Here is a 72,089-nt window from a genome sequence, read left to right as displayed (position 1 = left end):
CCCCTAATCATCCTGGTTGCTCTTCTCTGTACTTTTTCTAGAGTCACAACATCTTTTTTATAATGTGGTGACCAAAACTGGATGCAGTACTCTAGGTGTGGTCTTACTAAGGATTTATAGAGTAGTATTAGTACTTCCCTTGATCTTGACTGTTTCCCTCCATTAATACAATTTAGGATTGCATTAGCTTTTTTGGCAGCTGCTGCACACTACTGGCTCATATTTAGCTGGTTGTCTACTAAGACTCCAAGATCCCTCTCACAGCTGCTGCTATTGAGCCTGGTTTTCCCTAGTCTATATGTGTATTCTTGGTTTTTCTTGCCTAAGTGCAGGACTTTACTTTTCTCTACATTGAATTTCATTTTGTTAGATATGGCCCAGTGTTCTAGTCTGTCAAGAGCCATCTGGATCTTGAGCCTATCTTCTTGGGTGTTAGCTATTCTTGCCAGCTTAGTATCATCTGCAAATTTGGTAAGTTCCCCTTCTATTCTCTCATCTAAGTTGTTAATGAAGATACTGAAGAGTACTGAGCCTAAGACGGAACCTTGTGGCACCCTACTGCTTACTTCCCTCCATGTAGACTTAGACCCATTAAGGACTACTCGTTGAGTACGGTTTGCCAGCCAGTTGGGAATTCATCTAGTGGTGGTGCTATCTATTCCACTTTTTTCTAGCTTACTAAGAATTAGGTCGTGGTCTACTTTGTCGAATGCTTTGCTGAAATCTAAATATATTATGTCCACAGTATTTTGCTGGTCTACTAATTTAGTCACTGTGTTGAAGAATGAAATAAGATTGGTTTGACATGATCTGTTCTTAACAAACCCATGCTCACTGCTAGTTATTACTTCACTTGTTTCTAGATGTTGGCAGATCTGTTTTTTTATTATCTTTTCCAGTAACTTCCCAGGTATTGATGTTAGGCTGATTGGTCTATAATTTCCTGGCTCTGGTTTTTTTCCTTTTTTTGAAGATGGGAACCACATCAGCTCTTTTCCAGTCCTCTGGTAGTTCCCCGGTGCTCCAGGATTTTTGAAAGATATGGTGCAGTGGTTCTGAGATGACCTCTGCCAGCTCCTTTAAAACTCTGGGATATAATCCATCAGTCTCTGGTGATTTGTCTTCATCAAGATCAGACAGGTGTTCTCTTACTATTTTTTTTTTTTTTTTGGCTTATTTTAACCTTTATTTCTAGTCTGTCTTTTACAGTTATGTTTTTGGTGGGTTGAGCTATAGTTTCTTTCTTCATGAAGATGGATGCAAATAATGAGTTAAGCAGTTCTGCTTTCTCTCTGTTGCCTGTTACTTCCTTGCTGTCTTCTCTCTTTAGTGGACCAAATGTTTCCTTGATTTTTTTTTAATAAAGTTTTATTTGGGTTGTCACACACAAAATACAAGTAAAACATCTTTTTGAAAATAGCATGGTCCCAGGTTGAACTTCTTTATACAGACACAAAACTCAATTTCATGCTCCTTTTTGTATTCTATTCCATATCTTATACTATTTTACATTTTCTATATAATTTTTCCCCTCTTTTAATTTTCTCAATTTTATTTTCTCATCTCAGTTCAAATCATTATATTTATACTTTTGTCTGTTCTGTTTCAATTTCATATTATCTTTTCTCATTAAACAAATTTTCTCCTGTAATTACTAATTGGAGTATGACACCTTTATATCTTTTAATTACATCCATTCAACTCTTATTTAAACTTCAATATGTACCTTAAGTTTATGACTTTCAATATAATACATAATACATAACTTCCAATTAAATTCTGCTTGGCACATTCTTATAATACACACTATATTCTTTTTTTTTAAAAAAAAAAGAAAGATTGTAAATGTATGTAATTATAAACCCTCATTCCATTCCAGTTCAGTTCTATCATTAATAATCATTAAAACCATAACATCTTTAACACTTCTTTTCAATTAAATATCATACTTCCTTAAAAACACATATAATCTCCATAATTAATTTTTCCCTTATTCCTCTTCACATATGTTTTATAAATCATTAAATATACCTTTTGTTACATTTATTTATTGACAAGCATGCCACTGAATTATAATAGCTATTTTATCAGACATTTTAATCATACATTGTTTCATATTTTCTAAAATTATTTCTGTTTCTAATATAACCATACTATCTTATGTACCTTTGCAGAATACCTTTTTCCATTAAGTTTCTGCATTTCCCTCTTCTGTTGCTTTCTGATTTTATACTTATTTTTCACTCTATTTTTTTTGGAGTTGTTTTTCCCAATCTTAAACTTTCCATTCTCTTTCTCCCCTTTCCTTTTTTTCCCCCCTCTAAGATTACTTGTTCATTAAAGATGGCTTCTTCTTTGTCGCAATCTTCTTGTTCTGCAGGCATTTCTTGTTGTTTCTCATAATTCCAAATCTCCATTTCTAAAAACTGAAATATGAAGGAAAAAGAACCTCTCCCTTCTTGTGCATCTTCTTTGTACTTTTTAAGTTCCATTTTCAGTTCTTCTAAAAGTGGAGCCATTTTAAACAACCACCCGATTGATTTTAGTCATTCAAAACAAAAACCAAGAATCCAGAAATCATCAAGTAATCCAGATAGTCCCGAGTTATATCTTCTTATTTCTTTTTCGACTTTCTCTTCCTGGGGTTTTTGTTGTGATATTTCAGTTAAAATGTATCTTTTGGAAGTCTTGTTGAGATTTTGCTGTAAGTTCTTTTTTAATTCCAGGCAGTTTCCTCCATTCCAGATCCTGCCCTTTTATTCTTTTTCTCTACTTTCCTGTTTTCAAAAGCTTTTAATTATCCAGAAATCTTTATTATCCCTTTGACTTTTTATTTTCAGCATTAAATGCCTATTGATGTCAAAGTTGATTTTTTTCCTATTTCTTGCTTAAGTCTCTTAGCTGTCAGTATAGGAAAAGGAGAAAAACAAATCTTTTCCCTTTTCTCTCTCCTTCGCAGTTTAAAAATCTTCTTAGGGAACAATGTTATTGTTTTTTAACAGTTTCAGTTCCAGGGTACCTTATTTGTTGCTTTTGCTGTTTGACCCAGTCAACCAAAACTTTCTCTTCTTATCTTCCTCCTGCACATTCTTTTCCGGTCGAGTTCTTCTTTGTGGTGGCCATTTCTGACCACCGCTGCAACCACCTTCAGGAAAAGGAGTAATGGCCAGCTGGGGAGGAGAGATGCAGTTCTCTGCAACCCTGCTGGCAGTCTCCCCACTCTTCACCACCTCTACGGGTGGCTTAGCCCTGAAACCAGCTGGCTCGGGGCGCTCCAGCAGCGAGCATGGATCGAAGCCTCGCAGAGACAAGGTTTCGGTCTGTCGCTGAAGAAGCTCAAACCGGAAGTCCCTTGATTTTTTTCTTGTTATTTATATGTTGGAAGAAACTTTTTTTATTATCATTTGTAACCTTTGTACTGTCATCAAGGTTAGAAAAGGCTAGTCATGAGTGTTGCCTGAAGGGTCTCTTACTGTGCAGAGAAAATTATCTAGGGATCTGCAAAATTTGAGGGAAGAAAAAGACAGTTGCAGTTTGAAGTAGGCAATCTAATTCTCTTTACAGTTTTTTCCCCTTTAACCTCTGCCCTCTCTTCTGAGAAAAATGCTGTCCTCAATGTGTTGTTTTCAAAATCCTTAGGAAATCCATTGCACAGGTTATTCAAGGAAAGCATTACACAGTCTCACCTACATTACACTAACATGTCAGGTAAATGTAACACAATCATCCCTCATGAATCTCCTTCTCTTCCATATAGTAAAGGACAGCTACACCACTCACATTTCGAGGCCTGACAAGCACTGTAAAGCCATCTAGAACTTGACACTTTAAACAAAGTCCTGAATCCCAAACAGCTTCCTCAGAGCTGAAAAGTAATGCTTGAATAAGGCTAACATTCTTATCTCCTGTAATGAGTTTTTTGAATTCATCTGGTTGACCATTATATGATACAGAAGGCAGGAGCAGATGGCCCATTGCATCATCTAGCACATTGTATACATTTAGAAGTCCCCTGGAGTCAAATTTTGAGCTTTCCTGTCTAGAGTTGAGAACGACCTCAGTTTGAAATCTGTCACCTGTTTGTGAGGACACTATCAAGCAGAAAGTATTTTTACAGCAAAGAGGTTTGGCTGACAAGGTCTTCGAAGAATTGCTGCTCGACTTCAGTTGCAAATAGAGTATTATTTGTAATCTGAAATCCTACAATGGCTTAGTCCTTGTATAGTTAAGATAGTGCCAAGTGAAGATTTTTTTAAAGAAAAAAATAATGATTTTGTTATACAGATAAAAGTAATAAAAGACAAAAAAGATTAAAAAAAGAAAAAGTAACAAGTGGGAAACAGGAAAAAAAAACAAAAAAAGTAACTTCCTCCTTCTTCCCAGTAAGTATTTACAACTTTAATAACATTACCATCTCTTAAAATGCAAAATCTATCTTTTCATTTCATATCTCAGCTCATTATCATTAAAAGAAATCTTGAATTTGCATATAATCTGGAGAAATGGTTGACAGACAGTATGTTACAAAAAAGGGAGAAAGGAAAGTAATAGTAAAGTTACAAAAAAGAAATATAATAAGAAATTACTTAGAAAAGTAAATGAATATGAATGTTTACATGAACAAACTTTATAGAAGATTTCAGAGAATCAGAGAAAAATATTGAATTGACTTATAACAATAACAAAAGTTTGTGAAACTATTAAAAAGACTAAAACAGGAAAATCCTGGTCCAGATTGTCTGCCAGCCTCTTATTATAAATGTTTTGAATATGAACTTTTGCAACCTTTACAATAAATGATGAATATTCTTTTATAGAATGAAAAGATTTATGAAAGCTGGAAATAGGCCGTGTGGAATTAATCCCTAAAGTGGCCAAGGATCTAACTTTAAAAATAAATTACTGACCAATTTCTTTGCTGAATAATGACTACAGGTTGTTAAAATTGTTACTTTTTACAAAAATTGTTACAAAAATGAATGTTTTGCATAGAATTGCAATTGCATCTAAATTTGTATGGCAAAGGAAAAACCATGAGTTAAAGTATTATAGGATACAAGGGAAAGAGCAGGATTGAGTTTATCAGATTTGGCATGTTTTGCAGATTGGTTTATTTTTTTGGTCTGGATGATAGGAATTGTTTTTGGTGTCAGCATGCATATTTTTTATACTTTCTTCCATTGAATCATATTTTCTATATTAATACTGATTATCTTGGGTGCAAAGATCAGTTTAAAGCTTTTTATCATCCTTTCAAATAAATAAATTGGCCTCATTCATAAATTTGGTCATCACACTCCTAACTTCACCTAATTAATTAGTTGGAAGACTTTATTTCCATTAAAGATCCTTGGGAGACCCTAGTATTTTCATCTATTCTTTTTTAGAATTACCCAGTGATTCTTATTGTCTGTATCGTTGTTCATAAAGTTTGACATATAATTTCATTAGCCAAACACTGTACATGATCATACAATTTAAACAAGAAAACTTTCAGATATTTGCTCTGCTGCTCAAAAAAAGTCTCAAAATCTGAAATCTGAATAAATGTAATATGCATTCAAAAAAACAAACCAAATAAATCCAATCCTTTAAGTATAAATCTTTGGTGTATGTAATGGTGGGTTAAAATGTGAAGGGGTCATGTAATGAAGTTGTATGACTAGAGCTCCAATCTAAATTATGTTCCTAAGGAACTTGAAATTAAGAATGTCCTTAGAGACCATGTTATACACAGATATGGAAAAGGTAATAAAACATTTCTCCAAAGAGACACTGAATTATATTTATTAGTGATTAGAAGCTGCATATGTACCACAATGATTTTTAACAGAAACTTATTTAAAATGCTGTTTGTATTCAGTGCAAAATGTCCCTGCTTTTCTTGTCCTTGAACTTGGACATCATCTTGTTTCTTTCTTAAAACTGCTTACTCTTTATGTCACTGCAATTCCATATTTTATTATCTTCTTCTTCTTAGAGAGAAGGTATTATAACTTGGCTATAAAAGTTTTATCTAGCTGAGTCCTATAAAAGACTTGAATATAGAAGCAATTTTCAAAAATATTAAACTCAAAAGATATTTTTAGGTTAGCCAACTTTTGTTTGGTTCAGTTTCATTTTGTACTTCAGTGTTAAAAGATGCACTGATTTCTTACAAAAGAAAAGGGAAATTGCTTCTTGTAGCCTTTTAACTATATATTACATATAATTTCTATATAACTAACTTGTACAGTATCTGTGTAGGTCAGTTCAAGACATTGGGAGCACATGTATTAGCTCTTTTTGAACACTTTTTCCTCTAAATATATATTATTTGCATGAGTGTTTAAGTGGAAATTATAAATACTAATAGATAAATAAAATTGTTTATTTTGTATATGTTCATACATTGCATGTATTCCCCTTTTCATACTACAGCTACAAGTTAGCTGATGAATACTCCAGAATATAAAACTAGAAGTTTACTCCATCAAACTGAGTTATACTGGAATTGATTTCAATGGATGATGCAATTTTGCTTCACTGAAGCCAGCAGCAGATTATAATTTCATTTACGTTTTACTCGGGAATTAATGAAATTAGAATTAAAATCTGTATCTAACCATTTCCAAAAACTAAAAATACATATTTAAAATTTCTTTATAGGATACCTCTTCAATATTCTTCACCCATTTTTATTAATTTGGACATAGATTGGTAAGCACATAAAACTACTTCATGGTAATGCTAATTTGAAAGAACTATATCATAGCTGACATATGTATCATTGTGGTTATGAAAGCATGGTATTATCTGATCCTGTTTCTCTCTCATCCACTCACTGACTACATGAGGACATTTTCTGAAAAGGTTGGCTTCATTTGCACAACACCCAGTAGAAGCAAATCTATAGGATATTTTTTAAGAACAGATTGGAGATCCATTCCTCTGAAATGGTAGAGTTTCCTGTCTGAGCAGCGGCTTGGACTTGAAGACCTCCAGGGTCCCTTCCAACTCTGTTATTCTATTATAATATTATTCATAGTAACATAACCGTTTTATGAATCAACTGTGTTCAAGATTAAAATAGTCAATGCATCATATGTTTATCTCTTAAATAATCTTAGCAAAACTGTTTATTTTGTATATGTTCATACATTGCATGTATTCCCCTTTTCATACTACAGCTACAAGTTAGCTGATGAATACTCCAGAATATAAAACTAATTATAGAGACAAATCCCTTAGTTTGTTCTTCTCTCAGTTGGCAAACTGAACACAAAACAATCTAATGTCATTTTATTTGTATAGTAACAAAATACAACATTAAAGAAATAAAGAACAGCAAGCATAATCAGAACAGTGATATTTTCACCACCCCGTTGAATATTGAAACTTCTCAGAACTTTCCAGTAATATCATTTTTAAAAAAAGAGTGTTATAAAACATGCCTGTATGTTGTATGTCGATGTGTCAGAGAGTAGAGGATAGAATGGTGTCAATTGATAAACTATTAACAACTCCACTTAAGTTTTCAAAGCTGTCCTTGATCTTCTGGAAGCAGCATAAAAAGTCAATGGGGATTAGTAAAGCTCCTGTGAAATGCAATGCCGCACAACTTCTTGAAATTCTAACAAGACCTGCCCTTTATTCTCTTCTAAAGCTCTCTGAAAGTACTCTACAACCCTGGAAAAAAACCAAAAGTTCAGATGACTTAAATCTAAGGGGCAGGAGTTGTATGCCTCTCTCAGGATTCATATACAGCTGGCACTGAAAGATTTAGGTCTGTGAAGGTACTTCAGGATCTGAAGGCTCCCTTGAGTATTTCAAGGCCATAAATATATCTGCATCTGAATTTTAATTTTTTTCTATTTGCAACTACTAGTTATAAGTGTGGCAATGTTCTATGGACACGGAAGATGTTTTCCCCCAAGTAAAAACAGTATATTTTTCAAATACTTTCATTAACCATTTAGAGAAACACAATAAGCAATATGTTTACAAATTTTAATGTACCATCAGTACATGGATCCCATTTGTGAGCAGTGAAAACCCTCCATGGTTTCAAAGAGATTTCAAAGTGATATATGTCTTAGTTTCCAGACATTAAAACATACAAGAATAGAATAGAATAATAGAGTTGGATGTGAACTTGGAAGTCCTCTAGTCCAACCCTTCTGTTCAGACAGGAAACCCTATACCATTTCAGATAAATGGTTGTACAGTCTCTTGAAAACTTGCAGTGTTGGAGCATTCTCAACTTGTTCTAAATGTCAGAAAATTTCCTCTTAGTTCTAGGTTGCTTCTCTCCTTGCTAAGTTCCCATTCATTGCTTCTTGTTCTGCCCTCAGGTATTTTGGAAAATAGCTTGACTCCCTCTTCTTTGTGGCAACCAACCCCTGAGATATTGAAACACTACTATCGTGTCTCCCCTAGTCCTTCTTTTCATTAAACTACACATGCCCAATTCCAGCAACCATTGTTTATATGTTTTAGCCTCCAGTCCCCTAATCATCCTTGTTGCTCTTCTCTGTACTCTTTCTAGAGTCTCAACATCTTTTTTATATTGTGGTCACCAAAACTGGATGCAGTACTCAAGGTGTGGTCTTACTAAGGATTTATAGAGTGGTATTAGTACTTCCCTTGATCTTGATTCTATTCCTCTCTTAATGTAGCCAAGAATTGTGTTGGTTTTTTTGGCAGCTGCAACACACTGTTGGCTCATATTTCAGTGATTGTACTATAGCATCTTAGGATTCTTTTACATGGCTATTTAAATTCATTGTGAACCATTCTATAAAAGCATCAATATTCTACTGGTTTATCAATCATCATGGAACATTTCTTGGGTCTAAGGAGAAATGGGCATCATAATGGATCAACTGAGAAATATTTTTATGGGCAATAATCATGATAATTATTTCTTTTGGGAAACCAATATTATCCTCAGGACAGTACGCTGTAGCTAGGGTAATCCCATATAAACTGTTAATGTGAAAAGGTATAAACAGGTATACAAAAATATTCATTTATTTAGTGTTATTTATAGATTGTCCTAGTGGTGGGATTCAAATTTTTTTACTACCAGTTCTATGGGCATGCTTGGTGTGCATGGCAGGGAAAGGATACTGTAAAATCTCCAGTCAGGGGTGGTATTTGCCGGTTCTCCAAACTACCCAAAATTTCCACTACCAGTTCTGCAGAACCAGTCAGAACCTGCTGAATACCACCTGAATACCACCAAATATGACAGACTTAATGAATCTCAGCCTCCCCTTCAAAAATTTTTAAAAGTGATAGCACATTGACAATCCTAGACTTTAAACACTGAAAATGCATATTAAAGGTTTTAGATTAAGCTGCAGTTTTGTGTCTTTTACCCCAAGATAAACCTTATATACTTTACCTTCAAAACTGTTAGCTCATGCACATGTATTTTCAAACTAGAAGATAGTTACCATGACAATATTTATTCTATTATGTAGAATAAATGCTGAAACAAAGGAAATAGACACTCCTATTATTACAGTATTCATTGGAAAAAACTTTTAGCTTGAAAGCAATTATCTGTTCTGGGATCAGAAAGAAAGGTTTTAAACATTCAAAATCCAACTTAACTGCAGTTAGAAGAAATGCTGAGTTAGCAGAATAGAATAAAATGCAAACAAGCTATTTTCCAACTACAACTAATTGTTAAAACATTGTGGTAGTTTGTTGGAAAGGTTTACTCATTTTCAAACTGCATGTGTCAAGTTTATTCTTATCACTTTATACACTTTCATACTCAGAATAATTAGTAAGATGCTATTTATACTATTTTCCAGCCTCTGCTCAGAAACACTGAATGATAGCTATTTCATTAGGAATGCTGTGCTGTTCCCAAGTAAAGGGATTAATATACATACATACATACACACACACACACACACACACACACACACACACACATACTGTCAATGGAATTGCCAAAAAAAAATCACTTGGTATTGTATTGGCTATTTCATTTACTGCCTGCTGGCATAGTTAATGTACCGTATGGTGTTGATTATTAAATGTCCCATAAAAAGGTGTGCTATTTTATAGTGATTGAGCCTGTTTACCTGAATATGAAATTTTGAAACCTGCAGTATCAAATGCTTTATGGCCAATAACATTGATACAATGGCTGAAACAATAAAGTTTAGTTATAAAGGGGACAGTTATTCAAGTAAAATGACCTGGATTTAATTTTTGAGAAATTTATATGCTATTCACTATCTCAGTATCAGTATCTCAGCTTAAATTTTGAAAGAACCAGTAACAAATGAAATAGAACTTTTTAAAAGAGTAGCATAAAATAAGTAACTGACTTTTAAGTCCTAGATGAATAAAGAGCAATTATTGTTAGTTATTGGGGACAAACCCCAAAAAAAACAGAATGTGCAGCAGCAGTCAAGCCAGGCAGCCAAATGAGAGAGGAAGGGCCCTAGAGTTTACACACACTGATGACAAACACTGTTTTGTAGTTTAAATAGTTGTTTAATCCTATTAGAGTTTAAACATTGTCAATCAGTCCATATGTCATTCACAAATATATCCATTCAGTAACTTAGTCCATTCACTAGTCAGTTCTATATCCTTATCTGCTTGTAAAGATATCTTCTCCTCTGATACCTTTCCTTTTGAAGACAACGCTGAGTATTCACAGGATATCAGCACATCAATGGAATAGTCCTTTCGTTCAGGTATTCAAACAGTTGTAGCAAACAGTAGCAAACAAACAGTAGCAAGCAGAAAAACAAGCAGAGAGAGATTACGTTTCTCTTACTGCCTTTTATTGCCGTTTGTAACCGCACCCTTAATTAGTTAATTACAAGCAGTTTGGTGCTTAAAGCTACAAGTTACAAACACCCAAACCTTGGTTTTATATATTTATTCACCCAAACTACTACCTGTTCATGTTCCTCAGCTTGCTCAGCTATTGGTACTATTTCTTCCTTTATGGGCTCTATCTCTGCCTGTATTTGTCTCTTTACTTTATTCTTAAAGTTACAGGGATAATTAATGGGATTTCTATAGGATTCAATAATTACTTCTTTATTGTTATCCTGTTCTAACTTATCCCATCCTACGTGCTCTAGAAATTGGGCATTGGCACTACATAACACCTTAGATGTGCCTTTCTCCCAAAATCTATATGCCCTATGGTTTGCTTGGTAACCAACGAAGAATAATTGTTTAGCTCTGTGTTGCCCTTTACGCCTGAGTTGTGTAGGGATATGCACCCATGCTGGTGCACCAAATGTGTGCAGATAACTCAGATCAGGCTTCCTGCCATGCCACATGGTGAATGGTATTTCACCAGTAGTTGTATTAACAACGTTGTTCAATATGTTATTAGCACACATTGTGGCCTCCCCCGACAAAGAATCAGGTAATCCAGAATCAGTTAACATTGTTCTAACCATTGCCTGTAGTGTTTGGCCTCTTCTCTCAATAAATGCGTTGTGTTGTGGTCTGTATGGTGCAGATTTCTTGTGCTCTATTCCAGCTACCTTTAATCTATTCTGGAATTTGCTGTTAACAAATTCCGTACCATTATCTGTCACGAGGGTTTATCAGTTGCCGTTTAGTTTTTCTTTCTGCAAATTTTAACCAGTTGAAGAAATGTTGATATGTTTCAGTTTTGCTTTTCATTAGGTAGCAAAACCCATATCTAGAATAATGGTCCATAATGCTCAGTATATATTGAGCACCCCCCATACTGGGTTTCTTTGGACCTATAATGTCTGCAAATACTACTTCTAAAGGTTCTTTAGTTTTGAAACCATTTAGCCTATTTGCAGGCAATATTTTACTCTTATCTTCACAGCAGACATTACAACGCAAATATTTATCACAAGGTTTTAACCTTATTCCATCAGATAACTCTACTGTACGTTTTAGCATTTTAAAATTTACATGCCCCAAACGCCTATGCAATAAATGGATACATTCATTATGAGGCTTTATATTGTTAAATACAGTCTGTGCCTCCCCTTTCTTACTATCATGTAATACATACAATGTTCCATTTAAAGCTGCAGTTACCCTTTTGTTATCTTTTTTCAATTATGCAATTATTATCCTTAAATGTAATTACATAACCTAGTTTGTCTAATACCCTTACAGAAAGCAAGTTCACCTTTAACTGTGGTACATACAACATTTTTATATCCTGGTTTAAGCATGGACAGTATGCAATACCTTCTCCTTTGGCCTTGAGGTTCCAGCCATTAGCAAGTGATATATGTTGAGAGCTTGTAGACAGTTTTATAAATTTTGTCTTATCTCTCGTGATGCAGTGGGATGCACCACTGTCCACCACCCATAAATCATTCTTCACATCACAGTTGCTAAACGTGGCTAGTTCAAAAGATTTCTTTGGCTTTTTTACATTCTGGTTTTTTTCTTTTCTGCAGAATCTTGCCAAATGTCCTCTGCCTCCACAATTAAAACACTTTTTAATTGTGTATGCCGTCGAAGATAAATTCTCTTCTTCCGGGTGCTTTAATTTACTTAGTTGGTTTCTTTCAAGCTTTGAAGATAATTTCTCTTCTTTATTAGGTTTATCTTCTCTCAGCTGGTCACGTTCACACCTTCTTCTGGCTTCTTCTAATAGCCTGCCGGTAATCTCGGTTAATGATAAACTATCTTTTGGCAATACTTCTAAAGCAGTCACATAATCATCATAGCTTTGATCTAATGAAGACAGTATGATGTATACTTGTTGCAACTCATTAAATGTAAGCTATTTTTCTTGTAATTCCTGAAAAATGCTCTTCATACAATTTAAATGAGTTAACATGTCTCCATTCTTCTGAAGATGTGTTCGAAATAGTTTGCGTGTAAGATATATATGAGCTCCTACACTGTCCCGAACATATATCTTCCTGAGGTTCTCCCAGCAGTTTGCAGCATTTTCCTCTCCACGGATATGGATAAGTTGCTGGTCAGAGAGAGTCAGTCCTATGATGCATAAAGCCTGCTCATTCTTTCGTTTATAGTCTTGTATCTTTTTGTCATCCTCTTCAACATTAGGATCTAGGTTAGTCACATCTGGTGGGTTTGTTATTATGTCCCACAAACCTTCTCTTCGTAGAAGTAAACTACATTTCATTGACCATGAAACATAGTTCGTTCCATCTAGTCTGGATATCATGGACAGATTTGGCAAATTTACTTGTGCCATTGCTCTTCAGATATGTAACTATTTAAAAAACTACTGAAAAAAAAACAGTTTGTTTTTACAGTAATGTGCAACTCACACCAACTCTCACTGCTATATCCTCGTTAGTTAGACTGTGCGCACTGGGCCCATAACCAATGTTAGTTATTGGGGACAAACCCACAAAAAACAGAATGTGCAGCAGCAGTCAAGCCAAGCAGCCAAATGAGAGAGGAAGGGCCCTAGAGTTTACACACACTGATGACAAACACTGTTTTGTAGTTTAAATAGTTGTTTAATCCTATTAGAGTTTAAACATTGTCAATCAGTCCATATGTCATTCACAAATATATCCATTCAGTAACTTAGTCCATTCACTAGTCAGTTCTATATCCTTATCTGCTTGTAAAGATATCTTCTCCTCTGATACCTTTCCTTTTGAAGACAACGCTGAGTATTCACAGGATATCAGCACATCAATGGAATAGTCCTTTCGTTCAGGTATTCAAACAGTTGTAGCAAACAGTAGCAAACAAACAGTAGCAAGCAGAAAAACAAGCAGAGAGAGAGTTACGTTTCTCTTACTGCCTTTTATTGCCGTTTGTAACCGCACCCTTAATTAGTTAATTACAAGCAGTTTGGTGCTTAAAGCTACAAGTTACAAACACCCAAACCTTGGTTTTATATATTTATTCACCCAAACTTAGTTGGTGTATCAATGTTATACCCAACAATTATCTAGTACAAAAAGGCATTCATGTAGATACCATGTAAGCCTCCTTTGAAAATTCCACAACAGATATTTTCTCCTGCCAGTTGCTGTTTCTGACCCAGCATAGTAAGTGGTTAAACAAAGGAAAGCATGGTTAAATTGATGGGGGACTGAATTATTATTTTTGTTCCTAAGCCCCAAAAGAAGTAGATTTGAAATATTTATGGAACAAATATTCCACAAAAATAAAGAATGACATCTGGTGATTTGGAGAGTGTATTTAAAAATTCAAGGAAGATGTTATTGATGCAGTAGAGATCTTCTTCCTTCTCCTCATCCTCTTGTCATAATGTAAAGCTTTGTCCTTTTGTACTTGCATGTAGTAAAGGGGTGGTATATAGCAAAGGGGTAGGGCTAATGTCATAATATGCTGCTTTGGTTTTTCTAATAAAAGTAAGAAGTCCACACTTTCTTGTCCTCCTGTCTAAAAAGTGTAACTTTTTAGAACATGAAAAAGCTTTAGAATCAGTTAACCTATTCATGTATTGTTGTGGAGCGAGGGAACAGACAAGGCTTAGACCAGAGCATACAAGTAACAGTCTTTATTCAGGGAATAAAGGGTTGTCACATCTGCCAGCTAACAAGGCAGACTGCAAGCAAACAACGGCTGGCTCTGCTCGACAGCCGGCTTTTATAGCCGACTGTCAAACGGAGCCAATCAATGGGAGCTGCTGGTGCTCCCGCTCAAACAGTGGACCTGGTTGGGGACTCCAACCAGTCCTAAAGACATAACACTCCTCCCCCCTAGCTGAGAACATGCATAGTCTTTGAGATACGTGGGTGGATTGCGTTGGCGACCGGAACGTCGTGGTTCTGGCAAACTGCTGGTGGGCATCGAGTCCATGGAACAAGGCTCTGAGGTCGCCGGGGTATCAACTTGGCTTGGCATGGGATCTTGGGACTGGAATGACTCCCCTCGTTCGGGCTGGCTCGGAAAACCGTCTCGGTCCGGATGACTGGTGATCCTGCTGGGTGGACGAGGTGGAGAATCGGGTTGGCAGTCCGGATCTACTCTAGGCTCACTCTGTTCGATTGGGAATGTCTGGTCCCCCAGGGAGCTTCCTTCTGGAACTTGGACGGGAACTCGAGGGCTGGCCGGTGGATTCGGTTCAGCGTTGGTCAGACTGTTCCGCCGTCTCCTTAGTTGGTCCAGGTGTCTCCGCCATACGCGACCATCCTCCAATTGGACCCGATAGGATCTTGGACCCGTGACGGCCACGATCTGCCCTGGCACCCACAACGGATCTCCAGCGTAGTTCCTTGCAAAAACTGAGTCCTGCAAGGCAAAGTCTCTGGCCTGGCTGTCAGACCCTAACGGGCTGTCAGGACAGTAATGGGGGTGCAGTCTGTCTAGAGTAGTCCTTAAGCGTCTCCCCATTAACAGTTCGGCCGGGGATTTATTAGTGCTTGTGCATGGTGTTGTATGCTGGCTGAGGAGAAAACGAGATAACTTGGAATGCCAGTTTTCCTGACCAAATCTGGCTAGTGCCTCCTTAGCTGACCTGACAGCTCTCTCCACCATCCCATTGCTAGCAGGGTGAAAAGGGGCCGTGAGGACGTGTCTGATGCCCAGATTCGCGACATACATACTAAATTCACAGGATGTGAACTGTGGGCCATTGTTGGAGACCAGCGTGTCCGGGAGCCCATGAGTTATGAAAAGCCGGGTCAGGGCTTTAACAACTGCCTGTGTGGTGGTTGTGGGAAGTAAGGCCACATCTATCCACTTAGAATAAGAGTCCACAACCACTAAGAACGTTTTGCCATGCACAGGCCCGGCCAGGTCGATGTGTAACCGCGACCATGGGGCATTGGCGCTCTCCCACTTGGTGGGTGCGGCGGCTGGTGGGGCTGCCCTGGACTCTTGACAGGGTTGGCACGAGCTTACCCACTCGGCGATCTGATCGTCCATCCCGGGCCACCATACGTAACTGCGAGCCAATGCCTTCATTCGCACGATGCCCAGGTGGCCCTCGTGCAGCACCTTCAATATGGGCATGCGAAGAGTGGTTGGGATGACGACTCTGGTACCCCACAGCAGGCATCCCTGGAGTTTTGATAATTCCTGTTGACGTGTTTTAAATGGGGTAAAATCAACTGAACACTTTGTTTCCGGACACCCCCTCCCCACCCAGTCCAGAACCTGGGCGAGTATTTTATCTTTTTTGGAGTGTGCTGCGATGTCATCTGCGGTCACTGGCAGCTTGAGTTCGTTGACTTCGAAGATTGCGTGCACCGGAGCGGGGTCCTCAACTGGGGTCAGCAAGGGGCAGCGGCTGAGGGCATCTGCATGGCTTAAAGTCTTACCTGGGCGATAGACCAATTTGAACGAGTAGGCTGCCAGGAACAAGGTCCATCTTGTCATCCTGGGGGACAGTACCTGTGGAGTTTGCCTGTCCCCCGATAAAAGGCCCAAAAGCGGCTTGTGATCAGTAATGAGTTCGAAATGGTGGCCGAAGAGAAATTCGTGGAATTTTTTAACTGCCGCTACTGCAGCCAGGGCCTCTTTATCAATCTGGCTGTAGTTTCTTTCAGTCATGGAGAAAGTCCTGGAGAAAAAGGCAATTGGTGCCTCGGAGCCATTGGGGAGTCTGTGACTTAGGACAGCTCCTATCCCAAAAGGGGATGCGTCAGCGGCTAGGACCAAGGGAAGGCGTTGGTCGAACTGCATTAAAACGGCTTCTGAGGTGAGTAGCGATTTGACTGCTTTAAATGCATGGGATTCTATGGGTCCCCAGTGCCACGGAGTGTCTTTATCTAATAACCTGTGCAAAGGTTCAGCGACTGATGCTTTGTGGGGTAGGAACGAAGTGTAGAAATTTAATAACCCCAGGAAGGCTTGTAGCTCCGTTTTGTTGGTAGGTGTGGGTGCCTCGTGGATGGCTTTTACTTTTGACTCCACTGGGTGGATGCCTGAGGCGTCTAACCTATATCCTAGAAAGTCCACCTGTCTAGTGGCGATGGTGCACTTCTCCCGTTTGAGCTTGAGACCATGCTGTCTAAACTTCTCTAATACTGCCCTGACCCTCTGGAGGAGTTGGGGCCTGTCCATAGCTGAGACCAAAATATCGTCAAAATAGGGAACTACTCCTGGAAGACCTTGGAGAATTCTCTCCATTAGTGACTGAAAAATACCTGGGGCCACGCTAACGTCAAATTGGAGGCGTTTACACCTGAATGCCCCTCTATGTGTTACTATGGTTTGTAAATCTGCTGTGTGGCTGTTGACAGGAAACTGCTGGTATGCCTGTGACATGTCTAGCTTGGCAAAAATGGTGCCGGGTTCGAATGTGTGCAACAGGTGCTGGATGACCGGAACAGGGTATGCGCTAACCTGAAGATAACGGTTGAGGGTCGTCTTATAGTCAGCACAAATTCTCAGACTATCATCCTTTTTAAGCGGGGTGACTATGGGGGTCTCCCATTTGGTGAAATCTGTGGGTTCTATTACCCCTTGTTCGAGAAGTTTGTCTAGTTCCGCGTCCAATATGGGGCGGATAGTGAAAGGTACTCTGCAAAATTTTAGGCGGATGGGAACTGCCTGGGGGTCTACAGAGAAAGAGATGGGTGTGCCATTATAGCAACCCAGCTTGCTGCTAAAGACGTTGGAATAGTCTGAGAATAATGTGTCTACATCCGAAGTTGAGACAGCATGAATCCCTGTTACACTAAGGCCGAGAGAGGGGAACCAATCTAACCCCAAAAGACTAGGGAGGGCACCATTAACCACCACTAAAGACAAATGGCCTTTGAAGGTTCGGAATTTAACAAGGAACTTGCCTTTCCCGAGGACAGGGATGTTCTTGCCTTGGTAGTCTCTCAAGGTGAGGTGACACTTTTGTAGCTGCTTCCTGGTCAGTCTGGGTTGAATCTCCTTCAGCGTATCCCAGGAAATGATTGAGAGCGCTGAGCCCGTGTCTACCTCCATGCTGCAAGGTTTACCTTCTAGGGAAACAGAAAGCTTAATTTTATTTGGCGTTTGGGAAGTGTGGTTAGCGTGGTAGCAAGTATAACAGTCTTCTACTTGCCTTTGGAGGCCGGGAGATGAAGAAAGTTTCTGAGGAAAAGCGCGTGCTGCCTGGCAGACTCTTGCAAGGTGGCCTTTCTTGTGGCAGTTTAGGCAGCTGGCGTTTCTGAACCTGCAAGTTGCCCGGGAGTGGGCACCTCCGCAGGTTAGGCACAAAGGAATCTGTTGTGGGCCACTGCTGTTTCTCTGCCTCGCTCCTACCTGTGGTTGTTTCAACTGCTTGAGGCGATGGATGTCAGAAAATTCTGTGGGGTCAGCTTCGGTCATCACCTCTTCCGAATGGACGGTGGAAGTACCAGGCTTGGGTGTGGTGCCCTGAATCTCAGCTGCTGACTGGGCAGAGAGTTCAGCAGCTAGGGCTTCATCTACTGCTTGGGAAAGATTTAAATCTTTCCTTGCCAGTAGACGCCTTTGGAGCCTCAGATCTCTTACCCCACAGACGAGTTGGTCGAGAAGCATGTCGTCTAAATAATTCTTAAATTCGCATTGTAGAGCTGCTGTCCTCAGGGCGTCCATGTACTGGTTGATGGACTCCCCCTCAGCTTGCTTCCTCATCCTGAATGCGTAACGTCTTGCAATCTGGGAAGGTTTAGGGGAGTAGTGGTTTGAAAGTGTTTCTTGTAGTTCGTTCCACGGAACGCTTCTGATGTCACGTGGTGCAAAAAGTGCCGTGGCAGTGTCGAAGACTGCAGCCCCGCAGTAGCTAAGGAAGTACGATTTCTTCCTATGCTCCGCGGCGTCAGCTAAACCAATGGCATCGATGTAGTGGCTGAAACGATTCTTGTAGGAGTCCCACGTCTCCTCGTTGGGTTTGAATGGTTGAAATGCCGGATTGGCGTTCATCTTGGGACCCTCGGTGTCATCGGCAGACTGGACTATCTCTCTGGGTGGTCGTGCCCCTAGGGCTTGCGCTTATCGTGAGAGCTGGTGGCTGCGGCTACAGCGCCCTAGACTTGCTCAGTGACTTCGGCTCTTGAAAGAGCAGTCTGTATCTCGCGCTCTCTGCGCTCGTTGGCGGCTGCGGCTCACAGCGCCGTAACTGACTTCAGCTTAGTGACAGCAGTTTGGATTTTGCGCTCTCTGGGGAGCGTCGGCGACTGTGGCTACAGTGCCGTACTTCGCTTGAGTGACTAGATTCAAACGGCAGCGGTTTGAATTTCACGCTCTACTGTGAGCATGGGCGGCTGAGGCTTCAGCGCCGTGACTTTCAGCTCATATTGCAGCGGTTTGTGCTTGGGCTCTCTGTGAGCGAGGCGGCTGCGGTTCAACGCTGTGGCTTCACTAGAGCGATTTCAGCTCTTTTGAATGTGAGTGCTTCTGGCTAGCCTGCGGTCATATCCCATCCTCGTCGCCAGTGTTGTGGAGCGAGGGAACAGACAAGGCTTAGACCAGAGCATACAAGTAACAGTCTTTATTCAGGGAATAAAGGGTTGTCGCATCTGCCAGCTAACAAGGCAGACTGCAAGCGAACAACGGCTGGCTCTGCTCGACAGCCGGCTTTTATAGCCGACTGTCAAACGGAGCCAACCAATGGGAGCTGCTGGTGCTCCCGCTCAAACAGCGGACCTGGTTGGGGACTCCAACCAGTCCTAAAGACATAACATGTATTCTTTGGATTTAAATGGCCACCTAACTCTCTGGCTGGTATACAATGATAAAAATAATAAAAATGTAATATAACAACCAAAAATCATAAGACACCCACTCAGGACACATCCATATATAATACACCTTGCAGGATCAGTTCCATGGCCAAGGATACATCAAGGCTTTCTAAACTTTTCTGAGAGGGTCAGGTTAATAAAATCTCAGGGAAAGATCATTCCATAGGACAGGTGACCCAGAATACCTTTCTCCTAGGTTCCATCAAATGACACCACTTCAAGGAAAGGACTGTTGGAGCATTCTGTTAGAGCATGTAGGGCAGGAAGAAATAACCAGAGATAGACAGTCCTACAAATAACCTAGTTCTGATATTGAAAAATTAAGGAGAGAATTGCCTGATTAATACTTGAACGGAAGATCACCCAAAAACTCAGGGCTATAATTTAAATTGGAAGTCATTAGCATCACTATTACCATCATCATCCAAGAAGAAGGCAACAACAAATATGTTACAGGGACTGAAACTGATTTATTGGAGAGTCATTTCTATTTAAAAAAAATACTATTCTCTTATTATTGATTAGCTTACCATTTGAGGAGTTAAAAAAAACACTGGTGTTTTACTTCAGCCCTTTTTAGAAACTTCATCAAGCAAGGAACTTCCTTTGCCCCTTCCTCTCAGGATTGACTTTATCAACATTTTAAATGAGAAGTTTTTATATATTCCAGTACAATCTTTCATTATTCACTTAACCAGAAATCAGGTGCAGCTTTATGACATGTTTGAGCATTACCTCACTTCATACATCATGTTTGAATATATCCTTTGTGTACTAGGTATGTGCCCTAGATCAGGGGTCTGAACTTCAACTCCCAGAGTTCCTCAGCCAAAGTTTCTCAGCTTTGCTGGCTGAAGAACTCTGGGACCTGAAGGACACAAGTCTTAAAGTTGCCAAGGTTTGGAGGACCCCTGCCCTAGACAGCAGTTAAAACAAAATTTGGGTCTAAGAAATGAGAAATACCCCATAACAATTAAGTCAATAGCTTTATGATGTCCCCCCTCAAAAAAATGTTAAGAGTGGAGAAGAGTGGAGAACATTTTTCTTCTCTTGTCCCTTCATGAATTTCCGGCTAGTACTTAAATCTAATTCCTTTTCAGCAATAACAAAAATAGTTTTATTTGACTGGAAAATGAAAGTTATCACATAAATGTTTTTCAAAATATTAGACAAAAATACAATTGCAACAAATTGTAATTAATAAATGTCAAGGTACAGTCAAATTAGATTATCAGGATTATCACATATAGGGGAAAGTTAGAAAGAAAAATGTTTTTCTTTCATATTATTGCATAAGACTTGTCTCTTTATTTTGCTTTTATTATTTATATACAATTTTGAAAGAAAAAACCCTCAAATTTTCAACGTTTCAAAAACTCTAAAAGTATAATATTTTAAACCTCCTTTTTACACAAACAGATTGATTTAGTCTAAACAAAGCATTCCTGCTTTCCATTTACTATTTCAGGAAACAATTTTACCACATCAATAACCCAGGCAGCATAGATTTGATAACCTCCTTCCAGCTCTCTTGAGACACAAATTAACTTTTATATACAGGTCTCTTAATTAAGTTTAAAAACTCTTCCATTATGAAGATGGCTTTTGATTTAATTCATAGTGACAGCTTGCATTCTGTACACTATGAAAAAATTTCATAGTGCATCAAAAATATGTGTGCTAGAAACATCTGCTTGGGATATAGCTGCAAGCATAATTTGTGGGATTCTGTCAGAACCTTGATAAAAACAACAGTAAGATTCCTCTTGAAGTTAGGAAAAATATAATTCACTAAAATGTCCACATATTCTTTTACAAAACGAATAAAACTTTTGAAAAGTTGGTTGTCACAGTGCAAGAAAGATGCTAAGGAACTGAAAACAGTGCAAAGAAGAGCAACAAAGATGGTGAAGGGCTTGGAAACCCATGTTCCATGAAGAAGAGAAAGCTGAGGGAGATGTGATCAGGATTTTCCAAAACTTGAAGAGCTGTCACAATGAAGAGGATGCGGGTTTATTCTATTAGAGCCCAAGGCTAGTGGATAGAAACATTATTTTCTCTTTTTTTCTGTTGTAGCATAATCAACTGTTTTAAAATTATTCCTTGAACTATGGGTTGATTGTTCAACCTCTTATTGTCCTAGCTGCTAATAGTTGTCCAGATTTGTACAGTCACAGGACAAGTATGGTTGAAGAGCTGGAGTTTAGGAAGCTTTGAGGATCAGTGTGGGAGCTATAACTATTCTAATAATATTTCAGTGCAGAGCCAGGATTCCCAGGAGTAACAACCACTGAGAATCAAATACTCTGGTAGGTAGGCTAAGGAAGCCGAACAATATATGGACTTGAAGGTATCTAAACAAAATATTGAATGTAAAAGAAAAATGTAAAAGGAATAAAGATGAAAGTGGAACTAAATGAGGGCTGAGAAAGTTAAATCTTAGATGAAACTGCATCAGAAGCATTGACATGCTGTTGCTGGCTTGCACCGGCTCACAAAACTAGAATGTTAAATTTTCTGGAATTTGTTGAGGGCTGAGTGGAGCCACAGTGACTACTTCTTCAATGTGTGAAAACAGAAATGGAGCCAGAAGTGTGAGCTGTTGGAATATTTTTTCTCCTGGAGAACAAGTTATTAAACATTTACTAGCACACTACTGATTAGAAGTTTCCCAATACAATGAATGAAAAGTGGGTGTTTGGAACAGAATCAAAAGAATTATGTTACACAGTCCCACAGAAGAATGGATGTAAATGTATGCAAAGTAGTTGCTCGGCAAAATGATGAAGTGAAAAAAGACCATATATGTGTGAAACTGCATAATCATTGCTACCAGAAAATGAGAAAATACTGCATAATATGTTCAGAGAAAATCCTGAAGAGAATGTACTGAAAGGTAGAAAGTATTAAGATTAAAAGCAGCAGGGAATACACAGAAAACAGTTGCTGAAAATAAACAATTTTGGGAAATGGGGTAAAGTTCAAGCCTCCAACAAACTTTTTTTATAATAAATTTTATTAAGTTTCCAAATTTTAAAAACATAAAATAAAACTTTATACATTGTTATCAACATCAAGACATCTTTTGCATTTCCTCACATTTTTCAGTATATGTATTTACTTATTCCTTTACCATTACATCTTACTCTTACTATAAATCAATATCTTTTATCCTTACATCTCAATCTTCTCCATGGTATATTTACATATTTACATATTCCCTCATTCTTTTCCTAATTGTCATTTTATTTTCTTTTTTATTTCTAAACCACTCATACCAGGAATACCAGGCTCTATAATAAATTGAATCTTCTCTGTCTTTTATTTTCACCATTAGCCTGTCCATCTCTATACAATCTATTATTATTTTTTTATAACCATGCCTTCCAGTGGAACCCTTTTTTACTTCCAGAGTTGTGCGTATGAAATCCTTGCAGCTGTTAATATATGTAACATAATATACCTATCTGTTTTATTGCATTTTTGTGTTATTATACCTAATAAAAAAGTTTCCAGATTAAATTCAATTTCCTGATTCATGATTTCTTCTATCTATTGTCTAATTGTATTCCAATTTTTTTTCACTTCCTGGCATGTCCACCAGGTATGAAAATAAGTGCCTTTTTCTTTTCCACATTTCCAACAATCTGGGTCTGAGTTAAACATTTTTGCCAATCTAGCAGGAGGAAGGTGCCATCTGTAGAACATTTTGTATTGATTTTCCTTCTATGCTGTGGATGTAATTAGTTTGTAATTTGATCCGCACATTCTCTACCAATTTTCCAGGTCTATATTGTGGCCGACATTTTTCGCCCATACCACCATTGTCTCTTTGACCACCTCCTCTTCTATTTTAAAATCTAGTAGAAAGTTATATTCTTGAAATCATTTTCTTTTCCATTTCTTGTAGAATTTTATCTAATTGATGCTTTTCCATGCAGAAACAAAATTGTTCTTTGTCCTTCTGCTATCTTGCCTGAATTTGCATGTATGACCACCAATCTATCTTTATATTTTGTTGCTGTAATTCTTGTCTCATTTTTAATCTTCCTTGTGTGTCTAATAGGTCTTCGTAATTTCTCTTTTTTTCTCAGATCCATTGCATTTGGGTAGATTTGTGCTTCCCTAGTTGACAGCCAGTTCGGTATTTTAGTATAATGATTCTTTTTAATCTTGTTCCATGTCTGAATTAATGAATCTCTAATCATGTGTCTCTGAAAATATGGATGCTGTTTACATTTCCAATCCCATAGGAAATTATGCCACCCTCTCTGCAAGTCGTGACCCTCTATCGACAATACTCTTCTATTCTCCAGGTTGATTCAATCTTTAATCCATACCATAGCTGCAGCCTGATAAAACATTTCCTAGTCACCCCTTTCTCTTTTGTCCTGTAACAATTTTTATCCTAGCTTTTTTCCCATCCCAAACAAATTTACTTATTATTCAGTCTAATTCTCTAGAAAAAGTTTTATCCACTCTTATTGGTAGTTTGAAAAAGGTATAGCATTTTTGGTAGGGTAGACATTTTAATTGCCGCAATTTTCCCCAGTACGGATAGCTGCAATTTTCCCCACATTTCCAATTCTTTTTTGATTTGTATTATTAATTTGTCATGGTTATCATTTTTGATTGAAGAGCATCTTGCTGTTAACCAAATGCCTAAATATTTTACCTTTTTCATACTTTGCATTCCCAATTTTCCTTCTAATTCTTTTTTTTTTTTGCTTATCTTTCAAATTTTTAGTCAATAATTTTGTTTTGTTTTTATTAATCTTAAGGCCTGCAACCTTGCCAAATTCCTCTATTTCCTTTATTAATTTTATTCCTGTATCCTCTGGATCTTCCAAAAAAAAAACCTATATCATCAACAAATGCCTGTACCTTATAATGCTCCTTTTTATTTAATTTGGATTTCTACATTTTTCCTAACGTTTTCCAATATGTTTTCTAAGGTAAGAATAAAGAGAAAGGGTGACAGTGGGCATCCCTGCCTTACTCCTTTGTTGATCTTGAATGTTTCTGTTCTATCACCATTCATTATTACACGGACTGTCTGTGTCATATAAATTGTCAAAATCAGTTTAATAAATTTATTGCCAAATTGCATGCTTTTTAATTGTTGTATTATGAACTGTCAATTAACATTGTCAAATGCCTTTTGAGCATTGAGGAAGACCATTGCCAATTGTTTTCCTGAGTTTGCTTCATAATATTCTTTAATATTCAATACCATTCGGTATTATTTTTAATTAGTCTATTCGGTAAGAATCCGTTTTGGTTGCTATGAATGATCAGATTAAGGGTTTTTTTCAATTTTTCTGCCATTATGGACATAACTATTTTATAATCAACATTTTAATCATATTTTCTACAATTATTTCTATTTATAATATAACAATGCTATCTTATGTACCTTTTCAGAATCCCTTTTGCAATTAAATTTTCACCCATTATCTCTAAACAAGCTTATGGTTACAATCCTTATATCTTTTTCCTGTTTCTCCATTTCTTGTTTCTGTCTTTTACAACTTCTTTTCCTTGCCTTCTTCCCTCTCTTCTTCTCCCTCCCCTTTTTACCGCCTCATCTCTCTACTTCTAACTCTCTCATCTGTAACCCCCCCTTCTGTTGCTTTCTAATATTATACTTATCTTTCAATTTTTCTTCTTCTTTTTGGTTGTTTTTTTCTAGTCTTAAACCTTTCACTCTCTTTTCCCCCTTTTCTTCCCCCCCTTTTCTTTTTTAAAAATTATTTGATCATTAAAGATGGCTTCTTCTTTGTCCCAATCTTCTTGTTCTGCAAGCCTTTCTTGTTGTTTCTCATAATTCCAGATCTCCATTTCTAAGAATTGAAATACGACGCCAAAAGAACCTCTCCCTTTTTGTGCATCTTTTTTCCATTTTTTAAGTTCCATTTTCAGTTCTTCTAAGAGTGATACCATTTTAAAGACTTTTAAACAACCACCCGGTTAATTTTAGTCATCCAGATATAAAAACCAAAAATCACCAAGTAATCCAAATAATCCAAGGCTGTTTCTTTCTGCTTCTTTTTTTCCACTTTCTCTTCCTGGGGTTCTATTATTTTGTTACCAAGTTTCAATTAAGATGTATCTTTGAGGAATCTTGTTGAAATTTTACTGTAAGTTCCTTTTAATTACAGTTCCATTCCTTAGTTCCAGGCAGTCTCCTCCATTTTTCCAGATCCTTCCTTTTTATTCTTTTTTTTCTCCTTTCCTGCTTTTAAAAACTTTTAAACATCCAGAAATCTTCATTATCCCCTTGATTTTTATTTTCAGCTTAGATGCCTATTAATGTCAAAGTGGATTTTTTTTCAGTTTCTTGCTTAAGTCTCTTAGCTGTCAGTATAAGGAAGGGAAGAAAAAAAAAACTAATCCTTTCCCTTCTCTCTCTCCTTCACAGCTTCAAAATCTTCTTTGGGAACAATGTTATTAAATTTAAATTCCAGGGTACCTTATTTGTTGCTTTTGCTGTTTGACCCGGTCAACCAAAACTTTCTCTTCTTATCTTCCTCCTGCACATTCTTTTCCAGTCAAGTTCTTCTTTGTGGTGGCCATTTCTGACCACCACTACAACCGCCTTCAGGAAAGGGAGTAATGGCAGGTTGGGGAGGAGAGATGTGGCTCTCCTCAACCCTGCAGGCAGTCCCCCCCCCCGCTTCCTTACCACCTCTATGGGGTGGCTTAGCCCCGAAACCAGCCAGCTTGGGGCGTTCCAGAGGTGAACATGGATTGAAGCCTCACAGAGATGAGGTTTCGGTCTGTCACCGAAGAAGCTCAAACCAGAAGCCTCCTTTGTTTTTGTGTTTCAGGATTGCCTCTTGCAGTTCTTTGCCTCCACTGCTTTCATTTTATTGTTCCGTCTTTACTACTGTTTGTTGGATTGTACTTATCTTCTCATCTAGTTTCCATAGTTTACCTTTCGTTTCCCCCATTTCAGTTTTACAGTCTGCGTGGTTTCTCAACATCATTTCTTGTATTGTTGTTATAAGCCATTTCAATTGTTTGCATATTTGATACCTGACCTACCTTCTCAGGATTCAGCATGCTCTCTATCGAACATTGCCTTGCTGGTGATGTTATCATTGATGTTGGGTTAGATGTTGTTTTCTCCCCAATCTTAGCGTTAATTGTTATGGTGGACATCTTAGGCTTCCCAAATCTACCTATTTTCTTAAGAAAGTCTTTCAATATTATCATCGGTTGTATCAACTTCCTTCTGCGTTTTCTATGTTTATCTCTTCCCTTTTATCTTATTCTAATCCCTTCAGATTATCACTACAAGGTCTAATATACTTAATAATGTCTCTCCTTAATTTCATGTACACTATATATGTGTGTGTGTGTGCATTATACAACAATGTAAAACTAAATATCATTATTGTTTATAATCTATGATAGTCTGTAACCCTCTTAATTTTCTGATCTTATTTAATCCTTTTAATAAATTAAGTATAATTCTAAATATAATAGCTTATATAGTAAACATATATAATTCAATAAATATAGATAAATATGTGTTTGATTTTCTTTTCTTATATACTATATCTTACAACTTTCTTATAGTTCAATTAAGTCTATGAATCAATATATAGCCATTAATTAATTATACATCAATTAATTAACTAGTTGTTATCTGAGGTATCAAATTGTAGAAAGATATAAAGGATATATAGGGTATAGCAGTTATAAAGAATGTAGCAGTCTATGAAATAGGATACATAAATTAATTCTACTTGCAAGCAACCATATATGTGTGTGTGTGTGTGTGTGTGTGTGTGTGTGTGTGTGTTTTCTGAGGTTTTTGTGGGTATTTGTATGTGGATCTTTGGTTATTCGGGTTTACTCCCACGTAAAATTGGAAGTATCCTGGTGACATTTCGACGAAATCTCATTTGTCATCTTCAGGCTTTTGTCTTCGGCTTTGTGCTTCTCAGAGTAATGTGAGCTTGCAGCTGCTTCTTCCTCCCTTCCATCCTGCTAGTGGGGGTGTGACTTGATTGGGTGGGGGCTTGGTTGTGTTCTGATTAGGTGGGGGGGTTGGCTGTGTTCTGATCAGCTGGGGATGTGTTCTGTTCAGGTGGGGGCTTGGTTGTGCTCAGGTTAGTCTTAGTTGCTGAGGGATTTGAGCTGGTGAGCTGTGATCCTGTTGTTTGGCTTCGCATTCATAGTCGTGCCACATCTTCATGGTGGGTGTCCGTTCGCTTCATGTATGGGTTGGAGGGGTTTGAAGCGGGTAGTGATGTAGCTGCGGTATGGCTTCTGGTCCGTGGTCGTGTCTCATCATCTGTGTGGGTGTGAGTCTGTATTCTATCTGAAAATGTGGTGGTAGCATCTTGTGTGGCCCTCGTGGGTGGGGTCCGGTGTCATTCTTCATGTTAGATACTCATTTGTTAATGAAGGCGGTTTTCCAAATGGCTGGTAGGCGGGAAGTATCATCTTGTTTATTCATGCTGTGTGGGCATTTTTCTATCTTTATGGCTTCTCTGATTATTCTGTTGTTGAAGTGTTCAGTTTTGGTGATAGTTCTGGTATTTTTAAAATCAATCTCATGTCCTGTGTCTTTGAGGTGTTGGACCAGGGAAGAGGTCTGTTCTTTTTTGATTGAGTTCTTGTGTTCTTCAATGTGACGTGGGAAAATACCCGAACAAAGCTGAATACCATATACATAAACATATACACACAGGCACACACACACACACACACACAGATATATATATATATATGTGTATGTGTGTGTGTGTGTGTGTGTGTGTGTGTGTGTATGTGTGTGTATATGTATATGTATATGGTATTCAGCTTTGTTCGGGTATTTTCTCTCTCTGTGTGTGTGTGTGTGTGTGTGTGTGTGTGTATATATGTTTTCTGAGGTTCTCGCGGGTATTTGTATGTGGATCTTTGGTTGTTCGGGTTTTCTCCCGCGTAAGATTCAAGTATCTAGGTACTGTGCCTAGATACTTCGAATCTTACGCTGAGAAAACCCAAACATATATATATATATATATATATATATATGTGTGTGTGTGTGTGTGTGTGTGTGTGTGTGTGTGTTTTCTGAGGTTCTCACGGGTATTTATATGTGGATCTTTGGTTGTTGGTCTTCTCCGCGAAGATTCAAAGTATCTAGGCACGTTCGATGAAATCTCATTCATCATCATCAGGCCTCTATCTTTGGCTCTTGCAATCTCACATCACTCCAAGAAGCAAGAGCCAAAGACAGAGGCCTGATGATGATGAATGAGATTTCATCGAAACGTTGCCTAGATACTTTGAATCTTACGCGGGAGAAGACCCGAACAACCAAAGATACACACACACACACACACACACACACACACACACACACACACATATATATATATATATATATATGTATATGTATATGTATATGTATATGTATATGTATATGTATATGTATATATATATATATAATCTCTTACATTTATTTTCTTTTGTCCACTACTTCTTATTTTCTGCACTTTGAATAACACAACTTAACTTCAAGGGGATTGGCAAAATGGGAAAGCATTTATGTATGTAGACATACATGCTCAGTAACATAAAAGACTGCTTATTTTTTATGGTTTTCTTTAAAGCCCATCTCGTGTTCTGAGCAGTCTTCATCCATTAGCTAGAAATCCAGTGAGGTCTATGGAAATCAATGGGTTAGAAAGTCCACATAGATCTTGAGAATTATCCCCATTTCACTTTACATCTTCTGAATTCTCTCCTATCATTTTCCTATTTTATTAACAGAATCTGTAGAACATTACAGTCCTTAGAAAACAATATAAAATTTTAATGCGGGCAGCTGGGAACAGTATTGTTTGTCCTTCCTCAAGAATGTAAACGTTCTCCTGTTGCAGAGATTAACCAGTAAGTTTCCAATTAACAGTCTTTTACTGACTCACAGTTTATGTCACTAGTTAAAACTTCAACTATTATCAACAGAGATACTATCAATCATACTTCATCATCAATGGAATCATGTTTGGGTTTTTGAGACCATATTATTGGATATTTCCCTTCTAATCATTACCTTTAGCCTTTAGTCTTTGCCGGGATTAATCTATGTTCTCACTAATCTCACTAATTTCACTCCTATTAAAAAATGGTGCCTTTAAAGTTGTATTAAACAGAAATGCACCCCAAAATTAACTCTACATACCATGAAATAAAATCATACATTTTCTTCTTTCTGTAAATTAGAGGCTATTTGGACAAATAAAGAAAAGAAAAGATAAGCAAAATGTGTCAAAAAAGAAAAAGGATCGAAAAATGATGTGGTAGTGAAATCAGTCTTTAATAGGGTGGACCAAAGGGAAAATGTATTAAAATGCTAAAATCAGCCTGCTATATTCAAATTGGACAAAGATTAAATATTTGATCCAGTTAGCATACTGATGGCCCAATATTATAAGGGTATGCTCAAAGCATTTACAGTATAATGCTTCTAAAATGATTAATGATTTAGATAAAAAAGATAAAATATTAAGCACTGAAAGTGATATTATATCCTTCAATATTTTGTAAATTCTGTTTGGTTTTGTTTGGTTCTCAGTATATATCTTCTCTTCCTAAAAATAATATTATTACATGTTCTACCATGAAGCCAAAAAAGGGGACATTAATTTGGTAAATGAATTTTATTGTGGATTTAAACAATCCCATTGACTCTCAACTAGCAGTTCTTGTAAGTAATATACTTAGGAACCGAAAAAGCAAAATCACCAGTACAGTCTTACTACCAATCTGCCCAATTTTAGACCTTGCTAGGTGTTATCAGTAATGAAGAAAAAAAGAGAGAGATTAAGTTTGGTGGTTGGTTTAAATCACTAGGCTAGAAACCAGAAGACCATGGGTTCTAGTCCTACTTTAATCACAAAGCTACCTGGCTGACTTTAGGCTAGTCACTCTTTTTCAGCCCTAGGATGGAAGCAATGGAAAACCAATTCCAAAATCTTACCAATAAAAGTGCAAGGATTTGTCCAGATATTCACCAGAAATCAATGCTGACCTAAAAGAACAAAAGAAGAGCTGTTTGTTGAGTGAAATATGCTGAGTTATCTAGGAGTTACTTTTTTATAGTCTATTCAGGTTTATGGCTTTTTTTTTAAGTTCTCAATGCCAGCAAGCCTTATTTTTGCCACAGCTTTGTAAAGTACTGTAACACTGTAATCAGATTTACAGCTGTAATACAATAGAGTAACTGGAACACATTGATATTAAAATACACTAGAGCCCATAGCTACCAGCTTTAGCTCTTATAAAAGCTACCAGTTTATCATGATCACTTGACTTTTTGGGTTTGCAGGCTTGGTGAAAAAGATTGGCTGATCAAAATAGGTTATTTATTGGTTTTTCTACAGGGAATGCAGCCCAACTTCAGCCAGGAAACCACTTTTCTTGCTTTTTCATTTACTCCCAAGCTATGGAGAATTAAATATTAAACAGCATGTTTATATCTCCAAATTCAATCCATTAAAAAACTCCCTTCTACCCTTCTCTGCCCTGTACCTCACAATTTGGTACTACATCACAGTGACAAGCTTCTGATTTTCATATATCATGATTTGGGGGAAGTGAAAAATTCTGAGCAGAAAATACAATTCATCATTGGAAAAAATACCAACTTTAAACTATGCATAAAAGACAAACCTTTTCTTCATCTGGAGAGTTAGGATGTATTTTTAAATAGAATGGCAGGGGGAGATAACATACATATTTAGATGTAAAAAAAACAGATTCCAGCCTTCACACTAAGTATTTTAAGAAGTTTAAAAAAATACTTCCATATTTAAAATATATTGTTATGCTTAAAAAGTGGGGAAGCATACAGTGCAACAATTAAAATACCCAATCTAATTTTTTTTCAGAGTCTTACTACTTGGCAAGCTTCTAATTTGTAAAATCCTGGTAAGAAATACTGGAATGCTGTCTTTTTGCTGTAGATCAAGTAGGGCTGTATAATTTAAATAAATAATCCCCCAAGTGGGTAAGATAGTCAAGAGAATGTCCATCTTCTCAGAAAGAGAAGGACAAAATAGAGGACATGATAGAAGACATCAAGCAATGGTCATTCTGAAAAACTTCACTATAATAGTTGCATTCTTAACAATGATCAGGCCTGCCATGGCAACTATTTAATAAGTGCACCTTTGAGATGGTCTTACAATCCCAAATTCTGTAACAATGGCTATTGGGTGTATAGAATTTGGAAGAGAGATACTATGTTGCTGGCAATCCAATTGTAAGCATTGTTCTTTGAGCAACACACCTCAGGTTCTTATAAATAAATAAAAAAGATCCCTCTCCGGGTATCTTCCCAAGTTTCATAAACTTTGTCCCTCAAAAAGTAGTGGTTCCAAGCAACTTTTCAGAAAGAAAAGCGAAAAAATAAAGATATTTTTTAAAACTTATATACAGTATATTTTCCTGCATCACACTATGGTAAAGCTGACTATTTCACCCAGTTTATTGCAGATTGGGAATGCCCATGATTCTTGTATCTCTTTGGTTAGGCTGGACACAAATAATTGACAGAGGAACTGTAACATAACCCGATTTAACTATCATGATAAATCATAGTTTGCTTTACCACCTGTGTTGAATAAGCCACAATTATTTCAATTTATCCATTACACTAAGTCTTAAACTATTATTTAAAAACCCTAACACTAATTTTATTCAGAGTACTTTGGTGCAGTACTTTTCCAGAAAGAATATACAATTGAATCTGTAGTGTATTCACGTATAGACTTATAATACTACATTCCTATTGGTTAGTTAACATAGCTTAACGATTGGGTAAGAATGACGGTTTCTGATTGGCCGCATAAGCAGCAGGTAGTTTAAATACATACCATTGGTTGCAAGCCACGAGCAGCCGCTATAAAAAGGGCTGCCGCGGCTCGACTTTAGTTGAAGTACTGGTTGCTTATAAAGGGCTGATTTCAACTCCGGTATTCAAGCCTGCTTTGTCCTGGTGATAGAACAGAATCAAATATATCTTATGGCTTTACACAATATGTGTATTTAGCCATAACATCCCTACACTTTGAAAATATTTGAAATGAAGCAATATAAACAAGTCTCCAAAGCAGAAGCACCTTCCACTGTCGTATCCAGTAGTATCATCATAGTAGCTAAGTGTTGCACCATACAATCTCAGCTTTAAGTATTTTCTTTGCCTAGTGTTCCCATATTTTTAACTGCTGATAATGAATACATGGTAGTGGCATATCACTTAGCATAAATTAATGTTTTATAGCAAAATAGTCTGCTCAACTTGACTTCTTTGTTGCTGCTATTGACTTCAAACCAAATGATATTTTTGTCTGCTGTTACCACAAAAATATTTTTCTATCAGAAATCTTCTCACTCTTCCTTCATACCATTAGCTCACTGAAAGTAGACAAGAAGTGTTGATCAATGGAAAATTATTTTTTATGTGTACAAAAGGTTCCAGATTCAATTTCAGGCTTCTCAATTAGAAGGATGCCATTTAAATTACCCACAGCAATTGATACTATGCTGAAAACTTCATCGTTTCTCAGGAAGTTAGTTCTGATTTTGTTTTGTTTTGGTTTTTGGTCTTTCAAATGAGAGCTTGCTTTTTACTACTTTATCCTCAGGTTACATGAGAATGGTTTTTGAAGTTGACTTGTGGTAGTTAAGTTTAACTAAGTTTCGTTTTTGCTTGAATTACTGGATGTTGCTACTGCTGTAGTTTTATTTCCTTGCTCTTCTTTTGTTACACATCATTTGTTTTCCAATCTAAAGCCTGTGCGGAAGATCGAACCTGAAAAGGACCAGGAGCAGGATCTGTCTTCTGAAATCTTACCTTGGAATTGAATAGAAGCATGGGAAGACAGATAGGACATTCGCACATATTGTTTGGCCCTTTTATCACTAAATATCTTATAATACTATAGGAAGAAATATATATCTGGTTCAGTTCCAAGCTGTAAGAAAGACACTGGAAACATGGAGGCTGGTTGGAAAGAAAGTTTAATGATGAACAGAACCACCAAATGCATAGTTCTGATGCAGCTGACAAAATGGAGTTGAGAGTGAGGTGTTTTTATATCTTTTTTGGCTTTTCACTTGAGCTTCCTGTTTTTGTGCAAGAACATGTCTTCAATTGGCTGTTGTCAGATTCCTATGGGGTTATGTAGGGGTCATAGCTGGGCTCTATAGCAAAATACAAAGCCTAGGTGTTTGAGCTAAGCTTGTTGAAGTTTGGACTGCTCTGAAGGTGATGCAATAATTTCTATTTTGGCTTAATGGCTTTGTCTTGTATTGGATCTTAAGTGATGGCTGCTTCTAATCCTACAATTCTGCCTTTGTTTCAAAATATCTTTCCTTCAATGGATTATCAAATCTGCATTTCTAAAAGCCCTGCCTCGCTATCTGCTGGGGCTGTTAAGGAAGGTGGGGTTTGCTTTCTGCCTCTAAAAATATGTTTCTCCATTTCTCCCTTTGAGAAAAATAATATTCTACCTTTTTTAACAGTTCTCAAAATATTTCATTCTTCTAGGAGGGAGTTGGCTTCCCACTATATCTTATTGCATCAATGACAATTTCTCTGAAAATATTTTTTTTCCTTTGCAAAAAATTTGGAAGTGAATTCTGTTTCATCACTTTGTATGAAAACTGGTAAGAAACTGCAGGACAATTCCATTATTTGAATAGCATTTTTTTAAAATAGAAAACTTCAGTTTAAGATAACATGCACTAAAATGTGGCAACAAATTTACCCTTAACAGCCACAGTGGTTTACTATACAGGTGAATCTTCTTTTGGATTGAAGAAATAAATAGATATTCCTGTGATGAAATGCCTAGCAGATTCTAGGAACATGAAGTGGGGTGAAGTAAAGCCACATATAGAAAAAAACTTCAGATAAAGATGAATGAGAAAAAGATTCAGAGTGACTCCATCTTAATCCTAACAATTCATCTAGAGGAGAGCTTTGGCAGACTTTCAAAATTCTGTTAAAATACTCAACTAGCAATAAATATTTTTCCAGAAATCCAAGTGGTTTGCCTTGAGTTTTCTTTTCTCAAAGATCTTGCTTGATCATTTTAGAGTACTAAAATTTTGTTAATTGCACCCAAATAAATTATATTTTAGCATGTGTATCTAGAAGTATATAAGCTATGTAAATACTTAGCCATCCAAATTATATGTCAAAGTCATCAAGTTGGCAGCCTAGTCTAAGAATGCAGTGAATTCCAATAGACTTCCAATGAAAGATGTTACAGCCACTCATGTTATTTCACTTTTAGCAATTTGGGGTTGTTGTTTTTAAAAATGCAATCTATACTGCTATTTATATGTAAATCAAAATTCCCTGAATACCGCATGTAAATTTCTACATATAAGTAAGTCAAAAGACATTATTTTGCTTGAGCTTCAGATAGTTTCTAGAGTTCTACTTCCATCTATATTCCACAAGCTTCCTTAATTCAGCTTCCTATATTTCCTCTTATGTAACTGGGGGGGCAGGCAATCCTTCTTTGTCAGGTCACATCATTAAATGATCAGAGTCTAATGAGAAAATCAAGATAACTCTCCAGTATTATGAATAATTTATTGATTAATTTCAGTGACTTATCAGTTTCAGTAACATTTGGTTAATCTTAGCTTGCCTTATGTAGATTCTCTACTGGGGAAACTATGCAGAATCAAAGAAAGGTGTTCATTTTTAACTATGTATGTGAGGAAAGAGGATAATAGAGTTTTCTGAGGGCTGCTGAATAATAACCACCAGTATCCATTATTACTGGCCAACTAGAGCTACTGGAAATAAAAAATCCAACATTATCTGGAAACTTAGATTTCTGATTATTACAGTACGTTCATAAGGCACATACATTTTCTAGATAAATGTATCTTGGCTCAAGGCATGAAATTAGTGCCTAGGAAAAGCCAAGAATATCCAAAGTGTCAAACTATGTCAATCAAAAGTAAATAATTTGGGAATGAGGATGTCCAAAAACACACCAAATGCCAAGCACACACTTTGGGACCACACATATCAGTACATACAGGAGTACATAGGCATATATTTTAAAAAGCCCTAATGTGAAGAACACATGCTCTTGTGCATTTTATGTTGCCAGTCTTCATTCTAGCTCCAATGCTAGATTTGTTTCACATTGGAAGAACTTTGTGATTTGGACCAGTTTTCATCAAATCCTTGGCCATCTACCAACTAGCCTTGGCCTTCTGTAGACTTCAAAATTGGGAGAGGCTGTCTTAAGGCTTAGAAACATAGAGCTTGACTCAGCCAGTTATAATAAACAGCCATGCCTGTACACCAATCATTTCTACTGACTTCAGTACTCAAGAGTTAAAGTGTATTTAGTCTTGAGAAAGGTAGGATATAAAAGCTGCTTAAATCTACAAGACTGAATTTATTTACCTGATTGGTTTAAAAGAAACAAAAGGGTTTTCTTAAATAAATGACATGGATCAAATATATGCATAAAGCTAATAGCTTTATTGCCTTTCAAATTGTTAGACAGGAATTTTCAGAGACAGAATTTTCTCATTTATGCTGTTCTGTATGAAGAGATTATTGAATTACTGCTTTCCAATGAGCACACTGCTATTTATTAACATTATCTGAATGGCAAGATAATGTATAATGTTAATATTTTTCCAGACTTTTTGTATGATAACAGTTTAATTTTATTACATTTGTATGGTAGCAGTATAATTTGAATTGTATTTCACAGGCAATTTATAAACATTTTGAATAAATTAACACATCCTAAGTATGCTTCAGTATACTTAGAGTAGGAGGGACACATTAATCAGCATTATATGAAACTTTCACTTAACCAAAATCATTGCAAGTACTGGAGGCTGGAGATTATGTGTCCATCTAGTGACAAGTAATGCTTATGGAAAAGTGTGGTCTGAAGTATAAGACAAAGGTTGTCAATTAATAAGTAAAATAGTTGAAATTAAAAAATAGGCAAATTCTTCAGCTATGAAACTAAAAGAAAGGAACTAATATAATGAATCTGAAATAAGGTTATCAATGTGAAATGTTGATAGGTAGGAGAGAGCATCTAGGCTTAATTATAAATACAAAGGGATAGGTGAAATAAAACTAGACAGAACAGAAAAACTAACTAATCCAGTGGGAAGTCCAAGAATAAATGAGAATAGTATGTAGTCAAAGAGTATCTGCTTTAAAAAGATCTGTTAGTTTTAAATGTATGGTTTATACCTATGTAAATGAATGAAAATAAATCTAAAAACATAATTTTTGATGAAAGTTTGAGACAATTAGGATAGAAGAGGCATAAGAGGTTCTGAAGAGGCCATATTGGGTTCTTTGTGAAGAGTAGATCTTGAGAAAAATGTGTGCAAGGGAAAGGAAATTAGTGAGAATGGAAGGAGATCAACTGTAGGAAGAGAAAGACCAATTCTATATAAAAAGATATTAGAAATTAATTTAATCTCCTGACAGAAATAAAACTAGAAACTGGGTGAAATGAAAATCTACATGGAAATTGCATGAAAGAGAGTGAAAACAATTACATTACAGAGTACCACAGAAATGTATGGAGTTATGACTGTAAGAAATATGAAAAGGATACTTGATGGAATGATAAAATAAAAGAAGCTGTAAGTGGCATTTAAGTAATTAGTGCTGTGAAATGTGAAATTCACTTTGGAAGTGAGTAGAGAAGCTAAGCAAACTAAAAGGATAGGGTTATTTGAGATGAAAATGAAGCCAAGAAATCCTAAAAGGGTTATTTCAGATATTTGTATGGGGACCATATTAATATCTTGAAGAAAAAAAATGGTATAAATGTTAGTATTCACAGAAAATGGATGAAGAATAAATCATAATTGCTTGTGAGAATTTGAAAAGTGCTCAGGTGTAGATACTGTCAGTGAAGACATGTTAGAATATGAATGGGGTTTGCTTAAAGAGTGACTGTGTGACTTATTGTGTGAGAAAACTGCACCTGCTCCTGATGATTGGAAGAAAATAATTAATATTATTCTTTATAAAGGAAAACTGGACTGTGTGAATGCAAAAAATACAGAGAAATTAGTTTATCAAATCTGCTTGGAAAGGGTTTGGCAGAATTCTTATTCAAAGCATATGACACATGCAAATGGCAGAAATTTGAGAAGTACAATCTAGCTTTATACCAGATTTTTCTGCAAGTCATCAAGAAGCATATTTATTGTAGGTTTGATTATTTAACAAAGTATAGGCTAGAAAGTAGGAGACAGTGAGTTCAAGTCCCACCTTAGGCAGGAAAGCCAGCTGGCAACTTTCAACCAGTGACTCTTTCTCTCAAACCAGACCACCTCAAAAGGTTATAGTTGTGGAGAAAGTAGAAGGAGGAAGTTACCATAAGTTACTGTATTTGTAAAAATAATAAAAGCAGTATTCAATTAACTAAATATATGTAAACTGAATAGGGATTAATTATGAAATGAGGTTGTGTTGTAGAATGTGATAACAGCTGTATATTATAAAAGTTTTTATCCTGTTAGAATGATACTAAAGATGGGTAAACTGATGGGACAGTTATCTACCTTAATGCTATAAAGAGGTTCATGAGTATTGAAGAAATCAAGAAAGACAGATTGAAAGTACTAGGAGACAATTTGCTCATCCCCATAGTAATGCAGAAGCTGAAAAATATATTTGCAGAAGTTTGTTTCATGATACCCTCATTTGAATTTAAAAAATGTTGATGGCATCCAAGTCAATATTAGTAGGGGATGCTGAAAGGAGATTGAGAGGCAGAACCTGGCAATAGGACTAATCATTAAGAATACTGTTTAAAGGTGTCATTATTAATATTTTCAGATCTAAGAATAAAAATATTTTTGGCTCTTTGTACTAGATGCTATGGATTTTAATCTAAATTGGATTTTTTGCACTCATGTCAGAAGCACCGAGGTGCTTCCAGGTTGAAAGGGTTAATCAGGGACATCGCCATTGCCCTATGGACACCCAGTTGGGGGCTTCTTTCATATCCCCGACAGGAGCTGGAGTAAAGGACAAGAGCTCAACCCTGCCGCACTGCAGTTTTCAGGTCTTGAACACAGGCAAGCTAATCTCCTGCCCATTGTTCCAATCACTTGAGCCACCATACTCTTGTCTTGGATAAGCCACACGTATTCATGCTCATTTTCTTTCCAATCTACTTAGAATAGGAGAAAAGAGGTTTCCATGAACAGGTAGTGCTCAGCAAAATTAAAATACTAAAAGAAAACAACATGAGAATATATGGAAGAAGAAGAAACATTCCAATCTATACATCTTCATGCAATTCTAATTTTGTCATAAATTATTTTGCTTATTTTCTGGGCAATGAGGCTCAGCTTTAGTTTGCAGGAATGAAGAGAGAAATAGAAGAGAATGGACCCCCAATAAATATTGTTCTGCTGTGATTTAAATAGATTGAGAAATAGTACATCAATAGTACATCATGGGTGGCGGGGAGTAGCAAAGGAGATATTAAAGTAACATGTAAACTGACACATGCTGGAAAAACAGAAGGCCAAAATATGAAGCATTCAAATATAATCTAAGCCCCAAACCATGAACTTTGAAGCTCTAATTGCAACACACAACAGTTCTTACAACAGTAACAATACATTCACTGCCCAAGGCAATATACTCATACATTGTAAGTCAATTATTCATGCAATCAATAGCTTCTGCTATTGCCTACTTCCACCAAGTAATTTCTCTGTTCAAAGCATTTACTTGTCTATTGATGAATTTCTTAATTTTGATTCTTTTCATCGCCTTCGCTATCTGACCACTCATCTTTTTTACTTCTGGTGAAGCAATGAAGCAGTGCGGATGAGCGGCAGCTCTGTGAAGTCCCGCCAATTTCTTCAAGACCTGAGGCTCTTATGAGCTGAAAGTCGCCCTGGATGGGTGGTAAAGGCAGAGGGATGCTTCAGTAGTCGCAAGGAGAGTAGAGTGTCCTTGACTGACCTAAAGAAAACCCCTCCATCCGAACTAAAAAGAGAACCGCCAGCATGGCTGAATCAAAGCCAAGAAAGCAGCTGAGATGGAAGTGAAAAAGAAAGGAAAGATCTTGTAACAGTGTGCTTAGTCTTAGTAAGAATCACGCCAATTTCTGCAGTGGAATTTTCCTTGGAAAGTGGGACTCAAAGGAGGAAATTAGCTGCAATTAACAATCGGGAGTGACTGTCAGATTTAGTAAAGAAAAAAAGATATTGCAGCTAGAAGTAACTTTAAAAGTAAAGGACAGATTGGATTGGTTAACCCAAATTTCTGTATTTTTACTACTACTCAACTTGAAGAACTTTGGGAAAGTATTGGAAAACAATCTTATTCAGAGACATGTTGATTGTAGTTAAAGTGTTTTAATTCAGCGAGTTTTGCTCTCTTTCCAGCATGCTTTTGAACATTCTGTTACAGCCTATGTTTACAGCGTAATAGCAGCAGCCATCAGAGCAATAAATTCCTCCCACCCGGTAAATAACAGCTGTAAATAACCCTTTCCTTGCAGACTCACAATACTAGTTCATTACTTTAATCAAACATTGATTAATTCATTACCTCAAAACTTACAACTTTTCTACTGCATTACCTATATCAATGATTAGACAATAAATTTGTATAAAATAATTTATTAATGGTTTAATTGATTTATTGTTTTAATTGATTAGTGTGATTAGAGTGTTTAGTGCAAATGGTGTGATTACTGATTAGTTTAAAAGATCAAGATTTATGTAATTTAATTGATTAGTAAAATTAGTGATTTAGTGAATTTAATTGAACAGTGTGGTTAATGATTAGTGTAATGAATTGATTAGCGATTAGTATAATTAATTGATTAGGCTGATTGTTGCTTAGCAAAATTATTTGACTAGAGAGATTATTGCAATTGATTGATGGGTGTGATATTAGCTATATTGATTACCCAAAATTGTTTCATTAAGTAATTGAATCAACGTACCATCTTAACAAACCTACCATGCCAAGAAAAAAAATCCAATGCCAAACCACAACCTAAAGAGAAAGTAATCCCCACCAATGAACCACATGACTCCTGCACATGCACCGTATGTAATGTTTTGAAATAAAAGCATCACATTTTACTTGTAGACATACTGTGCTTTGGTTTAATAAGGCATTTTGCTCTGTCTTACATATTGGCAAAAAAAATCAGAAAATAAAATACAAGCTGAATAGTCAAGATCTTGTTGATGATCCAAGCTCTGTAAAAGACCTTGGAATACTCATCTTTAATTATCTAAGTGCTAGAGCCCACTGTAGCTACATAGCCAAAAAGGCATTAAGAGTTGTTAACCTAATCCTACATAGCTTTTTCTCTGGTAATATCACACTATTAACTAGAGCATAAAAAACATTTACTAGACCAATACTTGAATACAGCTCATCAGTCTGGAACCCACATTACGTATCTGATATTAGCACAGTTGAGAAAGTCCAGAAATATTTCACAAGAAGAGTTCTCCACTCCTCTACTCGTTGCAGAATACCTTATGCCACCAAACTTGAAATTCTAGACCTAGAAAACCTTGAATTACGCCGTCTTCAGTCTGAAGTATAGTATATAAAATCATGACTTACCTGTCAATGAATACTTCAGCTTCAACCATAACAACACAAGAGCACACAATAGATGCAAACTCAAGGTTAACCACACCAAGCTTGATTGCAGGAAATACGACTTCAGCAACAGAGTGGTCAATGTCTGGAATACTCTACCCGACTCTGTAGTTTCTTCCCCAAACCCCAAAAACTTTAACCTTAGACTGTCTACTATTGACCTCACCCTTTTCCTAAGTGGTCTGCAGGGGGCGGTGCATAAGCACACCAACGTGCCTACCGTCCCTGTTTCTTTTATTTTTCTTATATGTACCCATTTCAAGTATTCATAACTATGTATATACTTATACCTATTATCTTGTAAGCGATTAACAAATCAAAATTAAAAAAAAAACTTAAAACTTAAGTTTTGGAAGCAAAAGAGGAGGAAAAAACCTGATGGAACTCTCTTGAACAACAAGCAAGTAAATCGATATATTCACTTTCACCTGGTTTTAAAACTCTTGAAATATGTATATTCTTCTTCTAAATCAGGAATAACTAAATAGTGGCTTGCAAACCACATCCTCCCCCCACCTTCCAAAAAAATCATTAAGGCTTTTGAGTTCTACCAAGTTGAAATCAAATGCTTCATTAAACAGAGAATCCTTTATTAGGGTCAGTGCCACGTGGAAACAATTACCTTTAGAATGAAATTCCAACTGTGCTTTTTCAAGAGGCAACTGGATTTTCTTGTTTTTCTTTGAAGTCATTTCACTTCTCATCCAATAAGCTTCTTCGACTGGATGGTGGGGAATGGAAATATTTATACACCTTGCAGACAGTAGTCATCTGCATTCTTTTAGAGAGTTGTTGAGGCCACCTGGGGGTTTATCTGTGTCATCAGGGTCACCTGAATAGTGCAAATGGGTGTGGAGCCTTCTTGAAAGTGTTGGAAGTGTTGAAAGGACTGTGTTGTAGATTGGAGATAGATGATGTCAGATCCCTGCCCCTCTGTTGAGAGAGGGCTGTTCAATTTTGACCTAGATGGCCTCTTTGACCCTTTTGTCAAACCAGTGGTCCTCTCAAACCAAAATGTGGGCTTTGCTATCTTCAATCAGTGGCCTTTACCTTTTAAATGTAGCTGGACTGCTGAATCTTGTCCTGGTGGGTTTGTTCTCCTACGTTGTGCCATGCATTTATGAAGTGGTCGTTTTGTGCAGATCTGTACATTGGGGAAACAGAACAACAAAACAAGAATACTGCCTCCATCTGCAATCATAACAATCTGAACGAACAGCTAGGGCAGCTCATCTGCTCTCAAGATAGCACTGCTGCATTTCAAGACCCAGCTGAGTTGCTTTTCCCCATTTTTTTTTTTCATTCTTCTTTCTTATAGCAACAGCAACATACAATTCACAGGCTAAAATCAAGCAACTCCTCAAATAGCTAAGCCAGATATTCTAGGGACGCACTTACATCCCACCATCCCTGCCCCACCACACCTTGAGAAGAGTGATTAATATATCCATTTCCCACTGATAGACACTCCTGCAGGGGGAGAATTTCAAGTGAAGAATGAAGCTTTCTTTAACTTATCCTGCATTAAAACAATAAGGACAGCACTATTTCACCAGCATTCTGTTAAAACAGAAAAGAGTCAGCAACAAATGCAGCACAATTCTTGCTGGCATACTTTTCTGCCAGCTCACACACCATCGGAAAGCAGTTCAATTGTGTCCTCAGTCTATTAGATCAGTTTTAACAGACCAACACACATCTACTCTTTGACAATATTACATTTATAGATAGAATGAACAGAGTGGTTGTGCAATAAAAGCTTTAATCCAGTAAAACATAGATTTGGCTGGTACAACAGTATTGTTCTGTCCTCACTGCACGTTAGTCTGTCAGCTCAACATGCAGCTAAACCCACCTATCCTAAAACAAACCAGATCTGAATGCCTTAGTGAAAAAACAGGATATGGTGAAACTGGGGGAAATAGGAATACATACAATGAGAACCAAATATAAGATAGACAATATTGAGTTACTGATGAACATAAAAATTAATAAATACAAACAATTTAAATCTCACCACTGATGCTGTGTGTGGGGTGTGGGTTTGTTCTTGGATGACCTTGTGCCACTTATTAAGATGGATTCTTCTTTGTGCTTCTGCCTTCTCCAAATGCTAAAGGAGCACATTCCCAGCATGCACTTGTTTTGAAAGTGTGGACGATGGGGACAGCTTCAAACAATATACTTTGTCTCTCCAGCCACTAGATGGGGCTAGAGAGCAACAACAGTATATAAAAGTTATATGCTGCGGCATGACAAGTACATTGATGCTAAGATAATACATGTTATTATAACATCTTTAGGAAGGCATATTGTTGATTTAATGATAATATTGGTCAAATGAAATTACACTGAGGACTACGCCACTTAATAGCTATCTTTTCCCAAGCATGAGGAATATGGATTGTTCCTTATATCAGTGGTTCCTTCTAAATCTATTATTCTAATTCTAATAATTCCAGTCAACGTTCAATAAATATAAGAAATACAGAAGCATTACTGACAGCACGATAAATAGGTACATAATCTTTATATATTAATTAATGGGTTTTAGGAAGGAAGGAAGGAAAGAAGGAAGGAAGGAGATAAAGTATAAATAAAAATCCTTTTATCAAAATTCAGGAAAGGGCATTTTTACATGTCAATTAAACAAGAAGACTAAGACTAACATTAAAACTAGATAACTATTTTTCTCTTTTGCTGTTATGATCATTAAAGGATAGTATACTGATAGTGGCTTGAATTCCTAGATCCAACTATTATTGCAAATTTCTTTCTTGAGGCAAAATCCCCAAGCTAAATAAATAAGTAATTCAACATACATACAGTTAGCTCATTATCTGTGTTCATTCACAGGTTTCCATATTGCCCAAGAACCATCTGACTAAAAGAAAAATTCCCTTTTGATGTAGAGCAACATAAATGAAATCTTGAAATTAGAATATGGTATAGATAGTCAAAAGCTACTCAACTGTAGGTCTTGTATGATCTTAATTCATAGTAATGTCTGATTTACTTATTATACTATATTCTATAAGTCTATGCATTTCCTAATATAAGGATAAGATTAGAGCTGGGAAGAAATGCATTTGGATCATATTTTACAGAGAACATCTCCAAGTCATACTTCCAAGCATATATGAGCTGAAATGAAAGTATATGCAACAATTTTTATTCTTAAACATTATGCAATTCTATTCACATTTTCTAACTGAATAAAAGCATGGTATAAAAATAAAGCCCAAATAGGTTTATTAAGAAACAGTGAGCATGAAAATATTTCACTACTTTAAAGAAAATGATTTGAAAATACATACTTTCTACTGAATAATTCTGTATGCAAAGCAGTGAATTGCTTTTATATTAGAAAACATGTCCATGACTTTTCATGCAAATATTTTAAAATAAATCCACCAAAGAATAAAAAAAAAACTGGATGAAAGGAACTTACTTAAAAGCATTGGAAATTGAGCAAAGTTGACTTCACCGATTTGCCTGTCCCTAAGCAGAAAGCAAAAGAAATGAAAATCTATTCCACCATTTCAGAAAATAACTGGAAACTACAAAAGAAGCATAAGGTCAAATACTTCAAGTGGTTTTCAGTAGCCACACTTAGCAATAGATTGATAAAACTACATAGGTCCTTCTGAATGTCCCAGATAATAATTCATTAATAATTATTTCCACACTTAATTAATTATTGTTCAGCATTAAAAAAAAATCTATAAATACTATTAAAATTCTCAGGTCTGTTTGCTACCTTGTTACTCTGAATTGGACCAAACACTGCATTGTAGAGCAAAATTTTGTCAATAAAGGTACCTCAAATGGATTAAATTAGAGAATGTCGAGATCCCCTTATTGATTAATTGGAGACATCAGAGACAGCTAAAATACAACCACCAGCCAATTGTAGTCCCCACCAGCCAATTATGAAGGAACAGGAGGTGAGGAGCATTCCGAGGGCTACAGACCCTAGAAAGGCTGTCAGTCCTGATGGTATCTCTGGGCAAGTACTTAAAGAGTGTGCTGATCAGTTGGCTGGAGTCTTTACCAGGATCTTCAATTGGTCTTTATCCCAGTCCAGTATTGTTCGAAGGCTTCCACCATTGTTCCACTGCCAGAGAAGTTCCCTATCAATAACCTCAATGATTACAGACTAGTGGCACTCACTCCTATCATCATGAAGTGCTTTGAGAAATTGATTTGCCAGCACATCATTTCCACATACATTTGTTAAACACCAGTTTGTATATAGAAGAAATAGATCTACAGAGGACGCTATAGCCATCACTCTTCACGCTGCTCTGACTCACCTAGAACAGTGCGGGGGGCTATGTGAAGATGCTTTTTGTAGATTTTAGTTCTGCATTTGACACAATTCTTCCACATAGACTAGTGTCTAAACTTCTGGACCTTGGACTTTCTTATTCAATCTGCCTTTGGATTATGAAATTCCTGTCTGGCCACTCACAGAGGGTCAGATTAGGTAATCATACCTCTTCAGCCCTTATTCTTAACATTGGTACACCAGAGGGTTGTGTGTTGAGTCCCATTATCTATATTCTTTATGTGCATGACTGCATTCCTGCTCATGCTAGTAATACTATTACTAAATTTGCAGATGATACAACAGTGGTGGGACTCATCTCTGGGGGGGATGAGTCTGCCTACCGAGATGGGGTAGAATGGTTGCTTTTGTGGTGTGGAGACAATAACTTGGTCCTCAACACCAATAAGACCAAGGAGCTTATAGTGGACTATAGAAGGAACAGATCAGACATCCAGCCCTTGCTTATCAATGGAGACTGAGTGGAGCAAGTGGCCAGTTTTAAGTTTCTGGATGTTACCATAAAAGAGGATCTGACCTGGGGTGCTCACATTGCAGCACTGGTCAAAAGGGCCCAGCAGAGATTATACTACCTGAGACTTCCCAGAAAACAACAACTGAATGAAAAACTGCTGGTGACCTTCTACTGCTGCATCATAGAGACTATCTTAACTTACTGCACCTCTGTATAGTTTGCCAATTGCACAGTGACAGATAGGAAAGTACTCCAGAGGGTTAACATTATTCCCCAGAAGATCATTGGTTGCCCTCTCCCCTCTTTGGAAGAACTTTATAGCCTTAAGAAAGTTCAAAATATTCTTAAAGATCCATCTCATCCTGGGAACTCTTTTTTTGAACTATTACCATCGGGCAGATAGTACAGAACAATAAAAACAAGGACAAATAGACTGAAAAACAGCATCTATCCTAGGTCAGTAGCTCTGTTGAATTCTACTGTAGAATGCAGTGTTGGTGTGGTGTCGGGCTTTTCAGTTCAATATGTGGAGTGTGAAGGATGTGTGTTTGTGTTTATTTTCATGGTCATGATGTGCACTGAAGATGGTGTTTGATTTCATTGTATGAGGTGCAATGACAATAAAGTAAAGTAAACTAATTAACTGCTGCTCTTGACCATGGCTGCTGTAGTGCCACATACAGCTGCAGTCACATGACCTGATGTGATTGCTGACAGTCTGGCAAAGTCTTTCCTTATAGTGCATTTTCTGCCAGTCCCTCTGCACATGCACTGTGCCAGCCACTCACACTCACACACACTCACTCTCTTCCCACTCTGCAGCAGTGACTTATCTGCATGGTGGGAAGGTAAGGAAAGGGAGGGGAGGGGAGGAGAAAGGAGACAGTAGAAGAGGGGAAGGGAGGGGAGAGGAGACCAAGGGAGGGAAGGAGGGAGGGAGTGGGGGAGGAAGGAAGGAAGGAAGGAAGGAAGGAAGGAAGGAAGGAAGGAAGGAAGGAAGGAAGGAAGGAAGGAAGGAAGGAAGATTTCCCATGCTTAATGCTAGCTTTCTACAAGGAAACTCAAGGGGAAGCCAACAAGAACTCAGAAGTCATTCCTATATTTGTTGGTTTTTTTAGTCAGCTTGTGATCATTCTGTTTCTCTTTTTAGATTAGGAAAAAATTTCAGTGGGTCATCTAATATCTGATAATACTGAAGAACAATGCATTTATATGGAAGTTTCCATTAAACCCTTCTTTTACAGACACGTCTCATTTTCTTGCCTGTTGATTAGAATCCATTTGGTTCCATGGGGACACAGCCAGTGGCACTCCCTTGATAAACAAGTATACCAGGAAAAATAAAGACAAAATAAATTATTTCCAATGGTTTAGAAAGTTGCTAAAACCATACATTCAACATCCACTTATCTTTTATGTATACTGATATTTATAGTGATAAATGTCTCATTATAGAAAACGATTGTTTTGAAGGTCTGAGGCAAATTGTGGGCCTGCATATTGAGTGTCTTCTTTCAGCATTTACAATTCACCTTTTCTCTGATTTGTTATTCATCTTCAGTATTTCATGTTTCCAGTTTGTCAGCACAGAATACAGGCATAATGAAAATACATTGTCTTGAAGTAATTTGCAGCTGACTGAAACATGTAGTAGAACTTTTCACGTTTCATGAGAATCTTTCTGCTAGATTTAGTCAAAATATCCACAGCAACCTACCCACACACCAGTGTTCGTAAAGGAGATGAAGAGTATAGATTATAGACTAAAGAATATAGATTATAGTCCATTCCATTTGCAGGAAATGTCTGCTTTTTAGGGCAGTTTTCTGATAAGCTGAAGTTTCATTCCAATTGTTAATTTAAAAAAAAAACTGCTTGAAAGTTCACCAGAACAGATCCAAGGATGGATAAAAATGGCATTTTCTTTAAAAACTTCACAAGATGACAAAGAATTTGCTTCTGTCATTTGAAAATGTTAAAAGCCTGGAATGCTTACTGAACTAATGAGCCATTTAAATAGTAGAAGCTTTTTTCCTAGTATTTCGAAGAATGATCATGTGATGGCTCATTTTCCATAGAGCTGTCTCGAGTGTCCAGGTTGGGAGGAGCTCCAGTCTCGGCTCTTCCAGGCTGAGCTTGAAATTGAGGAACGCCCCTCACCGTCACATGGTCCTCGGGCGCTCCCCAGTTTTTTGCTCAGCCTCGTGGCAAACAGGCTGTTTTTCCCTTGCTCCGGTCGTTCAGCATTCTAGGCCTCTCCTTCTCATCGCTTACTGGATCACCGGCAGGCAGCGAGGACTTCAGGTTTGAACTCCCCAGGGAGTGTTTTTAACTTCCGAACTGTTTCCTTAGGGGAGAAAAGAGCGCTCGAGCGCTGCCCCCCCACCGCTCGTTTGCCGCCTAATCGCTCCGCGCGAGGCCGCTTCTGCTCCTGCCTGCCTCTCCTCGCTTTAGCCGCCGTTCCCGCGAACGCCTTCAGCCCAGGGCACGCTTCCTGGTTCTCCCAAAGGCTCTAATCTTCCCTGGGAGTTTACCGCCGCTGGGGCTGCCTCCGTTACTTGCGGCCTCCATCTCGGGCCCCCTGTGGCGTCCGCCATCTTGGGTGGGCCCTGGAACGGCCGCCATCTTGGGTGTGCCCTGGAACGGCCGCCATCTTGGGTGTGCCCTGGAAGGGCCGCCATCTTGGTGTGTCCTGGACCGGCCGCCATCTTGGGTGTGCCCTGGAGTGGCCGCCATCTTGGGTGTGCCCTGGAACGGCCGCCATCTTGGGTGTGCCCTGGAACGGCCGCCATCTTGGGAGTGGCCGCATGGCCATCTGCCATTACTAGAGGCCTTTACAGGCCGCAGCCTTAACTGACTATTAGGCAGCCTGGGATTCCCTCGCCTCAGCCTGTCTTTCATTCCACCAAAGGCCTCCTGCAGAAATAGGGTCTGTTGGCCCTGCAGCCTTTTTTTCCCCAGCAGGCGAAGTAGCAGCTCTGCCCCCCCACCCCTTCCCCGGTCCGTCCGGCAGGGGTAGCTGCCTGGCGCTCACCTTTCTGGCTGATTAGTCTCTGGCTAGGCCCTGGTTCGCACTCAAACCTCTATTTTAAAAAAAAAAAAAATTTGACTAAAAGGGGGCGTGGAACGTGCGTTGGGATTCCCGGCCTCCCGTAGGCCGCATCCAGACCTGGTTTCAGCTACATTATTCCCTTCTGCCTGCGGCCTCAGGGTCATTGGTTTTTTTCAGAGGCCTACCAGTAGGCCGCATTGTTTTCCTGACTCCTGGGCAGATCCTGGGACTGCTCAAATACCTTGCAATCCTGCCTAAGTCTCCCCCAACTAAGGAGTTAGTTGCTTGCCATGTCCCTTCCCCGGTTCGCCCAGCAGGGACAGCTTGGCGTTTATTCTGGCTGATTGGCCCCCGGCTAGGCCCTACTTCCCAACACGTTACAGAACAATTCTGTGGCCTTGACAAAAAGGGGTGCAACACGAGCACTGGGAGTTCCAGCCTCTGCTTTGGCTGTACCCAGACCCGTTAACCGCCTCGCATTAACCAAAAAAAATTTTTCCTTTTTTCTCTCCTCTCCAGATGGCAGACGACAATACCTCTCGTGGCACTTCTCTGAAGGCCAAGGCCAATCCCACCACCTGCGCAAACAGGCACAGGAACCATCCAAAGCTTCCCAAAGGGATGCCCTCAGGCGACACAGGGCCTCGAAAGGGAAATTGACAGACGCTCTCAGGAGTCAAGCTCTGTGCCCCGGACCCTTCCTCCGCTCCATCAACCTCCACCCATCCTCCTCTCCCCTCCCCTCCTGCTTCTGCTTCTCCCCACAGCCTGGACAGGCCCCTGAGGTCACCTTGCCCACCACTGCTGTAGAACTGCGCCCGGAGGAGTCTCTCCCCATGGCGGAAATACCCAAAACCTAATGCAGGCTATGGAGCTGGCCATCCGGCAAAGGGTAGCACAACAGATGCAGCAGCTGGCCGGCCTGGCTCCTCGGCCCGCGGCCCCGAGGCCCTAGGATCAGCGGCCTCGCATGGTCAAGCAACTCCCCAAGAGGACTTAACCTTACCTTTGGAGTTGGAGGGAATGGAGGCCCAAGAACCCGGGACCCTTCCTCTTTGGGGACGAGCAGGACCTTGACATGAGGTCCCTCATAGGCAGTGAACTCTTTTCGGGAACAGGTCCCCTAGAAGGGGACATGTCGGAGGACGCAGGGCCTCCCTCCAGGTCAGCCCGCGCTTCTAGGGCTCTTTAAACCACACCTATTTAGGTCCCTCCTGTTCAAAGCCAGGACCACCTCGGGCCTGAACCCCCTCCCCCACCCAACCCGGCGGCGGCAGGGGTTCCTCCCCGACTCTCTCTTCTCTCAGCCCGTGGCGGAAACTGAGGTGATCCCTGTCCCGCCCATATTCTCAGACATGGTTTCTAGGCAGCTGGCCTCCTCGGGCCCCCCCCCCAACGCCCAGGACAAGCGGTTTTTTAACCTGGAACCGCAGTTCTCCACCTTGCTCGATCCTCCCCGTGGACGCAGCCCGTGGTAGGCCTGGTTTCCCGCTCTACTCCCAGCGACTCACTCGATGCTCTCCAGCCTGAGGACAAGCGAGCTGAACTGGCCCTGTGCCGCGCTCACCTCTCTGACGCTTGGGCAGTCAGGGCTTCCACTGCCGCGCGCTTTTCACCAGGTCTTCCATCAAGTGGCTCCAGCAGCTCAAGCAGCATGTCCCCACAGCCAATCTCAGGGAGCACCAGGACATTGCCAAGATCCTGGCCGCGCCGAAGTTTTGGCAGACGCCACCTTCCAGGCGGCAAAGTTCTCCACCAGGGCCATTTCTGCCCCAGGTTACCGCCCGCCGCCCACTCTGGCTCCGCCACTGGCAAGCGGACGTTAAAAACAAGACTAAGTTAGCAACAGCCCCCATCTCTGGGGGAAAGTTATTTGGACCGGTTCTCGACCCATTCCTGGCCGAGACCCGGAACAAGCGCAAGTACCTCCCTTCCTCTCTAGGAGGTCCGACTTCAGAGGCTCCCCCTCTCCTCGCCAGGGTTCTTCTCATTCCTCCTCCTTTGCCAGATACTACCGATCCTCTCCCTATAGATCTCCCTACCGAGCGGAGCCGATGGGTCCGGAGGTAATCCTTCCAGGAAGCCCTCCCGGGATCCGGGAGAGGTTCGCTCCGCTGCTCGATAATGCAGTCGCCTCAGGCGCTTGTCCTTTTAAAAAAAAAAAAAAAAGAGGAAGGAGTGCGAGAAGGCCTACCTCTACTCCGACCTTTAACCCTGCTTGCAACAGGCTCCTACCCCAGGAGCACTCTTGTCCTCCTCACCCTGCCCTGGGCGACTGGTCGGCAACACATCTACCCCCATTCAATGCTAGCTGGGGTCCCTTCTTGCGCTCCCGGCCTCACACAGATCTCTGCACCTCCCCTCCTTCTCTCTGTCCCAGAGTTCTCCCAGGGGAATTCCCCACACGGGTCGGTCTTCCCAGTTTCTTGAATCCCGGTCCCAGTGCACACCTGTTGGCCTCTTTGGCGGGACTGCCTCCCGGATAGCTCCGCCTCCTCTTTAGGCCACTTGTTGAGACATCCCAATATCCAGGGTTTTCTCCTGTTGGGCATGCCTTCCAGCGGGTCATCAGGGTTCCAGGAGAGATTCTATACCAGACGGGGCCCCACCCGCAGGACTAGCCAAGCTTTGGTATAACCCAACCTGGACACTCGAGACAGCTCTATGGAAAAGGGGCGTTGGTTCTTACCTGATACGCTTCTTTTCGTAGAGCTGTTGAGAGTGTCCAGCCCCACCCGTAGGCCGTCTGGTGGGAAACCTGGCTGTTCGACCGAGCAATCTAATATATTTTTTTCCTGAGTGTGATGAGAATAGGACCTTCCTTCTCGCCTGTGCAAAAACCTGGGAGCGCCCGAGGACCACGTGACGGTGAGGGGCGCTCTCACTTCAAGCTCAGCCTGGAAGAGCCGAGACTGGAGCTCCTCCCAACCTGGACACTCTCAACAGCTCTACGAAAAGAAGCGTATCAGGTAAGAACCAACGCCCCTTCTATCTGGCATTCATTCTGTCATGGATGTGCTGTAAAGAAATAGTTACTTTTGGCAGGATAGGTGGCAGAGTTCTTTTAATTGTAATGAAGAGGAAGGCATGGAATATCCACAGTTTAATCAGAGGAGAATGGGATATTCACAGTTATCAAGAAGCAAGATATGCTGTCATTTTATAAAATCTACTGAGCAGCTCATCTTAATGTTACACTTTACTAAGAAAAAAAACCAAATCAAACTAAAACTTTAATAACACAGAATGCAGATTTTATACCATACCAGCATTTTGTACTGCTTTAAAATGAGGAATAGATCTTATTTCTGGGGGCTTGTAAATACCCTACTTCCTTTCCACTACAGGAGAAAAAAATATGTAAAAAACCTAATACCCCTTCACTCTTCTCATGGTTAGTGGCATGGTTCATTTCAGCTTCTTAGTCAATAGTACAGACTCCAAATGCTTTATTAAGGGTTTGTAGTGGCAGGTTAAATGCACTGGGACATGTTAGTTGATGTTTCCAGGATAAAACTCTGAACATACATACAGGCATGCTTTTATAATCATTTTCACACAGAGAGTTACAGGTGATGCAATCACACTGACTAATACATGAATTATTCTATATCTAGCTGCCTTCTACTCTAGAAGCTCCTTGCTTACAGTTTATCTTTCATATGCAAAACAAAATATCTGTAATGCCACAGCGAAGTAGAGTGGATAAAAATGAACTTTTCCAGTATGTAGAACTTTTGCATTAGTAAAACCAGTAGTTTTCTAAAAGAAAGAGTTTTCTTCCTTCCTTCTTTCTTTCCTTCCTTCCTTCCCTCCCTCCCTCCTTCATTCCTCTCCCTCTGTCTTCCTGGAGAGAAGAAATTATGATTAACAAACCTTCTATAGTACTATTCTTGGTTCATTGTGGTTGTTGCCCTGTTTCATATTTCAGAATAATTATTTTGACCACATCTTTTTCCATGTTAATTACCAGAGTCAATCAAACATCATGACTGTTATCTTACTCCTTGTATCCCTTACAGTAGTATCTACTCTGCCTTAGTCAGGCATCACATGTTCAGTTCTGCACAGCTCAGTTTAAAAAAGAAAAATCTATAAAAGCAAGTACAGAAAGGGCTACCAGGATGATGAAAGGAGCAAGTCCTACATGGAATGGTTCAAAGACCTTCATTAGATATGTTTAACTTGAAGAAGAGAAGGAGGAGACATGGTAGCTGTCTTCTAATATCTGAAGGGCAGTCATATTGTAGAGGATTTGGACTTATTCTCACCAGAGGCTAAGAAAACTAGCAGTAGGAAGCTTAAGAATGTAGGTACAGATTAGAGACACAGGTGTCTCTAATCTGATGATAAGAGCTGTTCAACAGTGTCATAGATTTGCCATATGCAATGGTTTCTTCATTTTCATTGAACGTTCCAAACAGAGACTGGATAGTTATTTGTAGTGGATGGTATAGTCAACCCGGCAAGATAAAAGGGATTGAACTTGATGGCCATTTAAGTCGCTTCCAACCATATGGTTTTATGATTTTATTATAGGCTTATATGGATATGATTGATGAAACCAGGTGTCAGGTTTCCATGTGATGAAATCCATTTAAAAAGAGAAATACAAAGTCCATCTTCAAAAAAGATTTCTTTTATTTAGGAAAGCATCAAATTGGCAAAGACTATTGTAATTCTGGATCTGACACAGCCCAGAATTACCCCACAATATTCCAAGTTAGAAACAACCCCCAAAAGTCACATTCTCCAATAGCAATAATTCAATGATGCTTGATGTCATAAATCTCCACCTCAAGAGGCCCAAACAAGGACAGATCATTTCCCACGGAAGGAAGATCACCTAGCCAAAACATTCTCTTTATCTCCACTCCTCCCCCCTTAGGAATGTGGCGAGCCCAAAACCCTTCCCCCATGACTGCCACAGAGAAAGTAAGAAAAAGAATATATATTAAGCCTAACTAAAATGGCTATACATATGTCAATTTCGGGCTTGACATCAGGTCTGAATATAAAGTTTAAAAATCTTGACTAAAAAGCCAGTAAAACATGTAAACTTCTAAGGTTAAAGCAATATGTTAAAAGCTGAACGGTTATCCTACCTCTTACACAGATTCATAGATTTGGAAGGTGGCATTTAGACTTTTCCATTTGCTACCTGCTCAATACAATTCATTCTGACAGATTGCTGCCCAACTTTCATTTGAAACATCCAGTCCATTGAATGGAAGCTGACTTCTGTGGGTAATTGGTTCTCTGCAAAACTGCTCATCTTCTTAGAAACTCTTGTCTCATACTCAATCTTTCATCCATCTTTCTATAAGTTACATTCAATATTACTGGTGCCGCACTCTGAAGTGATAGAAAAGAGGTTTCTATGAAATCTTTTCAGTTATTTAAAGAGTTGCCTAATATCTCAGTCAACTTTTCTCAAGAGTAAATATGCTGAGTTCCTTCCATCTTTGTTTCTAAACCATAGTTTCTAGTTCCTTCATCAATCTAATTTTTTATCTCTGAACTAGTTCCCATTTCTTTGAATACTTCTTAAAATATAGTAACAAAAATAGACATTATTCAAGACAGAGTCTGACAATCCAAACTGAAGTGGAACTATAATAGTCATGTTTTTTCTGCATTGTATTTCTCTAAAACTGAAGTTGCTTTTTTGTATCTAGTTTACAATGCTTATATACTGACGTTTACAACCAGATCTTGGATCCAGGTTCTATGTTTTATTTGATTCCCAAGCCAGTTATCTCCTTTCTACACTTGACTATTTGATTGGTTTCCTAAGGGGAAATATTTACACACAATTCTATTAAATTTCATTGTTAGTTTCAACCATTTTGTCTAACTTTTCAATATTGTTTTATAATTTATTTCCATTTTCTAATGTATTAATTATCCTACCCAATGTTGCTATCATCTATAATTTGCTAAATTTTCCTTCCATCTCCACAGCTATATAATTAATAATATGTTGAACATACCATACCCAAATCTTCTGGACTTGATATATAAGAACCACTTCATTGCCCACTTAAATCTTACTTTTCAATTACAATACTTTATACATGAGTACATTTAATGATAACTACTCCACCAATCGTAAATTTCCCAGAAAAACTAATCTTACTTTCTTAAATTTCTGGTGCCTTTCACAGACATAGACAAAGATTTAACGTTGTATTCCTTCTTATCCATCAAATTATCGATCCACCTTGCTTTAAATGTTTCTGATGCTATACCTCAAGTATTGTCCAGTTTATTGACAAGTAGCTAATGGAATATACAATATCTAATTATATGATATAACTACGTCTATCTGATCAATAACAATTTCCATTGACAGAGGCTGAACAAGGATATGCTTTCAAGAGGGCTCCATTTATCTTTACAAATTTGGTTCATGGTTGGAGATGTTCTTCACTGCAAATAGTAATGATAATGATATTAACATTATTCTTCTCTGGAAACTTTTTATAAATGTTGACGTTTAACTTGCTTACCTTTCCAGTTATGCTTGTTTCTCCTCTGCCTTCATTTCAACTGAATATTAGTCTAAGAGAAATGTTGGACCAATGCTGTTTATATTTTAAATAAACTGAGAAGTTAAGACAAATCCATATGATTCACCACTGGCCACTCCAGAAATTCATAACATTTATGTGCCAAATGTGACTTCAAGTATTGTTCTCATAACTCTCAGGCATGCCCGTATTTCCTTCACTCTTGACCACCAGGAAAAATAGAAAATATAGTCTGTTCTTGGATTTAGAATCATTACTCATTCTACATATGTTCATATGTTCAGTATAGTATATAAAATCATACGTTGCAATGTCCTACCTGTCAATGAATACTTCAGCTTCAACCATAACAACACAAGAGCAAACAATATATACAAACTCAAGGTTAATCGCACCAAACTTGATTGCAGGAAATACGACTTCAGCAACAGAGTGGTCAATGTCTGGAATACTCTTCCTGACTCTGTGGTTTCTTCCCCAAACCCCCCAAACTTTAACCTTAGACTATCTACTATTGACCTCACCCCTTTTCTAAGAGGTCTGTAGGGCTGTGCATTAGCGCACCAATGTGCCTACTATCCCTGTCCTATTGTTTCTTTTATTATTTTTTATTTTTCTTATATGTATCCATGTACTCATAACTATGTTTTTACTTATAACTATTATCTTGTAAGCAATTGACAAATCAAATAAATAAAATAAAAATAAATAAACTGGTTCATTGGGCAGTAGCACTGTTATTAAGCCTTCATATGGAAATAATTTGAAAAAAATATGGACTTTGGTTCTTGGAAAAGGGTGGAGCTAATAATTTTCTTTTCCTGTTTTACTGATCTCCATAAAAATATTTGCCAAACAAAGAACAATTTTATTCTTATGCAGAAGCCAGCTAATTCATACAATAGCCTGTCCCTCTGTCACAACCTAACAAACAATATAGCATATTAAAAGGTTGCTAATTGGCTGATACTATTAGAAGCAATTTTAATGTGCTAATGTACCAAAATATTTCTTTGATTTGACAAAGGAGAAAATTACAGAATATCACTTTTGAAAGAATAACCAGTCTGTGTAACATGACACAATGTGGAAAACACATTAACACTTGGAAAAGTTGAAAAGTGCTAATAGAAAAAAAACCAAATTAAACAGTGTGAATATGATATTATTGAAAGTATCAGATATCACTTAAATGTCACAATAGCAGTTGGCACAAGATTGATTTCCATCTATTTTCTTCATTTACAAATACATGGATTGTATTTGCATAACATAACTGTTTAGTGGCATGCAAAATTCTATGGTCCATGAAGATATATATCCCAATGTTCTGAGAACAATCAATTTTTCTCATGGAACATGCCAAGAAAGCTATTCCTATCAGTTTGTCATGTCCCAAAATTATTCTTCTAGAACAAAGCATGATTTTCAGCATTCAAAATGAAGTATATATTTATCCAAGGCCACTGAGCTTTCAGATAGTCTGATTATCAGGTTTTATGAGATAGCCATGCTGATATTGGTCAAACACACAATATGACAGCTCTAAAACAGGAAGAAAAGCAAATAATTTTTCAGTCATGCTCCAATTCACTCTGTCTCTAGAAAATATCAAGATAATATAATTTATCTTATAAACTTCCAGCATTCTAGCAGACATAGAGAAGCCAATTTTATATAGATGAGCAAAGAAGAGTAGCAGCATGAGTGATAACTAAGACTTTAGGCAGCTGGAAGCAGCCAGTAGCTTATTTTTCTATGAAACTGGACATGGTAGCCCAAGGCTAGCCTGTTCATCTTCATGCTGCTGTGGCAACTTGTTTTCTTGCTAAAGAAGGTGAGAACTTAACATTGGAGCAGTTTTTGCAGATTTTTGGCCACAGTTGGTGGTGGCCACCAATTTTGGAACAAAAAGTAAACTACTGGTTGATATCAAGTCAAATTGCATCTTATCAGCCATCCTATTGGACAGCTATTGGACAACCATCAAGTGCCCTATTGTGCACAGAATAATGGTGTCCCCATCTCTACCCTATGATTCGTGGGTCTACAACATACCAGGCACAAATCTAGGATGTCACTATGTTCATCTGCTGGCTCTTACTACAGGGCAGTAATGCTGTAGTGCAAAACATAGCAATTTTATATGTTATAACAAATAAACAGACCTTGAGTTACATGACCTGATAACCTTTTTGAGTATTGGGGCAAAGTAAATTTCAGGTGTCCATAAAGAATAAATACTGAAGAAGAACATATTCAGTAGACTCACAAGACATGGATATTCCGGGGACAGAATCTTTTTATAACTTCCTCCAAGGCAGTTGAAAGGAGGGCATTGCACTATACAAACATTACCATGTTGGGATATTTCAGAGAAATAGAAAAGGCAAAAACAGAGGAAGAATAGTTATTCTATTCAGGAAGTGGAGACAACGTGAAAAGACTGAACTGCAAAGACTAGCTTTATTGGGAAGTTTAGCAGGTTTGATAGTGCCACAGATTACCAGACATTATATGCAGACAGATTTGAAGAATGTTTTGAGGTAAATCATTGGGGCTTTGGGTGGGGGGGGGAATACCTGTTTTATTGAGTGTTATGTGAATAGAAGCTTACAGCTTATTTAGAAACTTTAATTGCTCCACAAAAGTCTTCACAATTCATTTCAGCTAGAAAAAAATAATAATGCTGAAACATTTAGTACCAAAGCCATTATTGATGGCAAAGTAATTCAGATTTCATAAGTATAAACTTAAAGAGGAGAATATCTGTCATTTGGAGTTCAATTCAAAAATGCATATTGCAAATTTTGTGAATGGCTAAATGATCCATTGAAATATTAATTAACTAGACTGAAAGAATTATGAATTCTGAAAGAAAATATTTTTAAAACCTCTTAATGGATAGCTTTAACAAGACAATATTTGAAATTACTCTCTTCAGGGAAACTGCTACTACAGTACAGATGATGTAGAGCTACAGTCAGGAGTAAAAGCAAATGTAGATAAGCTTGAAAATAACAAGTCAAAATGAAATGTTCTGTCATTGTGGCAGAGATTCTAACATCCCAGTTCAATCCAGATTTAAAGGAGAAATTTTCAGAATGTCATAGGGACATTGGATGCATAAGCTTTAATTTATTATAGCAAATAGATAAATAACTGTTGTGAAACCCAGCATTCGATCGGTTCAGGAAGCTTAATTGGATTGGGGCTCCATCAACAGCTTGCCATGCTACTTTTTCTGTTTCAAAGATCATTGAGGATAAGCTAAAACAGTTATTAAATAATGTTATACCTGTCGTCAAAGAGAACATTGGCACATCAATGGTAAAATAGTGCTAAAAGAACATGCCATGACAAGTTTCATGAAGCACATGCACTTTCATGCGCTGTATATTCTATTAAGAATGACTGGCATATTTCTTGACTGCTTGTTTTTTTTACTCTTAATGGTTGATCCTAAAAGACAGGAACTATCTACCTATCTAACTATCTTCAATAGCGTCATTGTCAAATCTAAAACTGGTTATTGTACCAGTTGTCATTAATTTGGTTTTCTTACAGTAGTGATTATTATTTCATATTTACTGTATGAGTGTGTTTGTGTTAGTGAAATGTAATGTCATGATTGTCTACTTTACCGTGCCTGCTATGATGGAGATAGACATAAAAGTTATGACCACTTATTCAACAACCATTCAAAATTATGGTGCTGAATGAGGGGGACTAAAAACCAGTCCATGAAGCTGCAGTCATCACGATGTCCCCACACAAGCCACAGTCACATGATTTGCAACATTCCCTGCCAGCATGTTATAAGCAGTATCAATGGCAAATTGCAACATTCCCTTCCAGCTTCCCACAAGCAATGTCAATGACAAAGCTGGCACCAATGAGAGCAAGTTATTCCTGTAAGTTTCTCCTGCCACTTTTTCTCTCAAGGAACCCCATTGTGAAAGATGATCTCAGAGATCTCATACTTTGTAGCATTCCTCCACTGCTTATCCACACTCCGTAGCACATGCTTACCCACAGAACCCTCTGCCTGCTCACACTTTGCAATGCATGCCCAGTTGCAGCATCCACCTGCCTAGCTACCTACAGTCTGAAACACAACTCAAGCCCCTGCTGGCCCATTTATGTTCAGAGTCTACCCAACCTTTTGCCAGTCAACCCATACTCTCCAAGGCCCACATGTGAACATCACTGGTCTGCCCATGCTCTCCAAACTCCATCCATAGTCCTCACCACCCTGCCTGCACTCCACAGAACTTACCTGGCCTTTATACCCATGTACCCCCACATGCACTCTTTGCCTGGGACTTCAGCCTTTTCCCACATAATGGCCTGCGTGATCCTATAGTTACAATAGCAACTAGAACTGCCAGGATTGCCATCAAAAGTGATGCAGTCATATGATGTCAAACTTACCATCATAACTCAAGGAGTACCTGTACGTAGATATTCAGTTTGCATAAGTGTGTGTGTGTGTGTGTGTAGAAATGCACGTGTGAATGTAGAAATAACTTACTGTAAAATGCTTTTACTGTAATATAAACCCTTAGAAAGAAAATGTTTATATGGCTTTTGTATAACATGACTTTTACTTTACTTTTATATATATCAGAGTATGTTGGTGAAAGCAAACAGAAAAGGAGAGAAATTAAGATGCTTAGGAAATACTTTTCAAGATATGTAAGCAGCACTCTTCTAAAAATATCCTTGGGCCCTGTCTAGTCAACATTTCTCTTATTCTATCTCAAGCTTGGCAAGCAAGAAACCCTGTCATTGCAATTTGTCACACATTTGTGTGAATGTCTGCACTAGAGCTAAAGTATCATTTCTTCATCCACAGCAATACTGAATGCTAGTGATATAGGAGCGGGGAAAAAACCTACAAATAATGAAAGACAAGGACCACAGAAGAGAATAGACATATGTTAAAGCTAAAAACAGATCCCACGAGTCACGCTAGTTCTGTAGAACAACCTAAAAGATATGTCAATGAAATGATGCTACTTTTAAACTCTTCCGAGTAATATACATACTAGCTGTCTCATGTGATGTGGTTCAACAACATGCAACTTAATATGATGACATAAACACAACTGTTTTATTTATAATAGTTTCAACCTGTCTTTTTCAAGGTAATATATTCAGTATTTTTATTGTAGCTGTATAACATTTTTCGCCCTGATATTCTAAGTTAAATAACTTAGAGCATTAGTAAAGGAGAGAAAACAGAATCTTATAAAATCTGCATAACATGTGGTAAGAAACCATCTTAAGAAGATCTAGACACTTAAAGTACTGCATCCAGTTTTGGTCACCACACTATAAAAAGGATGTTGAGACTCTGGAAAGAGTGCATAGAAAGTAACCAGATTGATTAGGGGACTGGAGGCTAAAACATACAATGAATGGTTGCAGGAACTAGAAATGGCTAGCCTAGTGAAGAGAAGGACCAGGGGAGACATGATAGCAGTATTTCAATATTTGAAGGGCTGCCACAGAGAGGAAGGGATCAAGCTATTTTCAAAGACACCTGAAGGCCAGTCAAGGAATAATGGATGTAAATTGAAAAAGGAGATGTTCAACCTGGAAATAAGGAGAAATTTTCTGACAATGAGAGCAATCAACTAATGGAACAGCTTGCATTCAGAAGTTGTGGGAACTTCATCACTGGAAGCTTTCAAGAGGAGACTGAAGTGCCATCTGTCAAAAATGGTGTAGGGTCTGCTTGGGTGTGGGATTGGACTAGGTGACCTACAAGTTCTCTTCCAATTCTGTTAATCTGTAATCTAATCTTTTTGTGAAACACCAGCACAAGGACACCACTGTGATCTCCTTAAGGGAGGGAACTCAAGAATTTGGGTCCAGTCACTTAGTAAACCTTCCAGATATTCCCATCAAAATTTTATTTCTCATAACTAAAATATGTCAGATATTAAGAACAGTCAGGCCATATTAGATTAAAGCAAAATATCCAGGTATTAAGTCCTTTGGGCTTGGTCTTCAACAATGCCATTTTTTTGAAGATTCAGAGGGCCAGCACAAATCAGCAGTGGACAAAAGAGATCCCAATTTCTCTTCTGAATAAGTGATGTGGAGAGTTTGGATGAATGATTAAAAGAATATAGGCAGGAATTAACTATACAGCTATGAACTGTCAAATAGTTTGGGTGAAAAATAGATGCAAAATTGTGATCTGCCACTAGACTTCTGAACAAAAACCTAGCAGTGCCCAATTGATAGGCCACAAGCATGGCTGATCTAACTCAAAAAGCACAACGGACATTCCCTTCCACTTCACCCAGTGCCCTCTTGCTCTCACTTGAATTGTCAGTGGGAGCTAAAAGCAAAAAGAGACCCCATCTATTAATTTCACTCCATCTCCCTTTACCCAAGTTTCACTGCTCAATGGAAAGATTGCAAGCTTATATTTTAAAAAAAATCAAAGGAAATATAAAAATTGAAGAGTGATACAATACACCAGATAGGGTTGTTTGAAATCCCAATTGCAAGAAAATGAGAAAGCTGAAAACAGATGACAAGAATTGTAAGGCGATAGTAGTTCTGGCAACATCCAGTAGTAGCCTGTAGACTATACAAAATTGAATGGGCTTGCCAAATTTCAGGAAGGCTTCAAGATAGCAGGCAGAAATGTCACCAAATAAAGCAAAGTCACACTGCCATGCTGCAAACTCCATTCATTTTGTAATGCATTTTTGCAGCGGTGGCTAACCTTTTCGGGCTTCAATGCAGAAAATTGCATGTGCTCTTGTGCATGCAATGCTCACATGCCAGCACCCAGAAGGCAATGCGCGCAGGGGCCCCCATGCTTCCTGTGCATGCACGTGCAACCCCCCACATGCGCCACACATCTCTGTGCATGCGCACATGATCCCCCCACATGCTATGCATTTCTGCGCATGCCATGAGACTCTCGCATGCCCCGTGCATCTCTGCACATGTGCATGCATTTTCCACACACCCCACATCCTACACATATGTGCCAGATACCTGACAATCAGATGTTAGGCGGACAGCACACACACATGTGCAGTGGCTCTCTTCCAGGCAACCTCTTGTGTGCTGGCAGAAATGGCTCTGAATGCCACTTCTGGCACACGTGCCATAGGTTCGCCATCACAGCATTATGGTATCACACATATGTACAAAAGGATAATGCTTGTTTCATCCTTTCAGGAACACCTCTGTAGGTTTGATTCATATTTCTCAAAATTCTGCAAGTTATGGCTTCTTCATTGCAGCAGCACTGTGTGACAGTCTGATAGGGGCAATGAAAATAAGTTGTAAAGTATGGTGTTTCATATATTGATTTAAGCTATTCAGCCAATTATTTCACCGAACACCTTGATTTCATATTGAAGCAATCCTAGGGCCAACTTTACAGATAGATACACTGCCTTGTTCTAGCTGTATTCAGAAACTGGCTGCTGTTGATTTCAATTCCAGTTTAAAGTACCAGAAAATTGGACAGCAAGGCACAGAGATGCCAAGGAAAGGGGAGGGAATGAGAACTACTTAAAGAAATTAACGTTTCATTATTACTGCCCTGCGCCCTGTAAATCAAACAACCAGTAGAACTCATTTCTTAACTATGGAAGTTTAAATTGGCAGGAAGTGAAGATGAGAAGATCCTTTTGTGCGTTGCTGTTGCTTCACAGAATTCATGGCTCTGAATTTATTTATGGGCCATTAATATGCTTCATGCCTGTGTAGGATTGTCTGAATGATAAGTCTGAGGGCAACCTTATACATTCTAACAGAGTTTTTCACAGCAAATATATGCAGTATGAAACTAACACCTTGATTTATAAGTAGCTTTCATTTTTGCCATGCGGGAATGCATCTGAGCACAGTGCCAGAGCTTGTAATTCCTGGAGGACATACTTGTGCTACAGTATAACGATGTATGAACCCCCCCCTCCCAGTTTTATTTTAATTGGATTGCAAATTGGAAATGCCATCATCAAATAATCAAAAGAAATCTCTCTCTCTCTCTCTCTCTCTCTCTCTCTCTCTCCCTCCCTCCCTCCCTCCCTCCCTCTCTTTCCCTCCCTATCTGCCTCCCACCCACTATCATTCTATATTTTTTCAAATGTATAATCGGTATATGCCTGAGCTGGTTGTATTTCACTATGACATTTTGGAACTGTAATGTAGTGGACAATACATTTTTAGTACTGAACTCTTCAAGATGATCTTCCATTTGCAGATGAACAATCAAAAACTCACAACTGTGAAGTTTTAATAACACAGCATAACTCTGATATCTGATAAGGACAGAAGCATGGTTCAAATATTATACTATCATCCAGTATCTATAAATTAAACCTAGTTACAACATATCCAATATTCTCTTTCAATTAAGAGTTTTTATGGATACACATAAAGCACAGAGTCCCCAAATAATTATTTCATTATTCGATGAGGAATAGAAAAATATTATTAGAATAATAAAACTCCAATGATTCTAGCAGGGGACAAATTAGTAATTAAATTTCAAATTGGAAGAAAAATGTTACAAGGTTCAAGTAACTGCAGATTTGAGCTTTTGTTTGCATTAGTCTGCCTTGGATCGTCGAGAAGAAAGAGAAGGATTTGTCTGAGGCTGAAAATGGGGGAAGAATTTTGAGGGAGAAAAAGGATACTGGAAAGAAAAGGTTTTTTAATATACTGTGGATATATTTCAGTGTAACATAAACTTGCAGAGAAAGAAACAGAATCAAAGATATAGAAAGAAAAAATAAAGGCAAGAATATAGGTTCATTTCAAGGGGCCTGGATTAAAAGATCAAGATGGAGGCATAAATCGCCCCAGGAGAAAGAATTTAAAAGACTGCTTCCTAATTATCCCATTGGCCCATATACAGGATAGCTAAAAAGCAGAGGTTATTGAAATCTAGGCCACCAAATAATATTTTTTTTAAAAAGGTTCAGGATAGAATGAATATCATATTCCAAATCTCTTGAACCTCTGTCCTTGTCCCTTAGCTGGTATCTCATGTCTATAATTTGCCAACGAACTTGTAATTTTTGAAAAACTGTAATTGTATAAATAGGAATCAAGGAGACAAAGCTTGACAAAGCTTGAATATAACCTAGCAAAACAAAGAAGGGGGAAAAAAGAGAAAGGAAGGGAAAGTAAAATAAAAAAGATTATTATTCAAAAAGTACTTGACTTTAGCTAGACTGGATAATTAACTGGGAAACTCATTCTTGATTGTATAAGTTTTATACAATCACTTCAATGAATGGGACCCATATTTTATAAATACCATCCATTGATAATTTACAGTGAGTAGTGAATAATGTCAACTCTAAAGTTGGCCTGAGCAAGGCCATTGTCTAACTTCATCATTGACACACTGGAGTTTAGGATTAGGGAGGGGGGGAGTAGAGATAGAGGGGCTTTGTAGCCAAAGCAAAGTACTTTCTCCTGGGAACGAAGGACATTCCCGAGGGTGGATGGAGAGAGGCAGAGTGACATTACCAGGCAACTGGACAGCACAATGATTGAACCATGTGACTGAGTGTTTGGAGAAGGAGAAAAATGTTTACTTTTAACTTGGTGAAAACTGCGGGAATATTCAGACAGTTTTTAGCAGCCTCTACCAATATGATATTTCCAATAAAACTGTTTTTTTAAGGAATCTGCCTGCTTTGAAGTTGTATTTATTATGGGAGTATTGCTTGGAACTCTGACAAATAATTTGTGATTTAGTAATAGCGTCAACTCTGCAGACAACAGAGTAGTGGAGGCCAACCTTTCCAATACTGAAAGAACAAAGAATCTACTTTTTTGATTAGATGTGAACTTCTATGTGATAAAAATGTGACATTATTAAAAAAATTTCAAACGACTTTGAACATTATTAATATAAAAATAGTATATTTGTCTCAAAATGAATACATGCAGTAACTTCTTCCCAAAATGCAACAATTATAGGACTGTGTACAAGCATATGTTTAAATGGAACATAAATCACCTTGCATCTAACCTTCACCACACCAAATATAAGCTAATACAGTAACTTTTCACCACCTTTTAATGTTACAATTAAAAAAAAAAATCTTCCCATAGCTAACCATTATCTGTACACAATTAGAACCCTCATTTTTTCAATCCTGGTTTAACAGAAAGTCCATTAGAAGTTATCAGAAATATCAAACAAATGATTTATCCCTGGTCAAATAGTCCAACTTTATACTCCTTTTTGCTTTGCACAATCTTGAATCTTTCCTTAGATTAGATATTTTATCACTCTTTGATACTTAATAGCAGACTTTCAAAGCTTTCATGACCCTACTTTGTAAATTCTGTAAAGAAACATCATCCAGGATTTCTTGACAGAGTTGTTCCACATCCAGATCCTCTTGTTCTCATAGAGGAATCATCCAGAATTTTCTGCAAAGAGTTTCATGTCCAGGTCTTGTTTTTTATTTGTCTTTTGTATTCCCATTTTGGTGGCCCCAATGTTGTTTTCTTGCATGCCTTCAATTCAATAATGTCGTCTATGTCAAGTACAGGTTTTTTAAATTTTTCTCATTGTCGTCTAAAAGTTTATCCATTGAAATGTGTAACTTTCTGAGACATTCATTTTTAATATTTCAGCCTATATAAAAATATTTTTAAGATAAGAAAAACTTACAGCCATTTTAACTTTTTTAACACTTTTTGGGCTGGTCCTTTGGTTCCCTCTAGTGTCCGTTTGCAACCTTTGTCAAGTCACAATTCCTCCCATGAATATATTGTGTGTTTTGTGAGTGTGTGTGAGTGTGAGTTTTCCAAATCCATTTAAAACTTTCATAAAGCAAAATCTTCTTTCTTTCTTTCTTTCTTTCTTTCTTTCTTTCTTTCTTTCTTTCTTTCTTTCTTTCTCCTCCTCCTCCTCCTCCTCCTCCTCCTCCTCCTCCTCCTCCTCCTCCTCCTCTGCTTTTCAAGATTCTCTTTAAAATTTAAACCCAAAGAATGTAACACTCTCAATGTGTCAAATTAAGTTCACCATTTTGAAGGTCTCTATCAGACCTGCCTCAATCAGGTCCCTTAGGAAAGAAAGGTGGTCAACTCCATTTGGGTGAAGCAATAGGCTCTTTTACGAAAGGTTGCTGGCTGCAGTAAAGTCAGTCTAGAACTAAATTTCCCATGTGAAAAGTTACACATTTCTTCCCCTCATCTCAGCCCTTCCCCCGTGACCACTTTGTCTTCAGCTAATGAAGACCCATAAAAATGTTTTGAGAAATACTGAGATGTTTGAGACAGTCTACATTCCATTTTCAGGCTGTGTGGCCTGAAAGTGCTGGCACAAACAGCTTCCATGCTTCCTGGTCTTCATCAAACTATAACTCCCCCCTCCCTTTTCCCATCACATTCCCCACAAGTTTACTGACCACATGCCCCTCCCGTGCCCCCTCTCCCTGGCCTTGATGGCAGGATGCTAGTGAGGCATTAATCCAAAGATGGCAGACCTGACAATCTCTAATATCCATAAAGTGACTAAATTGAACATTTTTAAAAGTAATTAGAAAGTGAGTTTGATTGGCTTTATAAGAATAAAAGCTTCTGCCACTTGTGAGAACAAGGATGCCATATCTCTCTCAGCTTCTGGTGCTCAAACACACAGGAGATTGCTATTTTATGGTCTTCTCAAACCTCAGAGCACTGAATCAGTTGTCCTGATCTATGCTTCTCTGGAGAAATTTGAAGAACCAATCTAGTGGATGGTTTTTGTTTTGTGCAACAATTGTCATCTTCCCTTGTTCAAGGAGATGTCTTCAGTTAACCATGACTAATGCCAGAAGCCATCAAAATAATGATAATAAGAGTAATTATAGGGTTTTTGTGGCATTAGCTTTAAAAATTGCTTGCAATGAGTTTAGTGGTTCCAACACTAAAATTGCTTAAAGTCTAAATTGAGATGTCATTAGAAGTAATTGTAAATAGTTCTACTGAGCATTCTTAGGTAAATAATGTTTGTCACTTAAAAGAGAAAATGCTTGTTATTAATCCTTTTTATTTACCAATTAATACAAAGTATAAATCCTAGCTTCCATACAAATATACCATGTTACAAAATTTTTATTAATTTGAAATCTGAGTTCTCCTATATAGTGTCAACTTGGCATGAGAAAAAAAATAAAAACATCAATTCCTAGAAATAATGTTCTACAATGTGATGTTATAGTAAAACTATTCAAAATCTTTTGCATTTTGATCCCAGAACAGTCAAACTGCTAAATTCATAACATATAAATCTTATAGTAGGCCCTAAGAAGAATTTTCATTAAGGGGAGTCATCCAAAATTGGGTAGTATCCAATAGACAAGTAAAATAATGCAAATGAAAATTTAATTTTTATTAATTGGGTGTATGCAAAATTGTGGATGAATTTTGTACTTTATAAATTGTAGGGTATATTCATAGTTTGGGTTATAGATTTAGGCAGAGGTTTGTCTTCCAAGGTTGCTACTTGGCTCGCAGATGTTTCATTACAAGACTAGGTAATATCTTCAGTGAAGTTTTTTTGGGTGAAGTGTCTTATTTGTTTATATAGGTCTTGGATGGTAGGTTGGTCTTATGACTAATTGTATCACAGGACCAATTGAATCACAAGACTGATTGAATCACAAGACTGGTTGATTCACAAGGCTGGTTCTGGTGACTTCTTGATTGGTTGCTGTGAGGCACGAAATTCAGCTGGTGAGGGGGTGCTCAGTTCTGTCCTCGATTGGTGGTTTGTATTTTATACTTTTGTAGACGTACAATTTTTCAAAGTCACAATATTGAGAATTTCATTGTTGGCAATTACTAGACTGGAATGGAATCCTCAAGTATAAAGGGGCCACCTGTACTTGTTACATCCAGTTACTTGCACATCTTTCAACTAAGGTTTAGAGTTTTTCTTTCCTTCCACAGAAATAATATTTTAATATTATTTATTCTAGGAGTATAAATAAAGTGAAATTCTTTACCAAAAGCACATTTCTGACAATTGATTAAAATGAGTTTTCACCTATACTTTTCCATGGACAAGATAAGAACACCACTTTTTCATCCTTCCTATCCTGATGAAGGTGTCTGCCATTTTACCATAGTCAGTAGATTCAATATAGTAATGGGGCTTCTGGTGTTTGAGTCACTTAGAAATTGGGTTTTGTATTCTGATCTATTTGTATTGTGATCTGTTTGCATTGTGATTTATTGTGAGTCATAGAATTAGTTCACATTTGCTCTATTTGAAGTCTCAGATTTGGCGCAACCAATCACTTAATCTTAATGCCCCTTTTTTTTTTCAGGCATTTGACACTTTGACAAATAAGTGCATCAACCTTAGTCTGCTTTTAAATTTTTGAGTTAAAAGACCAAAGAACAGCAAAAGTGAGGAGAAAGAAAATATTTAATGTATTTGTTTGCTTAGTAACACTTGTCTTCTTAAATGGCCCACAAACCACATAGTAGGTTTTTTTTTAAAGGAAAATATACTAATAAGTTTTAAAAAAGGAAAACAATGATATATATTAATAAATAATACAAGAAAATACATTCCTATTCAAAATAATGAAAGTAATTAATGCCTAAAGTGTTCCATTAATTAATTAATTAATTCCTACAACCTTTATATAGCCTATTTCTCTTGAATTGTAAAAATAGAAAAGGTGCGTCTTTGGTGCTAAAAAATAGCACTAGGTATTTCTCTATGACAAAATCCATGAATACATTCAGTAGGATAATGTAGGGATAAATCAAACACCAATAAAAGACATTATTTGTAGCTCGTGGTTATACGAGGGCTATATGAGGTTATATGATCCTTGGTTCTCTCTAAGTTTGGTTCTTTTCTTGCAAACATTTCATTACCCAACTCTGTAACATTATCAGTACTAGTGTTAGTCTAGAACTGATATTACTTAATTATATAATGAGACATATGCAAGAAAACAACCAAAGTCAGAGACTGCCAAAGACCCCATCTATCAGACAATATGATATATAAATCAGGAATATCCAGGAAGTATATCTGAGAAAACATGCTCCATGAAATATTCTGACCATGACTCATCCAGCATGCTAAAGATTATGAAATGGTCTGTGAAAATGTGCTTGAGTGACAAGAGGAGGAGCAGTTTAAATAATGGTCAGATAAGATAAGATGACTTCAGCAACAGAGTGGTCAATGTCTGGAATACTCTACCTGACTCTGTGGTTTCTTCCCCAAACCCCAAAAACTTTAACCTTAGACTGTCTACTATTGACCTCACCCCTTTTCTAAGAGGTCTGTAGGGGGCGTTCATAAGCACACCAATGTGCCAACTGTCCCTGTCCTATTGTTTCTTTTATTTTTCTTATATGTATCCATGTATTCATAACTATATTTATACTTATACCTATTATCTTGTAAGCAATTGACAAACCAAATAAAATAAATAAAAATAAGAAGAATTTAGCCTGTAGAAGCAATGAGAGCATGGTAGAAGTCTCAGAAGGAGTCCTTTCTAAGTTTCTAAACTAAAGGTGGTAGGGAAAATATACTTTCACAGTCACTTAGCCTTATAACAAAGGTAGTGTCAGTACTCATGTTGATGTTTCTTGCCTAGACCAGGGATCTCCAACCTTGGCCACTTTAAGACTTGTGGACTTCAACTCCTAGTATTGTGGACCAACTGGTCCACAAGTCTTAAAGTGGCCAAGGCTGGAGACCCCTGGCCTAGACTACCTTTAAGGATTGACAGATTAGCACTAATTCATGGATCCAGAGAATCAACAGTACTTCCTGAAGCTAATTAGCCACTGCATTACACAAATGAACCTTTCTCCTTTGAACAAAGAGAAGTTTCCAGAACATCTTTAAAATCCCAGCTGAACAATACCATGTTTCTCATATAATAAGGCCTGGTCTTATTTTATTTTATTTTATTGAGCCCCGAAAAAACAGCTAGGGCGTCTTTTCAGGGGTGAATTAATTTCTCCCCACCCGCGCATCCTCACTTAAGGCGCTCCACGGGCAGCCACACCTTGCCACCAGTACCTGCCCGCGCTCCTAATGGCAAGTTCCCCTCCCTGCCTTCCCCCCCCCCCCAATTTCTCATGTTTTAAAATAGGCCTAAATTTGGGGGGAGGGACTTAATTTCATTTTATGCCTAGAAAACATGCTGGGTGTTCCTACTGGGGGGGCGTATTGTTGGAGATACATGGTACCAGATTCTACACATTTTTTATCAGATTTTTTTTATGTCTAGTAGAATGTATAAAACAAACAAAAGAACTCATAGACTCATGTAGACCTTACCAGCAAAGACCAAGCAAAACTGAGATTGCCACAAACTAGTTCTTGAAGACCTTCACTGATCCTGAGAAATCAGTCCTAGCTTTCACTTTTATGACTTTGTGAAATTTGAGCCATTATGAGGTGGCTGTAATAATAGCCCTAATCTGGCAATTTTACAAAAAGCAACCCTGTTGACTCATATCTTCTATATTAAGTTCCTTAACATCAGCATAAAATATCATGGTAATACCAATTCAATACAGCAGCAATAAATTCATTTTATGACCCTGTATTTTAGGGATCATGAATTTAATTGAAATAAATAGTCAGAGGACATGAGCAAAATAATTCTTCTTTAGTGGGCTGCTGACCATATTTCTGCCTACATTTTTACAAGTAATACTTCTATTTTTACTTTGGCATAGTCAGCTTTTAATAAAAGCAAGAATCTATCCCTCAAGAGCCATAATTCCATATAACAATGAACACTCAATCATTCTACTTATTTTACCATACTGAATCAAATTTGACTCCTGTTTTCTGCTTTTTAAAATCTTTTTTGAACAAAATGGATTCATTTACAATATCATTCCATTGTCATGTGATGAAATACAATTACTCCTGTCTATATGAAAATATTTATGTACATGATAATACTTTAAAAATGAGGTTCACTTAAAGAAAAGGTGACGTCCATAAGTCTTTTGTCCACTTCAGTGTAACCTTTGTGTAACCTACACAAAGCGGTAGCTAATATTTGGGGATTTGAGACAGAGAACATGGTCATCTTAATGTTTATTTAGTCTAAGTGTTCATCAATATGAATATTTCCAGCATTGTCTCTCCCTTTCACCAAACCCATACCTTTTCAAAAGTTATCCATAACAATGGCCTGATAACAGAAATGCATTAGATGTGGGTGAATCAAAACAAAACAGTTGGTTAGATAAGTTCAGGGGATCTTGCATTCTCTAAAAAAGATTGTATGTTGTTTGGAAGTATTTGTGGATATAATATTCTCACTGGAAATCAGGTGGCATGATGGATCTCATGTTTTGTTAAAATGCCAATCAATAGAGATAAACTGTGTT

This window comes from Pseudonaja textilis, chromosome 4 (genome assembly GCF_049901715.1).
Source record: "Pseudonaja textilis isolate UNSWEBS1 chromosome 4, rPseTex1.2, whole genome shotgun sequence".
In the NCBI taxonomy this organism is placed as follows: Eukaryota; Metazoa; Chordata; class Lepidosauria; order Squamata; family Elapidae; genus Pseudonaja; species Pseudonaja textilis.
Note: the sequence above shows the minus strand (reverse complement) of the source record.